The following is a 55,262-nucleotide window of genomic DNA, read 5'->3' on the forward strand; positions in this document are numbered from 1 at the left end:
GAAGACAACTCAAGGGGGGGGGGGGGGGGGGGTGAATTGGGTTTTAAGTAATTATTGCAAATAAAAACTTAATGAGTAACAAATTAAACTTATTGCAAGATTAATTAGTTTACTAGATGTAGTGAATGAAGGGGATGGAAGAGACAATGAACTAATCACAAACACAAGAGGTTTTATAGCGGTTCGGAGCTAACCCTTTCTCCTACGTCCACTCCCCAAGCTACACTTGGGAGTTCACTATAATCCCTCGGATTACGGCCGGTTGTTTTACAAGTTCACAACCCAACTTGTTGTTTTACGAGATCACAACGAACTTGGTCGGTTTTCACAGGCTCACCGACTAGAACTACTCGATTGTTTTTCCGGGATCACAATCGAACCCTTACACCGTTGGTTTTACCCTCGGCTCACCAACAAACCTTACAACCCTTGATTCAATCCCCTGATTGAATCAAGTAAGAAAATAGTTTGAGAAAATTACACGGAAAGCTTCTTAATAAGCAAATATTAAACAATATGAAAAGAGTAGAGTTAGAAGCCCTCAAACAGATTTTGGAAGTGGAAGAAGGGGCTTCTCGAATTCAGAGTCTCCTTTTTGAATGCGCTAAAGACTTGATGTCAGAAGGAGAGCCTTGAATGCGAAGGACAGAGTTTGTAGGATGGAGTTCAATGCGTTTCTTCCTTCTTTCTCTTGTATTTACTCTTGAGAGCCTTTGGTAGGTGGAAATCACTTTTGCTTTGAATGGAATCTCTCTCTTGATGTCTATTACTGTTCACTCTGACTATTTAAGCAGTCCACTTTGAAAACTAGCCGTTAGACACCAATTTGTGGCCGTTCTGCACAATCTGCAACTCCTGACAATGTGTCCGTTGGGATCGGAGTCGACTCGCTCGATCTGGAGTCGACTCGGCTGTTGCTGGAGTCGATTCATGCTTCACTGGAGACGACTCGCCCACTGTTCAGGATTTGAATTAAAGTGATGTCCCGTTCTGGAGTCGACCCGGCCAAACCTGGAGTCGACTCGCCAGTATCCGGAGATGACTCGGCCCTCTGGAAACGACTCGTTCTCAGAATTCCAGAGATCTATTTTTCTGCATTTCTTTCTCGAGTCGACTCGGATCATCTTGGAGTCGACTCGGCTCTCAGAACCCAAAAACTGATCTTCTATCTTTGGAGTTGAACTGCCTCGGAGTCGACTCGGATCGTCTTGGAGTCGACTCGGCTCTCAGAGCCCGAAGTTGGTTCTCTGACTTTTAGTCTTGCTTTCCTCTGAGAGTCGACTCTTGCTTGTTTAGGAGTCGACTCCCCAAACGTTGGAGTCGACTCGAATTCTTCTGGAGTCGACTCGGTAACAGGGTCCAGAAATCACTTCTCTATCTTTCTGTCTGTTACTCCTTGGAGTCGACTCGGAACTGTCGGGAGTCGACTCGGTAAGCATCGGAGTCGACTCGAAACCGTTGGAGTCGACTTGGTGACAGGGTCTGAGATTCATCTTTCTATCCTGCTGTCTGTTCTCAGTCGGAGTCGACTCGCAGTGTACCGGAGTCGACTCGAGCCTGTGCCAGAACATCTGAAACACTTGGAGTCGACTCGTAATCCTCCGGAGTCGACTCGAGTTTCAGCCTTTGACTTAAACTGATTTCCACATGCACTCAAAAGAAGATTCTCACAAATTTTGCCTGAGATACTAGATTGAATTCATTAGTATAACATAAAATATACTTAAATGCTTTGGTCTCATCAAAATCAAATTGGGGTATTATCAATCATTCCACAATTATTAATATGAAGAAAATCTATTATAAGTATAAATAAAAATAATAATTCTAAAATGAAAAATAACATATTTTTATAAGATTAATAATTTATAGAAGTAATAAATATATTTTTATAGAATATATTAATAATTAATATATCGATAAATATATTGATATTTTATTATAATATATATTTTATGATTAATAAATATATGATAAGGGCTACTAAAAGTAGAATATGTGACAAAATTATGGAGCTATTATAGGAATTAGTATATTGACTTATATTTTTAATTCATGAGAATTAAAAATACATAAAAAATCCATCTAAGATATATCAAGGGTATTTGTGGTATTATGTAGTGAGTGATCTTGGATCTCCATACCATACCAAACAATTTACTCGTGGATATCCGGAGATTTTTAATTACTGGATCATGGCCTACCAAACACATTGATCTTAGGTCACTGGGGATCAAATCACCCCAGCATTCGGATCGCCGGAATCTTAGATCACTGTGGTGATCCTGTTGGGGTTACCAAACGCCCTCATAAGAGTTGACTTCACAAGTAATAGATCTCACACAATATTTGTTTTGTCCAAGCCCTACCTAGCACTTGTAGAAACCATATGTTAACCAGAGTTCTTTTACAGCGACAAAAAAAGATCAACTAATGAATAAGGCTGCAAATAGATCAGGTTGACCCATAATCTGATCCGACCTGACTCGATCTATTTTGGAGGATCCACGGGTTTGGGTCATGTCGGATCTGGGTTCGTTGAATTCAGATTCGACCCGACTCATTTGAAATTTCGATAATTTTAGATTTTCAATCCTACGATTCGACCCGTACTGTAAAATTATTTAGGATCGTTGGCTGCAACCCGAGGGGGTGCAACATAAGTTCTAAAGCCATAGATAGGTTGACCTAAATCATATTCGAATTTTTTAGATTGGATCCGGGTTATACATGGATTCGACCCGATCCGAATAATTCGTTGGATCAAAAATTATAGCGGTGGACCCGATTTGACCCGACTCAATCTTCTATCGGATCGGATCTAAATCCAAAATTAGGATCCAAACAAGAAATTAGGTTGGAGTTACTTATGACTCTATCTGACCCATTTGCATCCCCTACTAATGTAGTATATTATTGGCTTCGTTTACTGTTGAGCTGGCAAATCTGATTTGCCCAATAATTTTCTATAAAGAGCTGTCAGGGTTGTATCTTTCGCAGTTTACCTAGGACGTAAACTTACCTTTCTTATCAGAGGATGACCCAGAACCTATTATAAGACTCCCCTACACAAGTAATAGATCGCACACATTCTTCGGTTTTGTCGAAGTCCCGCCCAACACCTGTAGGAACCACACAGTAACTGAAGATCTTTTATACCCACAAAGAGGGGATTAGTTGATGTAGGATATTATTGGCTTGGTTTATTGCTGAGTTGGTACTCGGTAGATTGGATTTGTTGCTGGAAATTGGACCCGGGGGCAATCTTCGGTCGAGGAGAGGGAGCGGGAGGTGGTTACTCACGGTGGGGCGGTGGTTCGTCGACGGGCGGCGTCCTCCGTCTGGGGCGATCGGCGAGAAGGAGCGGCTGATTCCCGCGGCTGGGCGGCGATCCGACAGTGGGCGGCGTCCTCCGTCTGGGTGCCTGCACACGAGCCGGTGGCCGGGTCTCCCGGCGCCGGCCCTCCGACGCTCAAGTCAGGGAGGGGGCAAATCGTGTAGAGTAGAGGTAAACGGTGCGTGTCCTCAGTATCGATTTTCCAACCCCCTTTTATAGACCGGGGGTCGGTTTACCTGCGATGTAACGGGGCGAAGCCGTAGTACGGCTCGGCATGTCGTTCAGGTCGGCGCTTGGTCAGGCGAATAATTGCACTGATGTCGGCGATGAGGGCGTTGTACAACCCGAACTAGCACGCTACCAGGCGAATTTATTGCATCAGTGTCGGAGGTATGGCCGAGATCAGAGACTTATCACAGTTGACTAGACTCTGCTGGGCTTATTTGCCGTGGAGAGCTGGGAGTCCGTAGATGACAGGAGTCACGTGCATTAATTGTTGAGTGAGCCGGAGATCCACATTTATTGTGGAGTAAGCCGGAGATCCGCATTTATTGTGGAGTAAGCCGGAGATCCGCATTCATTGTGGAGTAAGCCGGAGATCCATATTTATTGTGGAGTAAGCCGGAGATCCGCATTCATTGTGGAGTAAGCCGGAGATCCATATTTATTGTGGAGTAAGCTGGAGATCCATATTTATTGTGGAGTGTGCCGGAGGATCACAGCGGTCATGCGCAATAAATGCCGGAGGGGCGTCATAGTACGGTCTCTGGCCGGACCTCGGAGACGTATAGCCGTAGTAGGTGGCTGACAAAAGTAGGCCTCGGGCATTGGGGTTTCTCTTAGGTCGGAGGTTCCGAGTTCGGGTGCCGACTTCGGCCTTCCAGGGTCGACGATTGTGCGGCTTCTTTGGGGCATTCGTGTCATTTGGGGGAAAAACCTTATTCCCCCAACACTACCCCCCGACTTCCGAGTTCGAGCGGCTTGTGGGCTCGGACGTAGGAAGTAAAGTCCATCGTTAAAGTTGGGGGGCGAACTTCGTCCGCACCCTCATGTTTCTTGGAATTTTCGTGGTAGGACCTGCGCCCTTGGGCGTTTCGAGGTTACTTTGTTCGGCGAATTAATGATGGGGTCCATATCCCTACGTCTTTCGAGGCGACTATAGCGGGGGCGGTGTCTCTTGGATTACCGAGGTTGGTTTGTGAGGCGGACCCAGGATGAGGGTCCTCGGGTTCGACGGGGTGGCGCCCGAAGCTCCTGCTCCCGACCCCGAGCCTGTTCCGGAGGAAGGTCTTGAGGTCATCAATGTGCCAGACGACCCCCCGGATGTGGCTCCCGCCGCTTAGGACTTAGCGTATTTTTCTTTCTTTTTCATTGTATCCGAGGTCGGCCCTTGAGCGGCCGACTTCCAATTTTGTAATTGGCCTTCCGGCCCTTTGTTAATGAAAAAGTATTTTTGCCATTCCGTGTTCATCTTTCCCTCTGTTGTCGTGACCGAGGCCAGGGCCTTAGCGAACAGCCTCGATGGCCTAGCTTTGCATTTTAATTTCCGGGCTGCTTAACGAAGTTGCCCTTCTTCCCGGGCTACGTCTTAGCCTTCTCGGGTTCCAGTCATCCCGACGAAGAGGAGCTCCGAGTCTTGAGTTTTTTAGAAAATTTCCCTAAGTCCTATAGCTCGGATTTGGGAGACGTGGAGGTCATCGCGTTTAGCCTTTAGGGAAGTCCCAAGGTGTCGAGGTCGGGCCTTAGCCCTTTAACTAAGACCGGACTAGGTCTGTATGTGCCGCTAATCGGGGAGTTTAGTCGGGTCTCCGAACTTAACTCCAAACTCCTCAGAGGGAGCGCGGGCCAATAGGCAGGTTATTACCGAAGGTTTTCGTAGTTATTGTTCTCGGACTCTGCCGAGGCTTCGGTGAGCAAGGCTGGGGTTTCCAGAGATTGCCTTGGTACCCGTGTTTGGCTGGCGCATTCGTGGCCGGGACCACTTTTTAGCCGGACGTAGGAGTTTACGTCGAAGAGCCAAGTCGGGCACTAATTTATGAAATCCTCTGTACCAGTTTCGGAGACTTGACGAACGGTGCATGCATAATGTAATTAGGAGGTCGATCCTAAGCCGACCCGTTAGAGAGGCCCGACTTTGGGGCGAGATAAGGCTTCAACATTAAGATTCCGTTCAGCAATATGTAAATAAAATTTGACAAGGAGGGCGTCCAGTTGAATGTACCTCTTTCATTCTCAGAGTTATGCTTCGCATGGTGGAGTAGGCTGCTTCCCTTCCTCGTCGACCTGCGGAGTCATTTTTGACTTTAAGGGGGCTCGGGCTTCTCACGGACCCGACAGCACCCGCCGAGGTTGAGAGGGCTTGGGGAGGCTTTATTGATTTGTAGCTCTTTGCGAGGTCGAGGGAGTTTGAGACCCTGTGGTCGGACCTCGGGGCACCTCAACTTTGGCCGAGGGGTCTTGTGTCAGGTCGGCGGGTCCGCGGACGCTTTGCTGACCTGTGGTACCTCCCGAAGTCGAGGGAGTCTGATTCTCTACGGTCGACCCTCGGGGCATCCCGACCTCAGTCGAGGGATCATACGTCAGGTCGGCGGGTCTGGGCACGCTCTACCGACCTGCGATGCTTCCCGAGGTCGAGGGAGTCTGGTTCTCTACGGTCGATCCTCGGGGTATCCCGACCTTAGTCGAGGGGGGGCTACGGGGGACCGCGAAGGTACTACCCCGTTGTTGGTGATGAGCGCCACGGGGGGCCGCGAAGGTACTACCCCGTCTTCCCGAAGTGTCGAGGGGTCTGGGCACGCACTGTCGACACTCGGGGCATCTCGACCTTAGTCGAGGGATCGCTCGCTTCGGGGATCGGGGATCGTCGACCGCTCCTGGGGGTCCACTTCGTGGCGCCCCAGGTGGAGCCACCCTTTCCACCCCTCACGGCGCCTTCCCGAGGTCAAGGGAGTCTGGTTCTCTACGGTCGACCCTCGGGGCATCCCGACCTTGGTCGAGGAATCGTTCGTCAGGTCGAGGGGTCTGGGTACGCACTGTCGACCTGCGACGCTTCCCGAGGTCGAGGGAGTCTGGTTCTCTACGGTCGACCTTCGGGGCATCCCGACCTTAGTCGAGGAGGCGCTACGGGGGGCCGCGAAGGTACTACCCCGTTGTTGGTGATGAGCGCCACGGGGGGCCGCGAAGGTACTTCCCCGTCTTTCCGAAGTGTCGAGGGGTCTGGGTACGCGCTGTCGACACTCGGGGCATCTCGACCTTAGTCGAGGGATCGCTCGCTTCGGGGATCGGGGATCGTCGACCGCTCCTGGGGGTCCACTTCGTGGCGCCCCAGGTGGAGCCACCCTTTCCACCCCTCACGGCGCCTTCCCGAGGTCAAGGGAGTCTGGTTCTCTACGGTCGACCCTCGGGGCATCCCGACCTTAGTTGAGGAGGCGCTACGGGGGGCCGCGAAGGTACTACCCCGTTGTTGGTGATGAGCGCCACGGGGGGCCGCGAAGGTACTACCCCGTCTTCCCGAAGTGTCGAGGGGTCTGGGCACGCACTGTCGACACTCGGGGCATCTCGGCCTTAGTCGAGGAATCCTGCTCCATTCCACGTTTCGTCATCTTGCGATCCTTCCCGAGGTCGAGGGAGTTTGGGACTCTACGGTCGAGCCTCGAGGCATCCCGATTTTGGCCGGGGAATCTGAGGATCACAGACGACCCAATATTAAAAGAGGATTACAGTTATCAAGGTGAGAGAAATTTTTGCAGAAAAAGGAGCTGAGTCCATTGTCCTGATTGTTTTGAACCCCTTAGGGTTTCATTGGTAATACATCCGTAGATTCTCGGAGTTCCAGCTTCGTGGGATCAGAGTCCCCTCCAGGGACTTCAATTTGTACGCCCCTGGTCGTTGTACCCGGGCGATTTGATACGGCCCTTCCCAATTTGGGGCGAGCTTTCCTTGCTCGGTCGGTTGAGAAGCCTCGACTCTCCTGAGGACGAGGTCCCCTACTTTGAAGAGCTTGGGCTTGACTCTGGAGTTGTAGTATTGGGCCGTTCGCTGTTGGTATCTCGCCATGCGAACCCGGGCGACCTCTCTCGTTTCTTCGACAAGGTCCAAGTTGCTCCTTAGCTGGGAAGAATTGGTGTCGGGGTTGTAATGCTCCATTCTGGGAGAAGGCAGGCCGATCTCCAGCGGGATGACGGCCTCAGTGCCGTATGCTAGGTTGAAGGGGGTCTCTCCCGTGGGTAGTCGGAACGTGGTCCGGTACGCCCAAAGGACATTGTACAAGTCCTCGACCCACTGTCCTTTGGACCGATCAAGCCTAGCTTTAAGTCCCTGCAAAATAGTTCGGTTAGTTACCTCGGTTTCCCCGTTTGTCTGGGGATGGGCAACCGAGGTGAAGCGATGATCAATGCCGAGTTCAGAGCAAAACTCCCTGAAATGAATATTGTCAAATTGTCGACCATTATCAGATATAAGGATACGGGGTAGTCCGAATCGGCAGATTATAGACTTCCATACGAAATCCCGCATCCTTTGCTCGGTGATCCGGGCGACAGGTTCGGCCTCGACCCATTTGGTGAAACAGTCGATGGAGACGACCAGGAACTTTCTCTGTCCGGTGGCGAGGGGAAAGGGCCCCAGGATGTCGATCCCCCATTGGGCAAACGGCCAGGGGGCGATGATGGAGGTCAGCAGAGCTGAAGGTCGGCGCTGGATATTGGCGTTTCGCTGGCACCGATCGCACTTGCGGACGAAATCTGTTGCGTCTTTTTGGAGTGTGGGCCAGTAATATCCCTGCCGCAGGATCTTATGGGCCAAGGCCCGGCCCCTCAGGTGATTTCCGCAGATCCCTTCATGGACCTCTCGGAGAGCATAGTCCGCCTCGGAGGGGCGGAGGCATCTGAGAAGGGGGGAAGTAAATGATCGTCGATAGAGCCTGTTCTCGTATAGGACATATCGGGGGGCCTGGCGCTTGATTCGGCGAGCCTCCATCTCGTCATGAGGTAGGGTTCCGTCCTGAAGGTAGCAGACGAGCCCGTCGATCCAGCTTGGCTCGGAGCCGATGCACATGGTAGACTCGGGTTCCTCCGTGCTGGGGGTCTGAAGATACTCGAGCGCGGTTCCCTTAGGAAGCTCGCTCATGCGGGAGCTTGCCAGCTTGGATAGCTGGTCTGCCCTGAGGTTTTCCGTTCTGGGAATGTACTGAATGTTGAAAGAATTCAGGGCAGATATGAGTTCCCGCACCTTTTGGAGATACTTTTGCATGGATGGCTCTTTAGCTTCAAAATCTCCTTGGACCTGGTTTACCACCAGCTAGGAGTCGCTGAATGCCGTCAAGTCTCCCACGTTTAGTTCTTTCGCCAGTTTGAACCCCAGTTTTCAGAGCCGACATGGCTATCGACTGGTCTAGCTCGCGGACCTCCCATGTGGCGGCGGTAAAGCGGTCCAGGTACTCTTTGAGGGACTCCCCCTCCTTCTGCTTGATGTCCAGGAGGGAGTCTGATGTCCGTCGCTGGCGCCGGCTGGCAGTAAAGTTGGTGGCGAACTGCCTGCCGAGCTGCTCAAAGGAGGACACCGTGTTCGGCTTCAGTCCAGAAAACCAAAGCCGAGCGGTCCCTCGGAGGGTCGCTGGAAAGGCTTTGCAGAGTATGGCCTCCGAGGACCCTTGTAGGGCCATGAGGGCCCGATAACTCTCCAAGTGGTCGAGGGGGTCGGTGATTCCGCTGTAGGGCTCCACCTGAGGCATTTTGAATCTCACGGGAACCGGCTCGTCCTCGATCTGGCGGGAGAAGGGGGACTTGGCAGTGAACTCAAAGTCCCCTTCCTGTCTTGCCTTCTTGCCGTGGAGTGCCGCAATCTGGCGCTCCAGATGCTCAACTTTTCGGTCGAGCTCCCCCACCCGTGGGATTGTCGTTGTGGTTTGCGCCGGCCCTTGGCGGTCCGGGGCTGACTCCGCCTCGGAAAGTTGGGGTCTCCGATCGAAACCTTTTCTCGGTAACTCCCTACGGGGAGTAGCCCGTTCTCCGTTGTTGGCTCTGGAGGAGCCATGCAGATTTTGACTGGGGAGAACCGGGCCGTTGGGGAGACACTCCGGCGGGGCCTGGGCCTGCGGGGGAAGCGCCGATGAAGCTTCCACGCGCCGTAGGCCCTGCACGGCGGCGGCCAGGGCCTGGACTTGCTGTACCAGGGCATTGAACTGTTCCAGCTGGACCTGAGGACCTGGGTCAGCTGGAGTTGGGAAATTCTGGACGGAGTGTCCAGGACTTTGCGGGGGACGCCGGGAGACGTTAGAGGCTCCCTTACTTCTCAACTTCATGACTGCTACTCGGGCCCTTCCTCTAGCGCCAACTGTTGCTGGAAATTGGACCCGGGGGCAATCTTCGGTCGAGGAGAGGGAGCGGGAGGTGGTTACTCACGGTGGGGCGGTGGTTCGTCGACGGGCGGCGTCCTCCGTCTGGGGCGATCGGCGAGAAGGAGCGGCTGATTCCCGCGGCTGGGCGACGATCCGACAGTGGGCGGCGTCCTCCGTCTGGGTGCCTGCACACGAGCCGGTGGCCGGGTCTCCCGGCGCCGGCCCTCCGACGCTCAAGTCAGGGAGGGGGCAAATCGTGTAGAGTAGAGGTAAACGGTGCGTGTCCTCAGTATCGATTTTCCAACCCCCTTTTATAGACCGGGGGTCGGTTTACCTGCGATGTAACGGGGCGAAGCCGTAGTACGGCTCGGCATGTCGTTCAGGTCGGCGCTTGGTCAGGCGAATAATTGCACTGATGTCGGCGATGAGGGCGTTGTACAACCCGAACTAGCACGCTACCAGGCGAATTTATTGCATCAGTGTCGGAGGTATGGCCGAGATCAGAGACTTATCACAGTTGACTAGACTCTGCTGGGCTTATTTGCCGTGGAGAGCTGGGAGTCCGTAGATGACAGGAGTCACGTGCATTAATTGTTGAGTGAGCCGGAGATCCACATTTATTGTGGAGTAAGCCGGAGATCCGCATTTATTGTGGAGTAAGCCGGAGATCCGCATTCATTGTGGAGTAAGCCGGAGATCCATATTTATTGTGGAGTAAGCCGGAGATCCGCATTCATTGTGGAGTAAGCCGGAGATCCATATTTATTGTGGAGTAAGCTGGAGATCCATATTTATTGTGGAGTGTGCCGGAGGATCACAGCGGTCATGCGCAATAAATGCCGGAGGGGCGTCATAGTACGGTCTCTGGCCGGACCTCGGAGACGTATAGCCGTAGTAGGTGGCTGACAAAAGTAGGCCTCGGGCATTGGGGTTTCTCTTAGGTCGGAGGTTCCGAGTTCGGGTGCCGACTTCGGCCTTCCAGGGTCGACGATTGTGCGGCTTCTTTGGGGCATTCGTGTCATTTGGGGGAAAAACCTTATTCCCCCAACAGGATTCACCTAATAATTTCTTCATGGAGGATTTAATCTTTTGTGTGAAAAAAAATTTATCTTTTTTTCTCTCGCAGGAATCGACTATTGAATCATCCACAAATCTTAAAACATTCCAAATTCATTGATATTATAGTGATTTGTGGACGATGCAATAATGGTTTCGCTCTAAAGGAGACACCCCTGAACCTACAAAGAAATATCTTTTGGGTCTCATGAATTCGTTGACTTTAGATATTTTAAAGACCACATAATATTAATTCATACGGAAGATAATCTGCATAGAAATTATATGAGGACGGACGTACGGAAGTTTTATATAGGATTTTTTTGCATGGATATCCTTCTAAATATCAAAATTTGTATGAATATCCTTTCAAAATCGATATTTACATATATACCCTCGTAAAACTCTGTTATTGTACAAATACCCCTATAAGAACAATTATTCTAACGATGTTAAAAAATATATATATTTATATTAATTAAAAATAAAATAAAAATTTAAAATGACATTATTATCCTTATCCTCCTCCAACCTTCCCCACCACACCCTCCGGTGCCTTACTCTTCCCTTCCCTCCCCCGGTGTCTTACTCTTCCCTTCCCACCCCATCCCACCCCCCCGGTGCCCCCCCCCCCCCCCCCCCCCCCACATAACTGTTCTTGTGCCATAAGAAGAAGAAGACAGGAGCTCCACACAGCTGTGCTCTGCTTCAGTATCTCTTGGGCCCAGAAGAAAGAAAGAGAGAGAGAGGACTGCTGGTTTGAGTTGGAAAGAAGGTGGCTTGTCTAAGGACCAGAAATAATGCTAAGTAGGAAACAAACTACTAAAAGAAAAAAGAAACATAGTAGTTTCTAGGCATTTATTCCAACAAGGTCTTCATTTTTTCCTATAAGCAATTTCTTTTGGTGGAGGGCAAGGGCTGCTTCACAGAGCGAGGGCGAATTAAAAACCGATGGCAATAGGGGATGATTGAGATGCAGAGCAGGGGCGCTGGTGGAAAGATGGAAAGGGTCACATCTACTCTCTTCTCATCCCTATTGCAAGCATCCTCTTTTGTAACATTTAAATTTATTTGGCATTTTTTTACTATTTCTAGAAAAAAGGAAAGCAAAAATATTCTCATTTATACTATTATCAAAAGCAATATATATATATATATATATATATATATATATATATATATATATATATATATATATATATATATATATATATATATATATATATATATATATATATATAAAATCACCATTACTATTATTATTATCGTTGTTATCATTAAACACCATTGTTCGATCATTATTTTCATCACCACCATCGCTATCACTGTTACTATCTTTATCTTCACCATTGTATTGTCGCCACTACTATCACCATAATCAATGCCACTACTGCTTTACCATCTCCACCTCTACTATCATTGTTGTTATTATTATCACCCTCGTGTTGCTGCTACATCACTAGTACCCCTGTTTGCCTCTATTGCCAATATTATTATATTTATATTCTTTAAATAATCAAATATATAAAATATATTTATATTTTTAAAATTTAACAAATTACAATTAAAATTTTTATTTTTATTTTTGAAAATAATAAAATGAAAAAGATGAACAATTGTATTTGATGCGGTCTAAATCTGATCCACTGGTCATGATTTAATTGATACATGCCGAGTATTTTGAAAAGATCTAAATTTAAAAATAATTAAATTCTTGGCAAGATCCAAACAAAGGAGTAGAATACGACAAATGTAAATTCAGATAAAAAAAAGTAACGAGAATCCTTTGATTGTCACCTTCAAATCATAAGGGATCCATGCTCCATCCTCTATATAAATAAGGCCAAGAGACTTCAAAAGAAGGGAATAGGGATGAACGGCCTGAGGCTCCCAAGCACAGACGGCGGCAAGCTTCCAAGGATAGGTTCTCAAACTCTCATAGCAAGAGGCTTCCATGAAGAGGCTTTCAAACTCTTATAGCTATTTTTTTCACTTGACTCATCTTCCACGGCCATCCTCTCTAGCTAGACGGGATGCGCGTCCTTGGAGGCCGCCCTTCTGTGCCACCAGAGACTCGACCACCATGCATATGGGATCGGTGTCCTTAGAGATCAGAATGCGAGTCCGTGGAGGTTGCCCTTCTGTGCCATCCGAGATCCGACGCCGTGCGTACAGATGCGCAACCGGCGAGGAAAGCCCAGTCCATGTGTCTTTGGAGACTAAGACGTGAGACCCTGGAGGCTAGGAAGCGCGACCTTCGACTAGAGCCTTGCCGAGCTTTCAATTTAAGCATCCTCAGAGACCAAGATGAGAGTCCCTAGAGATCAGGATGCGCGTCCGTTAACAGAGCCATGACGAGCTCCCAGTCTATGTATTCTCGAAAACTAGGATGCTCGTTTGCCGGCTAGAGCCATGTCGAGCACCCAGTCTATGCTCCAAATTCATGCATCCTTGGAGACCAAGACGCGAGTCTTTAGAGACCAGAACATACGACCTCCGACCAAAGCTATGCTTCTAGTCGACGCATCCCTGGGGACCAAGATGCGTGTCCGCTAACTAGAGCCATATCAAGCTCCTAGGCCGCGCTCGCATGTCGAGCACTCTAGGCCGAGCACTCCCAGTCAAGCTCTCATACCAAGTGCTCCAGGTCGAGTATTCTCTTGCTATTTCATGCCGTTATTTTAAAGCATTACCCGACTTAAGCATTGAAGGAGATTCGGCTAGAGCCACCTCGGAGGGTCATTCTCTTCTTTTTGTGTGCAGATGTGCGGCTCTCCTTGACAATTGGTGCTCTATCTTTCATCAACGTAGCCTGAGCGGGTTGATCTGCGCCCTCTATGCCTAGAGATCATCAGCATATCTGACAGAATTTGAGCATCAACAATATCTTAGTTTATTTTTGATCCTCACTTCCATCCCGGAGTAGTCATCCCACCAAAATGGTGGAAAACTTCAAAGCTTTCCATATTAAAAGTAACCTTCATCATTGACTTAGACTCTGTGATAGATCCAACGGACTTTAATATGGAACTACTCGGAAGCCTTCCTCGGCAAGGAAACACGATGAAGAAAATGGTATCTTAGTTTATTTTTGAAAAGCAGGAATATTACCGGTCCTGATCACTTCCTTCCCACGGTAGTCATCCCACCAAAAGGGTGGAAAGCCTCAAAGCTTTCCATATTAAACTAACCTTCATCATTGACTTAGGCTCCATGATAGATCCAAGAAGACTTTAATATGGAACTATCTCGCAAGCCTTCCTCAGCAAGGAGACACGATCCAGATCCTTAGCTAACAAGAAACGTATATACTCCATGGCTGCAGTATAAAAGCCAATCAAGCTAGAGGCAGAGAAGCAAGCGAAATGGCTGAGGAAGTGAAGTTGCTTGGGTCGTGGGGAAGCCCCTTCAGTCGCCGAGTGGAGCTTGCTCTGAGGCTGAAGGGAATCTCCTATGACTACATAGAGGAGGATCTCTCCAACAAGAGCCCTTTGCTCCTCAAGTATAATCCTATCCATAAGAAGGTCCCCGTATTCCTCCATGGTGGGAAGCCAGTGGTCGAGTCGCTCGTCATCCTCGAGTACATCGAGGAGACATGGGAAGGGGATCACGCCATACTGCCGAAGGATCCTTACGAGAGGGCCATGGCAAGGTTCTGGTCCACGTTCGTTGATGAGAAGGTGATACAAAATATTTATGTTTTTGATCAAGTTAACAGTCTTCCTATCATGCTGCCGAGCTTGTAGCGAATTCGAATATTAAACTGTTTTGTTATGTAGAAATTTGTTTTCTTTGATTTTTGCAGCTAATATTAGATGAGCTTCTTTTTTTTTTTGAAGCATCCCTCTCCATATGGGCCGGAGAGGTCCAAGGTTTAAATGATGGCACGATAGCATCCTCGTCGTAGTTTTGGAAAAAAAAAAAAAACAAAAAAAAAGCAATAGGAATATTAGTTTTGATCCTTTCCATGCTAATTTTCTCGGCATCATTTTAATTTTGTTGGATATCTCCAAAGTGATTTCCAATGACCTTTTCCATGAGAATTTGAAACTTATATTTCTTCCTACCACCACTTCTGCTTTGACCACCAGTGATAGTGACGATTGGCTTGATTAAAAAAAAAGGCAAAAGTAATATTATTTGGTCAGCTTTATAAAATTCTTTATGTAGACAAGTGAATTTTTATTCCGGTTATTTTTGACATCATTTAAAGTTTTTTCAATAAAAATAAAATCTCATGGCATTCCAGATACTAAACTTAGATTCAAAATTTTATATTTATTTAATGTTTATCATCCATCTTTTCCATATGATCTCGAAACAAGCGTCTTTACGGTCTTCTCTTTCTCCCCTCCTTCTGCTTCCACTATTATTACTGTTATAGTGATGATGATAATGAAGGTGATTACGACGACAACAATAATTATGACGACAAAAACAACAACCTTAATTTTTTTCTATTTTCAGAAATAAATCCCACCCACAGTCAAAAAAAGAGATAAATTCCAGCCCTTGTGGATACTTCAACTCATTACTAATTAACTTTGGTGATTTCATATGTTCAGTGCATCCCTGCAATTTGGATGTCATGCTGGACCGAAGGGGACATGCAGCAGAATTTCATGATACAATCAAAGGAGAACCTAAGCATTCTAGAGGGTGAGCTCAAAGGGAAAAAATTCTTTGGAGGTGATGCCATAGGCATGGTGGACATTGCAGCCTTCTTCATAGCTCATTGGGCTGGGGTGCTTCAGGAGGTAGCAGGAATAAGCTTGATCAATGAGGAAAAGCATCCCATCCTATTCAAATGGATTGAAGAGTTCATGAGCTCTAGTATTGTGATGGAATGCTTACCTGCTAGAGAGGGACTGCTTGCTTATTTCCAAGCTAAGAAAGAGGCCATCCGAGCTACCAAAGCTCCTGTGTATTGATGGTGCGACGCAACCATTTGATGCAGGACATGAATACAATATCAGGATGAGGAAAATTAGAGGAAGAATTTCACATGTTGTACTTGAATCGATATCCAATAGTATCTATGTTTGCTTGCTTGTTTTACAATTTGCTGCGAGTGTGAAGAACATTGTGTTTGTTTTGAGCTGTTCATGGGGCTACGACTTGTTCTCATTTAGCTTCTTGTTCGTATCTCAAAGCCAAGAAAAAAAAATGATCTGATCGAAAATGTTAACACAAATCTACCAACTAGTGGTAATTAATATATATGATTGTAAACCGACCAAACTCACCAGGGAAGGATCCCATGATATTGCAATCCGGTGACCTTATTCTCTCTTTTTTCACTGCAGGACATTCCCCAGCTTATGTGATATCATGCATGTACTGAATTTTATTTGTACTATTTTGAAAAAAGTTTCTTTATAATGCTATTGTTGCTTTGTAACCAAACATTTTAATGAGCAAGCTATTTTAGGGAGTTCCAATACAATCAAAGAGAGAGAAAAAAATAAGTTCAAGAAATCTCAAGAATTCCAATCTTCAAAGTGTTCTTGAATCTTAACCATGGATTTAAGAAGTCTTTAGAGTCCATATCGAAAATGGTCTACTAATAATTTTTAGTTTCTAGGTATTCTATACATTGTAAGTCATGAAATACAATATTGATTTTCACTAGACATAATTTAAGATCAATAAATATTCTCAGAAACATTTTAACCTCCTTCTCTCTGTTTAAAAAACAAACAAACAAACAAAAAAATCCCATCGCATGCACATCTATCTAGTACATATACTTTACAGGTGGGAACAACAAATTGCTCATAACCTGGGATTAGTTAACGTTCTAGTAGCTCAATCAAACTCAATTCAAATATAGGTTGGTTAATTAGCATCTCCATATATTCATAATTAGTTGTTTAAATCACTAATGGTTATAATTAGTATGATGACTTTGTCATATTGTTACATTTCATTATATGATTGGTCACATAGTTGTTGACTTTGCCCGTTTCGATGGTTTTACAAATCATGAATATGAAGCAATTCTGCTAAATAGTTTAATGGTTTACGCGACTTTACCATAGTCTAAACTCAAACCATTCAAATAGGTTTATGGTTAGCTTTATTCAAAATTAAGCCCGACCAAAATAGGAAACAAACCAAGCCTAAAACCGATGATTAAACTATGGTTAATTTTAAGCTAAATATATTGAACCCAACTTCACCGTGCATTGCTCAATTATACTCAAAAATATGGTTATAGAAGCCATACATCAAGAGGTATCCCATACGGAAAAATATAGCCGACATGAACTTGGATCTTTTATTCCAATCTCTTTCATGAGGTAGAAAGCATTTTTTGCCCGCCGTTCGTGGATAAAGTCGGCAGAAGATGACAAAATAAGTTTAGGGATCCTAGTTTCACATAGTTGTTGACTTTGCCCGTTTCGATGGTTTTACAAATCATGAATATGAAGCAATTCTGCTAAATAGTTTAATGGTTTACGCAACTTTACCATAGTCTAAACTCAAACCATTCAAATAGGTTTATGGTTAGCTTTATTCAAAATTAAGCCCGATCAAAATAGGAAACAAACCAAGCCTAAAACTGATGATTAAATTATGGTTAATTTTAAGCTAAATATATTGAACCCAACTTCACCATGCATTGCTCAATTATACTCAAAATTATGGTTATAGAAGCCATACATCAAGAGGTATCCCATACGGAAAAATATAGCCGACATGAACTTGGATCTTTTATTCCAATCTCTTTCATGAGGCAGAAAGCATTTTTTGCCCGCCGTTCGTGGATAAAGTCGGCAGAAGATGACAAAATAAATTTAGGGATCCTAGTTTCTCCGCTGTTCTCCAATAAATATAGTTTTCATTTTAGATTTGTGGATAGCTGTAACAATGCATGAATCGGCCCATGGTCAACCTCCATGAATCTATGTTGCAGTGTCCTCTAATCCATATAGATTATGAGCCGAGTTCGTTTTGATACTATTTGCTAACACTCAAAAACTCATCCAAGAAAACTAGCTGGAAGGTATTATTTGGATTTTTTGATTCTCTATGAATTCGCTCCGATATGGGACTAAATACACGCCCACGCGAGACCTTACAACAACAATTATGATAAACATGATCCCAATTTGGACCCCTTTTCTTCGCCCCACAAAGACACCAATTTAGACCACGCGGTGAAGCGTCGTTCTCTTCCAAAAGTTTCACAAAATCTGCGAACCACGTAATCTATTGGCTACTACAGCGATCTTTCCAAACAGGGTTGCTTTCTCAGCATAATGCACTCCTTAAATTACAGTATCCAAGCAAATCTCCACGAGTGTCCGCGTGTTGGCATTTTTAGTGGACGATGATTCGGATGGAAAGTCCATAAGAATCCGAACATTATCTCCAACTCGATCGCAGAGACTCAGCACCAAGTCTTTTAAGTACTCGTGTCTCCGGGCACGATCTCACCTTGATCAGCAGCATGGTGAGTGGCGGCGAGGTGAAACTCTTCGGAATGTGGGCAAGTCCTGCAGTTCGTCGAGTCGAGTGGGCCTTGAAGCTGAAGGGGATCAAGTATGAGTACGTCGAAGAAGACATCTCGAACAAGAGCGGAGCTCTCGTCCAGTACAATCCAATCAATAAGCAAGTCCCCGTGCTTCTCCACAACGGGAAGCCGATCGTCGAATCCCTCGTCATCCTTGAATATATTGATGAGGTCTGGAAGCATCACCCCATCTTGCCGAAGGATCCTTATGAACGAGCCATGGCTCGTTTCTGGGCCGCATACAGTGAAGACAAGGTAGCACTAATGGTAGTTGTCCTGTGCTTCCTCTTTAGCATGGTTACATCAGCAGAACTTAATTGAGATGCCTCTATACTTTCCATTGCTTTTCTTGTTCTTCTCCTTTTGCAGTGTCGGGACGCAGTGAGAAGAGTCTTCTTTGCAGAAGGAGGGGAGCGTGCGAAAGCTATCGAATGTTTGGAGGAGACTCTGAGAGCACTCGATGGGGAGCTCGAGGGAAAGGAGTTCTTTGGCGGAGAGAATATTGGATTCTCGGACTTGGTTTTGGGCTGGATGGCTTTCTGGTTAGGGGTGTCGGAAGAGGTTGCTTCCTTTGAGGTGTTGGATCCTAAGAAGTTTCCATGGTTTACTTCATGGATTGATAACTTCCTCCAAGTTCCTGCGATCAAAGAGAACCTTCCACCTCGTGACAAGACGGTGGCGTTTTTTCATGGCTATCGCCGGCTTCACTTGGCTGCACCAAACTGTTAGGCTGCCCTCCCCACTCAGCCATGCACGAGTTAGGATTATTCTGTAACGAGTGGCAAGCTGTAAAAGCCGCACGAATTGCAGCGGCTCATGTTCAAAGCTTGAGCTGGATATCGCATCCAGAATGAGATATGAACTCAATTTGAATAGTATATGGTTTGCCTCAATTTGAGCGGCCATATCTTGTCATGTATTCATCCATTGGACCGCCATTCAATTCATGTTAGATAGCATATACGAAGGCAAGATACAGAATGAAGGCAAAATTCCAAGTAATTATTCCATGTATCCTCCCACATGAGACATATAGATTGACCATAAGATACAAATTTTAAGTGCCACATGTTCAGATACGGCATGCAACAAAAAAATCTATTTCCTATACAACATAAAACACATCCAAATATATCAATGTACATATATTATTTTCGCAGCTCAAAAGTGATATATAATGGTAATCCCTAATGAATGAGATATCAAAGACTCATCTGAATAGTTTGATCATACGATAATTCTTCTTTAATTGTACGAGAATTCTTGTTGATGAAGATGATGTATGCATATATACAGACACACACATATGTTAGGGTTCATCTATAGTATACCATGTTCAGAATATTATGAAGGAACCGGACATGATAATTTTTTGTCATCTAGCTCAAGCAAGAACCAAAGCCCAAGATCTTTGTTCATGAAGATGATGTATGCGCGCGCGCGCGCGCGCGCGCGCGCACACACACACATGTTAGGGTTCATCTATAGTATACCATGTTCAGAATATCACGAAGGAACCGGATAGGATAATTTTCTGTCATCCAGCTCAAGCAAGAACCAAAGCCCAAGATCTTTGTTCATAAAGATGATGTGTATATATATATATATATATATACACACACATACATACATACACACACGTGTTAGGGTTTACCTATAGTACACCATCTTCAGAATATGGTGTACAAGAGCACTGCATGTGGTGTGCTGACTCGCGTGAATCACATGGGAATCCATTGTTAAGTTGGTGGGCTGTGGCAGGTAGGCCAATCATTTCTCTCATATGACCCACATGTCATCGTGCACCGTCGAGAGTGGGTTGGTGGTCAAGTCTGGTTGGCAAGCTGGTTTAGGCGGAAACCTCCTGCCGGGGCCCTTCGTAAAGTGGCGGGCAACCACGTGCGTTTGGGACAGCGATCTCCCCCCTGCGCATGCTCGCACGGATACCATCTGAACCACACAACCATCACCTGCTCCCCTTGCAAGTCTCAAAGGACCCATCAAAAGCAAATTTATCTTGACATTAATTAGTGGTGATGCTGCTTAAATTCAAATCCCAGGACAGTAGCTTTAATGGCTATTGGTACCGGTCACTAATGCACTACCATCATGTGGTTGGCATTCCTCACCACAGTGGAGGAGGTGATGCCTTTCAAAGCCCTGCAGGATTTCGTTGGCGTGGGATTTTTGGTCCAAGCAGATTTTCTTCGTTGGATTGTGACCAGCATGAACAAACAAAACAAAACAAAACAAAAACAAAAAAAAAAAAATTCTCAAGGTGCAAACCTTTTTTTTTTCCGTTCATATTTGAAGAATACGGATACATTCAATAAAATTAAAAAATAAAATATTTTGGAATGCTCGGAACAGATCTTCATCGTCAGCCTATACGGTATATGGCTGGCCACATAGTAAAGTCTGTCAACTTGAAAGAAAAGGAAGGACAACACTTAGTATGTTTCAAACTTTTTTATTTTTCTCTCAAAAAACTACTTTTATTACCCAAACTATCAGAATTCGTGCACAAATGCACCCGCTGTAAAGTCTGTATTCCATCATCCGGCAGCTGAACAAATGCAGGCAGATAAGGGACAGAAATTGAGACTTGCAATAAGACATAGCCTTGGATTGGTCGCTGCTGTTCAAACCTTTTATCTTTTTTCCTGGTAAACTCCGTACAGCATTCGTTTCTTTTCATTAGTAAAGCTTGGGCGGCTTCAGACTCCCTTTTCCTCAAAAAAAGATACTTTTGGGAAAAGCAATGTTGTTATGTCGTCTAGAAGAATGAAGAACAACGAAGATCTGGCGTAAAGCTAAATGACAAAACGCAAACCACTTCGAATGGTCCTTCTATTTGTTTGGTAGCATAAAAGAATATAACAAAATGTTTTTCTGCCCATAAGTTTGCCCTTCATGATACTTGGGAATCTGCCGACATAAGCAACAAAACAAGAAGAACATGTAGATGCTTGAATTTTAATCATATGAGCTCCATCCAGCACAAACTTGATGCTTATTAACTGGAGACCTGAAATAAACTTCCATATTCTGATTCATTACTTTCACATTATCTATAACACAAGTCAGTGCACCATACCTGACCAGTTGTTGAATGGAAGAGTCTCACAAGATTACAGGCGTCTTGCCGCTGCTTGCCAAGTATAAACATCTGAAGCTAGAAAATTTTTTAGATATTTAGTTAAACATGTATGAGAAGAGACCCTTCTCCCAAGACGACCCGAATGAATAGAAAACTGAGAAAAATAACTAATGGAAACACACAGTTTCTTTATAAAAGACTTTATTGGTGAATTACAGAAGTTTTCAAAATTCAGGTAGGTAAATAAATGAAGATGAGTCTTTTACCGATAGTATAAATGGAAAGGATTCCAGAGATACTGAGAGATAAGTATATCAGGACAAAAGGCCGGCAAAGTCTTTGAGAGGAAAGAGTAGTCCATAGGAACAAACAAATACACCAACAACTAAAGAAAAGAAAATCAGCATATGCCTGCTTACAAATACGGTTCTGCAGCAACAACCTCTACGAGCAGCAATGGCAGAAGCAGAGGTAAAGCTATTGGGGACCTGGTCGAGCCCATTTGTCCTACGGATCAAATGGGCACTCAAACTGAAGGGGGTCGAATATGATTTCATAGAAGAAGATCTCCAAAACAAGAGTCCATTGCTGTTGAAGTATAATCCTGTTCATAAGAAGGTTCCTGTGCTTGTTCATGATGGGAAATCAATTGCTGAATCATATGTCATCCTTGAATACATTGATGAGACATGGAAAGAGAATCCCATCCTCCCAGAAGATCCTTATCAGAGGGCCATGGCACGTTTCTGGTCTAAATTTGGAGATGAGAAGGTAATAGTGACATCTGCCCCTTATTATTGATGCCTTAAACAATGCTAATCTGTAAATGATTTGTTTGTGGTACATATTATAGACCATCAGGGCCCATGATTTCCTATTCAAATTGTTATAGCGAAAAGTGATGAACTGAGGATATATATGGGTACAACCATCAGACAATGCTTAATCCTAGCTAGGGTGTACGAGAAATTTGGCAGGAAGTCATTATGAGTGATAATTTAGATAGGGGTAAAAAACTGCACCTTCCACAGCATTATAGCATGAAAGACTTGGAAATGGATAAGAGAATTCAGAAGTGGGAGAAATGTAGGAGAAATAAGCACACAAGCATTCATACCCAATGTTAGAAATTCAGAAACAGCAAAACCACCATAAACCACATGTAACAACTAAAAACTGAGTAAGGTCACTGGGTTGGACCTATTACAAAATTTTAGTAAGGTCATCAGTCATCACAGACACAAATTGACCAGATCTTGTCATGATTTCCATGAATGAACATTAAAAAGGACATTAAAAGGTCTGATGAACCAGAAAAAAGCATCCATAATTTTAGGCATCCCACCATTTCATATCTAGTGACACTAACATGTATTTTTATTCACCCCATTGACTTATGATGACATTAACATCTAATAAGGAAAATATATGAGGAAATTCCTATGTTTTACATTAAGTGTACCTTAATGTTACCCCATCAGACAGGACAAGAAGAGAATGTCAAAAGAGCAAAACTCTCCTGGAACTCATGGACAATAAAAAATGACAGGTTTCTTCACAAGGGAGGTCTAGGCATCCCTCCAAACATTCCAAAGAAGTAGGGGGGAAAAAGCAATCAAGATTTTTTTGGCTACCATGTAATATCTTGAATTAGATGGAGAAAGCAGTCTCCGTTAGCATAAAGTCAGGTCTTGGTTTACCAATATTGGGAATTGAAAGTTGGCTCACAGAACAATCTTCTCCAGAAATTAATGAAATTTTTCCTATGAAAGCAAGACTGACCAATGCCATTGTCCATGAACATATCTACAGCTGTCTTATGCGCCCCGCTGTGTTTAAAATTCTATCAATTTTGCTTCTCATGATTATTTTGTTTGCATTCTAACTTTGACAAAACAATTGCTCTTTGTGGCAGTTTCTGCCTTCTATGTGGAAATTTTTCATCTCACAAGGGGAAAAGAGAGAGGAAGCACTTGTATCTGCTTCAGAAAACTTAAAGATCTTGGAAGGGGAGCTTAAAGGAAAAAAGTTTTTTAATGGAGAAACACTTGGATTTGCAGATATATCACTCGGTTGGATTGTAGACACGGTCAGCTTGTTGGAAGAAATTATGGAGTTAAAGATGATTGATGAGCAAAGGTATCCATCACTTTCTGCATGGATGAAAAATTTCTCCGACTTTCCTGGCATAAAAGACAGCTTCCCACCACAAGAGAGAATGCTTACCAAATACCGTACGCTCCGTGAAGCTTATTTTGCAACAACAAGGGGGACAAACTGAACTTGCTGCACTTTGTGAATTCCATAATAAGTCAACTTGCATGCCAGCACCAGGGTGAAGCCTAATTTTCTCTCAACTTAAATACATGAAGTGTTGGAAGGATGCTATATATATATATATATATGTATTTCCTTTGCTGCTCCTGACCCAAATTCTACGATAGTTAAATCCCCTGCATGGAATTATCACTTCATAAGCATATCTAATTACGTGCAAAAGACTGCTTAAGCATATTCCCAGCATCAATTCTTAAGAGAACATGCATGAAAAAATGATGGTGTAATCAGAACAGGTGGGCAACATGCAAGATCAATAAAAAAAAATTGTACTAGCATTAACAGTTTTAGTGTAGTCCTGCTGCTAGCATTTAACAGTTTTAGAAACATGAATCATAGTATTACGATATCTAACCTGTTTCCAAGCTGCCTTCTTTCTAATCTGCTCCCATTAACTCTGACACACTGAAGTTTAAGCAAAATAAATAATCATCATTTCTTCCATCAAATCTCATACTTGCTCCCACTCCAATTCCACCTCATGCTTATGGATGACCAATGCTTACAATCAATTGATAAAGGGATGCCACCTAATTGAAAAACAAGCATCTGCAAATCTGCTTCATCATTTTCATTTTTTTAAATTGGTATGAATTCAGTCACTTTTGCCACCTACATTCTTGGTAATGGATTAACTTACACAAAATTTCACAAATGTAATCCAACTCTTCGATTAAGATTACAGGACAAAAGACTGTCCATATACGGATAGCCCTTTTGATTTTCAAAATTTTCTCTATTATTTGTATAAAAACCAATTAAGTGAATCTTCACTAAGTAAAGTCAGAACTCTCCATCTGCCCTATTAGTATTTTGAATTCTACATGTCTGAAAAAATCAGTCCTAAGCATAGAAAAAAAAGGTTTGTCACCAGTAATCACCAAAACTGAAAATTCCATCCTTGAATCGATGAAAGTGACTAGCATCTCGGACCAATATTTCTCTCTGGACAACTTTTGATATGTATTTGCTTGCCGTGTGGCAATCTCCACACTTCTGAATGTTCATTACCTGCAATTGCGTTCCAGGCTTTGTATTTAACAACCCAAAAGCTTTAGAGCCTCTCACTGTGTGTGCATAGCATATATCCCTTATTGTCCTCTTCCACGTCCTTCAGGACAAAGTTCTTATTAGGAATATATCCTTCCTTAGCCATCAATCCATCAAGTCTTTCTAACAGCTGATGCACCTCCTTAGAATGTTCCAGCAATTGATCCCCAGTCCAAAAAACATGCACCTTATTTCTGATTTCTATCCAGCTAAATCCTGGATCTTTCTTCATTTTATTTATCTTTCATGGATTTCCTCATCTTACTAACAATATCCCACTTCCCTATAGATGCATTTATATTTGATACATGAACATAATAGCCAGTGTTTTCTGAATATGAGGCCATAATTCTTTTAGCAACATGCTCAGCCATCTTAGTTTCACCAGAGACTCTACAGGCACTGAGTAGAGCTCCCCATAATTTATGTCAGTTCAAATGGCATTTCTTCAATGAAAGTTTCTGCCTCTAATTTCCAAAAACACCAAGCAGATCAACCATGCAAACATAGTGTTCCATTTTGGGCATGATATTATAGTCTTTCTCCATCCTCTTAAAATACATCTTACCTACTTTGACTAAACCAGCATGGATACATGCATACATGACAGCGATAAATGCGACATTGTCTGGTCTTAGACCCATATCTTTCATCCTCCGAAATGTTCTCAAGGCCTTCTCATCTTGACCATACATACCACAGGCACACACCAAAGAGGTCCACAACACAAGGTGCTTGGTATTCATATGTTCAAAGACACGGACTGCATAATCTAAACTGCCACACTTGAGTACATTTCAATCAGAGCATTCCAAACTGGAACATCACTGTTTAAACCAAGTTTGAAAATGCAACCATGGATCTTTTGCTCTTGTTGCTGCGACAAAGGAGCATGCAGACAAGATGCCCAATATTGTTGCCATGTCCAGATTTGGTCCCTTGACCTTCATTTGGTTCAACAGTTTGAACGCTAAATTGCAATTACCATTCTGGACACACCCAGATATAATAGTATTCCAACGTACTGCATCAGGGGTTCCCATGCTCACAAACACTTTCAATGCATCTTCTAATCTAGCACATTTTTAGGTACATGTCAAGAGCATTGCTGATAAACAAATTTGTAACAGAGTCAGGTCTTACTTCCAACTCTTTCATAGACTTAAAAAAGGTCTGTCTCTTCACCAAAAAAATCCCCTGTTAACAAAATCACTAACCAGTGAATCCCATGAAAAAGAGTCCCTATAATCCATCTGATCAAACACTTTCCATGACATGAAAAAATTTCCTCCCTTTGAATCCATAGCTATAAGAACACTCAGAACCACAATATCGCATCCATACCACTTCCTTATCATGTAATCTTGAACTGAACCACCAAGTTTTTAGTCACTGATATCATGAGGAACATGAAGAACAGTTGTGATTGTCACGAGATCCAGTTTTGATCAAATCATCATCTCTTGAAACAGCTCCAAAGCCATGTCAAAGCCACCAAACTAGTAATATCCATCAATCATGGTATACCAAGAAACAGTGTCCCTCCCCATCATCACATCAAAAATTCTTTGAGCATCAGTTAAATTCTCAAATTGCAGTACATGGAAAAAATAAGGCCATTTTCACTAGTCTATCCTCCTCGATCTTTATCTTATATACAAGCCGATGAATCATTCCACCCTCTTCAACAGCCCCAAGACCTCCATAGGCCGGAAAGACACCCTCCACTGTGGAACAATCTTGAATCAGACCAGTAACTTTGATTCCCCCTAAACATCCACAGTTTTCTCCCATTCCTCGTGCACATTATTTCCAGGCGAAGCAATGTCTCTGTGATGCATTCCATCGAACACCTTCCCAGCCTCATTTAAGGAACCGACCCTCGCTTACATATCACTCAAAGAATTTCTGATGTACAAATCAGAACCCAATCCAACTTCTAAAACGTGCTCGTGGATTCTCCGGCCTAGCTCGAGATCGGCCGAGCCAGAACAGGCGCCAAGAACTGAGGGGAAGGTGAAGGCATTGTGGGCCAATTTCATCCCCCGTAGCTCGATATAGTAATCCAGAGCTTCCGAGAATATGCCAATCTGCATTCGAGCTCGAATCAAAGAATTCCGGATGAAGACGTTGTTCTTGGAATAGCGAGTCGAGATGAAGACCGACCGAAAGGCAGCGGGGTTCCGGAGCTCCAAGTACTCGGCGATGAGCTTGCTAGAGCAGAAGCGCGGCCAGAGTAGGTAGGAGGTGATGAGCAGAGAGTGGATTTGGTGGAGCTCACGAGGAGTTTTGAGAAGCGAGAGGGCTTTGGTGAGGCATGAGGAGAGGTTTATCGAGACTGGGGCGGGGCAAGTGAAATATTTATGGGTTTGTGGGGGGAGAGAGAGCTGCTTAGTTACGCGTGCTCTTGATCGTAAGCGTATAAGAATCAAGGTCTTGAAACGACGTTGGAAGGCGGAGGTTCAGCAGACATTTTTGTGTGCCGCTGATAGTAACGTAATTGACACCTCTCAGGTACAAACCTGGACATGACGCCGTCAAATTTCCAGATGAAAAATATTTATAAGTTCTTTATTTTAATCTTGAGTTAGTTTGCTGATCATTGGCCAAAGCTCGGAGTGGCCCGATCTATTTGAAATTTGATATTTTTTTTATCTAGACTCGATTTGCAATAAACTTTACTTATAAATTCCAAAACTCCAAATTTTATACAGAAACCCGAATATTTTGTGGGAGTTATGGTAGGGCTAAAATTGGATTGATCATGAATAAGCAATATATCCATATCCATATTTATTTTATTTAATAAATATAGATATAAATATAAATATTAGCTGGATGCAAATTTTTTATTTATATTCGAATAGATTTAGACATAAAAATAGATCTAAACAGATATTATCTAATCCACTTGTATCCCAACTCATCGTGAACAAATTTTATTTTATATTTTGATTGGATCAATATATATATATATAAATTCTTAATTCATGAGACCCGTGTTTAATGGGTTATGTACCAGCTACTTAGGTTTATAAAAAAAAATTCAAATGTATCTCTAATTTTATAGTATCATTTCTATCTTTAAGTTTGAAATTTTATTCCACTTCTATTTTTTTCCCCCCCACATGCTAGGGTAGCAACTTACCATTTTTTGTAAATTTTTTTATCTAAATGCTCTTAAATCCAAACTTTTCCATACTTGGTTTATACATTAGATCATGCATATCGCTTGTGCAAAAGAAATTATGAATTATTTTGAACTTATCTTTCTAATATCATAATCTATATATTTATACTATCTTTATATCCTATTTTTCCAATATTGTCTCTCTTTCTATATTTTTATTGTAAATTTAATAAATTATTATTTTAACTATAAAACAGCCATTATTTTTTGACAAAAATATATTTCAAAAAACTTCATATAACTCTTTTGTAATGCAACTCGACGATTGACTTTTTCCCCAAAGATATTAATGTAAAGATAATAAAAAAATAAAATAACTACTATTGATGTTCATGGTCAAAAATTTAGCAATAGGGACATTACCACAAAAAAAAACATAGATATAAATACATGTTAAAAATAAAAAAAAATTCTTTCCTTCTTCTTTTAGGTTGAGAACGGCTAATATTTACCAATTTTTACCATCCATTTTATCTCTCTGAATTTTAGTCTTCATATCGAAGCGGCAAAAAATGGTACTAATCAAGCAAGCATTCGATTTTTTTAAAAAAATATGGAATATATAATTTAAATTTTATTATGCATGATTTTTGAAGTTCCCATCCGCAAAGATTTTAAGCTAGTGGACTGGATTTTTTTTTTTTTTTTGGTTGTTGAATATGCACCTTTTCAAGGTGCTGTATAAATGGACTAGACTTCCACACTGTAAGTATCCGTAGTTAATCTCAGAGGCAAGAATAATTTTTCATGGAAATTATTTATGTTTTTACACAATACAAGAAGATGATTCCGGCACCTCGCGTGTACCAAACGCTGCCTCTCAGGTGAGGCCCACCTTGCCGTTCGTGTTTTTAGGGCTCTTTTCGCCCTGTTCCCGCCCCATACTCCTTTCTCTATAGAGCCCGTCTGACACCCGGCAAATCCCATCCTTTAGCTTTATCATTAGTCTCTCCCAACCCTCCCACCCGCCTCCTCCTCTCTCTTCCTGGCGATAAAGCGGTAGGGTTTCGGATTCCGCCATGGCAGAAGAGCCCGAGGACCATCTCATCCGCCTCGAAGAAGAGATCGAAGGCGACCGAGGCGGCACTACGGACTTCGTCTTCTCCCGCATTGGCGAATCCGTCCCTCTGAAGCCCTCCGATTCCGGTTTCGATCTCCAGAACCCTCCGTCGCGGCCCCTGGCGGTCTCCGAGCGGTTTGGCGTGCTCTTTCTCGCCCACTCTGAAGGTCCCATTCCGTCCCTCTATCTCATTGATGCCCATCTTTCCTTCTTTCTGCTGAACCAGGGTTCTTGGTTTATTAGGGTTTCTTGTTGCCAAGACTCAGGATGTCATTGGGTTAGCAAAGGAGATCAAGGAGAAGGGGAAGGGCCCTTGTGTTCAGAATTCGAGTGTCGTGGATGTGCGGATTGGAAGGGTTTCGATTCTTGCGCTTTCTGGGGATTCTTCAACTCTCGCTGCTACTGTTGGGGGAGAGATTCACTTGTTCTCTGTTCCGTCACTTCTTGAAAAGGTCGCCTTTTGCTTTTTCTTCCGTTTAAAGTTTGTAAAGCTTAGATGTTTGCACTGCACGCCTTGTAATAAGCTGATATTTATCCGTTTCATTACTAATCTCAACACCTAATTCGACCCAAAAGAACTCGAACCAACTCTTTTTCCCTCTCTTCCCGCCTCTCTCTTTAAATCCCATTGCGGTTAAATCTCAAAGAAGACCCATACAAACCGAAAATCTTATCTATTACTGGTATCCATCATGTTCTGCTAACTGGAGCACATATTTCTTTTTTTTTTTCTTTTTAGTTAACGAACCATGAACTTTAATGCCAAGTCTAATTTGATTGAAAGACCAACTTATTGAATGCTATCTCATATTGAGTTCATTAGTGATGTTTTTGATTTTGGGAAGGCATATATTATTATTTCCCGAGCCCTTTCAGGTTAGTTGAGTGCTTCTATTCCCTAGTAGAATATTGTTTTACCCCAATTAGAGTTAGTTATTAAACTTACTCTTGCAGTAGTTGGTCCATCTAATTAACAAACCAGATAAACCAGCTAGATTTGTGTGAATACCGGAATGATTTATACTTAGGTAGTTACTCAGGTAATTGGGAAAATACACAAGTACATCCATGTGTATCTATATATGCATTATAAGTTTAGTTTTGAAACAAATATTTATACCTAAACATGCATCACTTATTGATCTTGCATGTTTTATGATGAGTCATCTGACCTTTTTCACTTCAAAAAAAGTTCTTTTTTTAACCTACAGTGGATTTATTGTAGATTGACCTCTGTTCCAGTTTGGATCCAAGCTTTTAGCTTCCGATGCACCTAAAAATAAGTTTTAAGGTCCTCTTTCTACCTGAATAAATTCATAATAAAAACCACTTTGTTTCATATCAAACATTTTGCTCAAATTATCTGATGAGAGCTCGATAATTTGGTCTTTCCATGCCTCAGTGAGTCACGTGATAAAGAAACTTACTCATTTTGGAATTCTGAAGAGTGGGACTCTGACTATAGTTCTTACAGGCCATTGAAATTAGAGAGGAATCATGCCTTGCTACCAGGTGATGTTGCAACATGAAGGAACAACTACATATGACATTCTAGTCCTTTTGGGTCGTCAACCATACGTTTGTGAGATTAAAATGAAATGATGAAAATAAATATTAATTATTACATAAAAAGTGACTATAGTATTTGAATTTGTTAAACCCAGCTTCAAAATTATTATGGAGCAATTTAATCCAACCCCGGTCTAAAAAACTGGCTCAGGGTCTTAACGTTCCTTTTGCTGTCAGACTTTGTTATATACCATTAATATTTTCTTCATACTATACTTGTTTGATGGTTATGCCTTTGGATTTTATCACTTTACTAGTACATGCCTCAAGCACAATGAAGCATTGCTGTGGAATATAAGCAAACATCTTGTGTTAGGCCGATGTCTTAGGTACAGTTCACCAATCATTGTTGGAGGATCTGTTACTGGATACCGTAACTTCTTGAAACAGTTTATGTTGTGTGGGCTAAATAATATGACAAATCTTATTCTTTTGTGGATATAATAGTTCTGCTGTAAAGGACAGCATCACGTAATTCATAGGTCACCTCCTTTGTTCTGGTAAATTATTTGCTCCCTGTGGATTGACTATGGTTCATTGCCCTTTTTGAATTCTATTTTTCATCAAGGAGGAAGCTTTCTTTCTTCCACCTCTCTTCCACTGAAAATGTATGCCGTGACATTTTTGTGGGAATGCCTACTCTTGAGATGGTGTTATCTCACTTTTCACATTTATTTGTTTTGATTTTTTTATTAATTGTTAATAGTTGTAACTTGATGTGTTAACCCACTATCAACTAGGTCTCTGACTACATTAGTGTGCCTCTTAGCATCATTTGATGTGCTTGATAAGAACATGTTGGTATTATATTACTTAAACTGCTTTTTATTTTTTGTCCAACCTTGGTGTAGGAACAAGAGCCATCATTTTCATGTTCTATCAAGAAATCCAGCATTGTTAAAGACTTGAAGTGGAAAAAAAATGCTGAGGAATCTTTTGTTGTCCTTTCAAGTCATGGCTTGCTATACCGTGGACATCTCAAGGAGCAACTGAAGGATGTAATGGACAATGTTGATGCTGGTTTGTTTTATTCCTAGAAAAAAATAATTTTTGTGATATCAGATCTTCTCGTTATGATCCTGATTTTCTTTTATCCGAAATCCTTTTTTAAACTCAGATTGGTTCAGCTATAATTAATTTTATTTATATTTCAATTTTTATGGATTGCTTCAGGTCTACTTAATTAAACTATGACCTAGATGAACTTAGTTCAAGTGAGAATAATATGTTTTCACATGTTCACATCATAAATTTCAGTACGCATTTTTACTTCAGATGTTGATGACGGATGACTGATATTTTTTCAAATCTTTGTAACCCATTTCTTTTTAACATCTAAAGCTGATTTGTTCTGTGATTGAATTTAGCTAACTGCCTCATCAGTTGAATTTTTACTTACGGTCAACTGGTTTTCTCTTAAATAATCACATCCAGATGATCATGTTGGTTTGAATGTTCTTATTTGCTTATGTCTGTAGTTGACTGGAGTGTGGAAGGTGATTTCATTGCTATTACAAGGAAGAATACTTTGAGCATCTTGTCATCCAATTTTGAGGAACAACTTGGCATGTCACTCTTGTTCCAGTCATGGACAAGTGATGCTGATACAGAATGCACCATAAAAGGTCTGTTGATACATATCCTCCTTTAATAATCATAATTTCAAAACTTGAGTTATTATTTCAAGAAGTGTTCAATCACCTACAAGTAATTCAATCTCTCTCTCTCTCTCTCTATGCTTTTAGGTAAGATTCCTTTTGAGTGCTAACAGGACTTGGAATCCCTTCCTTGTGCATAAAGCCAATGGCAGGGTGTTGCTGGGCTTAATAATTTTTTTAAAATTACTTGTTCTCTTTACCTCTGATTCAATTTTCATTTGGAATACTTGCTGCTGTTGGTCATGTTATGTCCACTGTACTTGCTTGGTATATTATGTTCATGCTGAATTTTTTACATAATTATTTAAAAATAAAGCAGGACCTTGAAAATGATACCATTTTTTTCTTCTAAGTCATATAAGAGCTATGAGAAAAAGCTATGTGAACCTCAAATTTAACGTGTTATTTATTTTTGTCAATCTTTATGCATAAAGCTTTGAGATATTGTAGTGCTGGTTTTGCAGACACATTTAATTGGCAAAAAGAAAAGCAGTTTGAGTACATTCAAAAAAAATGACATTTTAGACTAGATGCATGCTGATGAAAAGTATTTGTCATGTGGTTCATGTACCTCAAGATCTGGCAAGGTTATTCTGTCAGTGATGTGAGAATGTCTTTTAGATTGAGAGGAATCACAAGGCTTGATGAAATTGGCAGATTCTGTTATTGTTCATGTGTTCTGCTCGAAGTAATGTTTATTGTGCTCGACATATAGTGGCATTGATGATGTGGAGGTCTGTCACGGAACTGATTCAACTTAGGGGTTTATTTTTCTCATGGTCTTTTCTTATGGTTTAAGTCAACATTGCCTTATATTTAAGCCCCTGGAGTTTCAACATTTAAATTATGTGAAAAATAATGCATTTCTAGTATTTGAGTAGAGTGAATTTCATGGCTTATGCTGCTGCCATTGTTTGCTAGTGATTGCTAGACGCTTAACTGGTTGGGTGATGTTGATTGCTTGAGAAGCTTTCTGTGTCTAAAGATAATGCTTTGATGCATCAAAAAGAGTTCGAACAAGTAATGTAACATGTTCATCAAACATAAGATGAGGATGGATGTACTTACAAAGGAAGAGTTGACTGAATAGGGTTTTTGAAATCATGAGTTCAGTTGAAGTGATTATGTAGCCTTTATACTTGCCGTCTACATAAGGTTTTAGTTTGACCAAAAGGACATATAAGGCTGCAAATAGGTCGAGTTGACCCGTGACTTGATTTGACCCGATTTGACTTGCTTAGACCTGATCCAACTTACTTTGAAAGAGCCATAGGACCGGATCGGGTTTTAAAATTCGACCCATTTCGCATTTCGGGTTGGGTCTGGGTTTACTGAACTCTGACCCCACCCGATCTGACCTGACCCATTTTTTATCTCGGTCGAATTTGGGCCTTCTTATCGACGACCCGACCCGAACCCGGTATAGACCAAAGAAATTTTTTTGAAGCAAACTGTATGATGATGCTATTTGCATGGTCTTGGGCATTTTTATAGTTGTTAACAGTTTGGATAGAATAGAGAGCTTTATTTGTTTTGAAATGCTTAGAGGTGGAAGTCAACTATTTGGATTGAATTGCATGTTCTCGTTCAGTAGGTACCGATAAATATTTGTAATGGTTATATAGTCTTTCATGTCTTGCTGTTATACTCCATCTGGGGAAATATTGTTTAAGTTTAAACTTTTAAACTTGTATTGTGTTCAGGGTTCAGACCCTTCTCCTAACCCCTTCTTCTAGTTATGAATTTGCTTCCAACAATCTAGATTTAACATCAACAAACCCAATACTTTTCTATGTGTAAAGACAATGCTTGCAATCCCTATGCTTGTAGGGATTCATATTTTGTTGCTTACTAACATATTCTGATTTGCTGGATAAGATTGTCCCAATAGCAAGAAGTTCCCTAAGCCTGGAAGCTGAATGACAGAATGTTTGCTAATCTTTCTAGCCTTAACCGTGTGATTAGTAGAGGGGGGCTGATGGACTTGGATCCGACTCATACTCAATCCAGATCCGAATTTTTTAGGTTGGGACTGAGTCATACATGGACCCGACCCGACCTGAATGACCTGTTGGGACAAAACATTTGGCTGTGGATCTGACTCGATCCGACCCAATCTTCTATGGGGTTGGGTTTGGGTCAACATTAGGACCCAAATAAGGAACCAGGTCTAGTCGGGTTTACTTGTGCCCCGATCCAACCCGACCCATTTGCACCCAACTTATAGCGGTTCAATTTGTTGTACTTATAAACTATCTATGCCATCTCTTTTGTCATCTCCTAATTTTTCCAATCTTGAAAAGAATTTTCTTTAGACTAAGATTTTATAGGTTTTGGGAAGATTACTAACCCTTGCAACATTATGTTCCAAGATGATTTGGAGGAAAGTAAAGTTTTTGACTTAGGGAGAGAGAGAGAGGATTGGAGGAGGTAATGGATTACCAACATTGGTGGAGCTTGGCTAGTTATAGGCCATGTCAAGAGGATGGGTCCTGCTATAATTAGGGAAAGCTGGCAATGGATGGAGATGGCACTTCGTGGATGTAGGAGATAGGCAAAGTAGGTGGAGACGATGGATGAGGTGCTGCGGGCCTTTTGTGCATGATGCAGAAGACATTGGATGATAATGATTAGATTTTAGCTAGATTTGATGCATGCGATTTAGTAAAGAATGACACTTGATAGATAACTCTGATTCTATTAATCAGGTTTGTTAAAAGAATTAATTGCTAGTCTCCATTTTGACTACTATTTGATGATTAGGTCTTATCGACCAAAATTTGCTTTGCCTTACTTTGATGACATTTAATTTTTAATCTTTGGCATGACTTTAGAGCATAGCCTGCTGTATCAGACCATACCACAGGGTGTGGGGCATATCACAACATATTGGCAGGGACTTAGATTCGGTGTACCCCTTGTAGTGAGTACCAATTCTGAGATATGTATCATAATTACACTCAATATAGGGTGTGTCGATTAGATACTGATCTGTGGTCTAGTACCATGATTGCAAACTCTGGTTTGGGGTAAGGCCACAAAAGTGTACATAAATCAATATGCAAATTTGTCTAGCATGGTTTGCCGTCTTGGTAGTAAACCCTGTACCGGTTCTATCATACTACAGTGTCGGTACATGGTACAATATGAGACAGTGAGATGTACCAAGTGTCGGAATGGTACGAGACTGCATACTGGTTCGGTATCGGTAGGTATGGTATGCCCAGTAGGGCGAACCTTGGTGTATAATGTTCACACCAGATGCTAAAGGTTAAGTGATGATTGGCTCTAATTGTTAATGGCGTTTAGATGTTATATGCACATACCTACTTCCAATTTCTAGATGCTTTTGAACCAAGTGTTCTTATTTGAGGATTCAAGTCCTCGTGTGATATCTTGGGGAATGTCGGGATGGGGCACTTCCCATGTATTGGGATGAGATTGCCCAACCATCATCCTAGCATTTTGTTTGGTGCATCCTCAGATATACCCCATCCATAGTTCGGGATGGGGCAGGACGATGGTGCATCCCATTCTACAGAAAAATCAAAAGTGGCCATATCCCGTGGATTTTGAGTCATGGCTCTTATTCTAAAATTTTGGGACTCTTAGACACATTAGAACTCGACAACTATTCCTAAATTGATGCAACATAGGAAATGATACATCCAATAGTGTGAAACAATATAATTTAGTTAAAAATGATATCTAATATATTTCTTGACTTAAATGTATCATTCTGTAATGTTTCTATTTTTTTAATAATTCTAATTGACTTTTTTGATTTTTTTTTCAATCAATGTATCAAAAATGAAACCATAAACTGCCTAAATAAAAGTCATTTGGCCTAGTTAAGCTAAAAGGGAAACCAAGTTTACCTACTTCCAAGTTCACTCAAAATTCAACATTTGACTAGGAGTCTACCAAGATGTCATAGGACTCTTATAGTTATGAACAACTACATTTTGACACATGCAGTTGCATGTGTGAGATCAATCATGTTGGATCCATTCATCTGATTAAAATTATTTCAATTCATTCATAACAAAAATAGGAAGAGATGGTTAAGCAGTTGTGTTCTGGGACATGCTATGCATGTCATTGAATTCAGGAAAAGATATAGAATGGGTGATCATGCTTTGATATTTAAATAAAATTTGATTGAAAATTTTAAAAATTTTACATTGAATTCCTGCGATTTCACATAGAAAGAAAATTTGAGAGACAAGTAAATATGGAAATTAAATGTTGGCTCCTCTTTGAAATCCCAAAAATTTGAAAAGCTTGGAAATCGAAGCAATCTGTCCAATTTTGGTCCCCTCTCCAGTTCAATATCAAACCGGAGAGGATCTGAAAAGGTTTCGCATTTTTCTTTCCCATGAGTATTAGGCTTCTTTGAGATCATGGAGATGTTTGTTTAATTACAATTTCCTAGTGTGACAGATCTTCTCAAAATTGCAGGAGGTTTGTTTCCATGGTGTCATGTGATTGTCACACGAGATGATGTTGGATGCCCATGTTGAACATCCAATGGATGTCTTGCAAGAGATCATATTATATGCACTACTGGCACTGAACAAGTGCCATGCAAGTCAGAGCATTCCTTTTTTTTGTTGAAGCGGAACTCTAAGGGCTTTTTAAACTGGACTCGAGATCCTTCAATTCTTAGAAGACTGACAACAGTATTTGCTTTTTCATTTTTCCCTCTCTCTTTCTCTCTCTTGATTGTCAGCATTAATCATTGTTTTCTGGAGCAATGCCCTTCTCCCCCTCCTCCCACCTTCTGGCGTCGTTTCCCTGTTAGGCCTGGTCATGCAATGTGGGTTGATTGGATGGCAGTCAGTCACATTCACATTTCCATTATGTAAGTGTAGATAAATGAAAGATCTAATATAAAAGAAAACTGTAGTGTGGAGCTTCTGATTTGTCGTATCATCTGTGAAGAGGGAATTAGAGATCAACCTTTATTACATTTCTCGAGGTTTCTTTCAGAGGAATACTCAGACAAATTTAGCATCCTCTTTGCATCGTTATTGTTCAATATGTTCATAACATGAGATACTGCAACTAGATTTATGCTTTATTTTCAAACCTTTAATCTGTTTTTACCACCTTTTGGTGTGCCAATTGAAATTCTTTAAGATATAGATTATACTTTTGAATGCTGAACAGTTCTTTTACTTTTAACAGTGGATTCCATTGAGTGGGTGCGTGATGATAGTATTATTATTGGTTGCTTTCGAGTTAATGAAGATGGTATTGAAGAGGGTTACCTAGTTCAAGTGATCACAAGCAAGGAGCGTAAATTTACTGAGGTTAGTCCATTAGTTGCATGTTCAACCTAAGATTGCAGTTTTGTATATAAAAAATGACTTTCGATATCATTATTTTGTATCTTTTGTTTTCATTTACTTTATTCATTTATTTACCTAATTGTTGTCTCTTTACATAAAAAGGATAGCATGAAGGGAATATCATACTTTGTAGTAAGCTCAAATGATTTTTTGTTTTCTCAACTTAAACCGTTGTTGATATCGTTGATACCAGGAAGTCTCAAATTTTGTTATTACCATGTTAGGAATCTAGTGGATATCTTAAATATTACACCATTAGAGTAAATTTTCTTTATTAGCGTACTATAATAAATAGCTGGATAACCATGTCAGGCAGCCTCGATGCTATCAACGTTTTGTACTATTTATGGTATTTCATGTATTTGTATTGAGAGGGTGAGCCTTTGCGCAATGGTAAGGTTTCTCCGTTATTACATGGAGGTCACTTGTTTGAGATGCAAGAACTGCCTCTCTGCATGTGGGGGTTAGGTTGTGTACATCTGACCCTCCCCAAACCTTGCAATGGCGGGTGCCTCGTGCACTAGGCTGCCTTTTTTTATGGATTTGAAATGCCACAATGCTTTTGAGTCCATTTTGCATCTTTCTTTACCTTTGTATGATAACTATCTTGTGGTACATTCATTTAGGTTCTTTGAAAATTATTCTTCATCAGAGTACTCAGTTAACATATTTTCTGTAAATCACCACCTTTAATCAAAACTCTTATGTCTCATTCCTTGTTTGATTATTTCATAAGGCTATTTGATGGTTCAATGGATATCATCAATGTATAGTTTAGATCAATGTCGGTGGAACCGTCTCGAACCATTCAGTTCGAGGCGTATCAAGCTGTAACGGCTGCAGACCGGGATGATTCCGGCCTTCACATCGAGAAACCTGTGAGGGAGGGGAAGAGAGAGAAGGAAAGAGAGGAAGAGAGAGAGAAAGGGGAAGGGAGGGAGAGGGATGGAGGCCATGGATGGGTGCAGAAAAAAATCTCCTCTCTTTGGTGCTGCATTATGTTCATTGTTGTGCCTTTTATGCCTTTGATATGAATTTGATTCATCTTACTGATGCTTCCTTTTTTCTTCCAGGAAACATCCAAGCTAGTAATCTTTTCCTTCCCCGATCTATTTGAAGGTATTCTGGATGATATATTGCCCACTGGACTTGGGCCTTATTTACTTTCAAGTTATTTGGATCACTGGTATGGCAGAAACTTGTCTTTGCTTGAAATTTTGTAATATATCCTAGCGTGTGCTTGTGCCGCAATAAAGTTCAACAACATTACTATTTATGTGCTCAAGGCTTGTTTTGTTATGATGTTTATATGTTCAAGGCTTATTGATTATAGTCAAGTGGATGTTCTTTTGTTTTATAGCCAATGCCTTCAACATTCGGATTGTTAATTGTCATAAGTAAATTATTAATGGACTGTCTAGTTACTTTATCTATATAAAATGTTGAGATGTAATATATGTGCAGTTCGGATGCTGTGTTTTATTCTCACACCTATCAGGAACACATTGTCCTTAATGTGTAATGCCTGTCATGATATTTCTGAATTTTGAATAATCCTCAACTTTAAACACAATTTATTAAGTAATTGATTTAATTATGGGATATGATTTCACTACTTAGAAATCTCCCTGAAAAGGTAGCCTATGTAACACTTAATCTGTTGCACCTTTCTCTGGCTGCTTGTAAGGCGTCAGCCCAAAGAGGGAGCAATACAACGTGCCACATTGTCAAGTGATTTTTTTTCCTATTATGATTGGCAGATATGTGAAGTAAGCTAACATTGCACTTTTTGTATTTACATTTGGTATGCCTTTTTCTTGTAATACTTCTTGCTGGTAGTTGTTTTTCTTTCTTATTGATGAACAATGCATTTTTTCCCTAACAGGGAGCTTGTTCTTGCTGCTAACAAAAAGAATATTGATCAGCATGTTCGATTATTGAAGTGGTCAGAAGATGACAACACAAGGGAAGTGGTATTCCTTGAATTTCAAAATGATAAGTATACTCCTAGGGTTGATCTGCAAGGTAATTTCTTTTTCTTTTTTTTTTGTGAATACCCCTTTTTTGCTATCATTTTCTAATTCATATTCCTGGTTTCTTTGATGCTTTTACTTGACTCTCAAAATCAGTTACTTATGGGAGCATGGACTTATGTATTTTTGTTGGACATGTTATACATTTGACTATTTTTGTTGAACACGTTATACATTTGACTATCATTTATTTTTCTAGCTAATGAACATTAAAATTGTAATAAGCATGAACAAGCTTGAAATTTTTTTTGGTATTTTGTTGCAAAAATCAAAGCTTATGCATGTTAAAACCGTACATGGTGGATGAATAGAAATGTATATTCTAGCTAACTTACCTGTAAGATGCATGGTTTCAATGTCTACCACTGAGGCTGATACTCCTAGTGTGTGGGAGGGTGGTGTCATATCTATGAGAAATGCCATATGATTTCATATTTGTTGCTTCATACAGGGAAAATTAAATCCGTAAAACCTAACACCTTTAGTTTCTTAAAATGGTATTGTTTTCATAATGATTTTATTTTTTGTTGTAAATTGTTGCCAACCATGGATTGCTGTAGAAGAGAATTGAGTCATAATTTTTCTAATAATCATCAATATTTAATGGAGGTCAGATTTGGTGGCAAAATCCTTATTAATCATGACAGTATAGCATTAATGTATGAATCATGGGCAAGTATAGCAGACCTTAATAATTTTAGAATCTCATACAAACAGAAAGAATTGGGAGAAAAAAATACAATTGGAGTGCATGGACTACTTGAACAACATAATGCTGACCTACATGGTCCTAAAGATGCTAAGAGTTATGTCATTCCAACATTTTAGGTTACATAAATATTCTCTTATGACAGGGTAGAAACTTGAGTTACCTATATTTTCATCCTAAACCCACACCAAAACACCTAAATGCTTTCAAAGGCTTCTTTTCACTATCTTGTGGTGAACTGGGTTGGGAAGCACTCGAGAATGTAAACTTTATCGCAGGTCAAATTCAGTTAAAATAATTAACTATCTCGATCTGGCACAATTTTTTTAGAACTTCATGAAGGTACAACCTTCATCTGTCAAAATATAAAAGTTAAATACGGAGATAGAAAAACAAAATGACGGTCATGCATGATGTGTTAGATGCCTTCTGATAATGTATAAAATATGCTGTCATGAACAAAATATCCATTATCATTAAGATTAATGTCATACTTCTCTCTAGTCTGACACAACATTTTAAATCTGTGAGCAAATATTCGCACAACTGTTCTGGTAAACTTATGTAGAAGAGTATTATCTCAACTAACACATGTTTAACAATTTATTTAGTTAATGCTGGAAATTTTTCTTATGGTTCTGAAGTTAGTTGTCTCACAAATTAGTATGATGCTCCACTCTGCAAAAGCATGAGCTCTGAACTGTAACACTGATGCTGATATCTCAGTTTTTCCCCTCCAGCCTTACTCATGGTTTAAGCTTTTTAATATTCAAGCATGTTTTTCTTAATATGGAATGAAGGCATATTTAATAACACTCATTTTATTTAATTTTTGAGCAATTTTAACTTCAAGTCAGGGCAAGATGTTCAAGTTAGTTAACATGTGATTAAGACAAATCTTGCTGGTTCCTTGTGATCTTTCATGGATCTCATTGAAGTTTATTCATTCTTGTCCCCACCAATAAGAATTAATTATGTTGATTTTGTTTTCTGTGATCAACTAGTAATTAGTCCATGTTAAGCTTTCAAAACATGTTATTTTAAAATTTATAATGTTAATGTCTTTATTATTAGTAAATGCAGATGCTTATTGAGCATTCCAACAAATATGTGGACTTAGGATGAAGACAATTTATAATATCAATATATTTATGGTGCATGTCACATCTTTGATTTGATTGTTATGAATAATATTTTACTTTTTCAGAAAATGGCAATGACAATTTGATATTGGGGTTTGGTGTCGACAAAGTTTCTGTGTATGAGAAAGTTAAGATACAACTTGACTTGCAAACTAAAGAACTGTCTCCACGCTGTATTGTTCTGTGTCTTACTTGTGAAGGAAAGCTTATAATGTACCATGTTGCAAGGTAAAACTTTTATTTAGGCACACTACTTTCGGAAGTTATCATTGTTAAGGCTTAGCATTTGTTTGTATTTTGTTGTCTTACTGTTATCTTTTTGTTTAGAATTTCAGAACCTTCAGATCTGCCTCAGTCCTCCCTTCTTCCTACCAATGACTATAAGGCTGAGAAAGTGAGACTTTCGACCAATACTTTATTGGAAAATGAGTTGCCTGCTACCACTTCAAGACCAAAGGATGATATAGATGGTTTAGTTTCTAATGACAGGATAAAACAAATCACTACTGAAGCATCTATTGTAGATACAAGTAAGTGCTACCGGAGGGAAACAGTTCCCGATTAGTAATATCTGCATCTTTTGGAAATTTCTTTTTGTTATATATTAAATTTTTGAACTAACACTAGAGCATTTCTCAGTACTTAGAAAGGGAATGTAGAGCCTAGACATAAAATTCTGATATAAACTTAGAAATAAAATTCTGCAGGTAAAGAATTGAAAAGTATTGGAAACAAAGGCACATGTGAAGTCGGGAGGCAAGACCACATGCCCCCTGGCAGGAAAGAGCAAAGCTGTGGTGGTTCACTCTTTGGGTCTGGCACTGGACAAGTTTTAAATTTTAATCAACTGCCAGTGGAGTCACCTCAAATCCAAGGCCCTGGTTTGGCCCTAAGAGATGATGCCAAGCCTGGCATGCAGGAACTTAATTTGTCTTTGCCTGGAAAGGGTGCAAGTACTACTTCCATGGTAGATGGTATATCAAGTGAAGCAACCTGGCAAGCCCGTGCTAAAAGTGTTGTGAAAAGCAGTGAGGCGGGTAAGGGACTTTTCAGCTTAAATAAAACTGAGGGGGTTTCATATGGACCACCAGCCACTGGGAAGTCCGTTGCTGCCGATGGTTTTAGTGCAAAATCATTAGCATTAGCTTCTGGGGGATCATTTCCTAGTAATACCCAAGAAAAGGCTGAGGTTGGATTAAGAAATAAATCATTGTCCTTTTCTTCAAACAACAGGCTTTCAGCTGATCTTCCTTCTAGTGCTAATTTGAAGGGCTCCAGTAGGGAATCATCATCTTTGATGTTCTCATATAAAGCTGCTCAGAACGAAGGTGTTACAGCCCCATGGACTAAGACAGGAAATGCAGAAACTGTGCCTACTGTTCGTGGCTCTGTTGTTATGGAACAAGAAAGAACTATGGTGGGTAAGCCAGTATATTCCAGGGTGCAACCTTCACTTGACAATTTCAGAACTTCCAAGTCTCCTCAGATGTTGGACCCTGAGCCAGCGTTGTCAAAGGAGTTCTATAATGTAAGGTTTCCATAAACCTCCTGATTTTGGGAACCTTTGTGAATCACATTGCCTTTAATATCTCAATAACTTGATATATGTTATGTATTTATTTAATAGTTTTGGTCTACTTATGTGCAGCATGTTTGAGTATTCTGTCTTGAAATACTAGCCCATCTTACTATTCTTCATATTCATGTTTGTGCATGCATGGTTCAGGTGCTAGTATATGAACTGGATCAGCTCATCATTTTGGATCTTTGTGTTTTCTGAACCTCCATCTTCAAATTTTACCTGACCAGATTTGGTCTTGAATTCAGTTGACCTTACCATAGTCTCTCTCCCTCTCTTCTGTGCTCACATTGTTTGATTGTCATATATTCAGGCATTTTAGTAATTGAGGAATTTGTTCAACTTTCTTTCCTAAAGATCTGCTCTAGTTTGCCTCAATCATTTTTAATGTTTTGGTCAGGTGAAAGATATGACTAAGGAGCTTGACACTCTCTTATCATTCATAGAACGAGAGGATGGGTTCAGGGATGCCTGCACTGTTTTCCAGCAAAGTTCACTTTTGGCATTGGAGGAGGGACTACAAAATCTTTCAGCATTATCCGGCATATGCAGGGTAGATTTCCATCTTTTCAGATATCTCGTTCAGTGTGCGAACAGGTTTTATGTGTTTGTGTTCTTTCCTTTCTATAATATTCTTCCAAATGTTTGAAAGGTTCTGTTTCTCGACATTGTAGAGCAAAGTAGAGCAACAGCTCATGGAGATTCAAGAGCTTCAGAATAAGATGTTGCAGGGTATGTACTATTGCGTGCAGTCATTTAGATTTGGTTGCTCTTAGATATGATTATTACTGACATTCTTATCTGTGTGGTACGATTTATATGAGTGTTTAAATGAATCATTCTGGAAGTCTTTGGCATTACTTGGAGGAATTAGTGGCATGAACTTACGGCAAACTTAGATTGATCTAGTGTATCATAACTTTCTGAATGAGAAGCTGCTGCTTTCATAGACATAATCTGCAGAAGCTCAAGAAGCTTGTATGCAAGTTTCAGACACAGACATGTGCTAGTTAAGTCTCTAGAAACAGACATGTGGCAAGTTTGTGACTCAAGTTGCTAATAGTCTCATTTATTCTCAGAAACTGATAATATTTAGAACCCTGCTTCACTTGTCCAAGCACCATGAATGAACTGTCTAAAATTCGTGTACTAATCTTAAATTAATCTTTCTGCTGACTTTCAATATCTGAAAAATAAAATAAACAAGTTGAACATACATTTTGCTCCATTTTAGAGAATATTGTATTACTTGGAGCCTTTAAATTGTTATGCATATCTTTGGTGTTTGGACCTTGAGGAAGGGCAAAAAAGCTCAAAAAAGGGGGAAGAAGAAAAATAGACAGTAGACTCCATTTTAAATCATAACGTTTCATTTGGTAGGAATCTTGAACACCAAATATAACATTTATATCCAAACATTTGAAGTTTTACAATAAAAAAATAATAAAATTGAAAAAATTAAAAATGGAAAAGTAGATCAAATTAGACTAAAGAAAGATTCATGCTATGCGATATCCGTCCATACCGATATGTACTAGGCATATTGTACCATATCGGTACCGAATTGGTGTGCGATATGAGAGGCATACCAAGAATCGGTATGCCCAACGGAACCCGTACCCAGCGTACTGACACTATATTGAGATGGTAGTTGTAAAGGGTCCTGTGCCAATTTTGTGAACCTTGGAAATATTAAAATTATTATATACTATCAGTTAAATCCTTCATGCAAAACATAGCATTCTCATCAAAATAACATTTTTTTTAGTTTTATATAAACAAATAACCTAATTTGTTATGTTTACTGATACTTATTGATGTAAAGCAGGGATACCAAGTTGTGCAAGGTTTCCATGAATTTTAAATAACCAAGAAATCAAAAAAATAATTTTTTTTATTTTTGTTTTTGTAAGCAATGCTTATATGCTTTTAGATCTAGTCAAAAAACCAAGAAATAACTCAAGGTCTTAAGCCCCACATCAATCAATTTTAGTTGAAAGTGGTTGATTTCCTCTGAAATTGTCAGAATCTACCGAAGTTGGACAGAAACTGTTTAATTTGGGTTAAGATTGTCAGAAATTACCCAAGTTAATATTGGGTTTGAGGGAAATAGATCGGTTTCAGTTCCAGCTGCATCTTTAAACTTTTATTAGCTAATTCTAGTTTGAATCATCCTTTGTATTTGTAACTTTTCCCATCTCTTAATTCAACCACTCCGCCTTGACTTGGTATAAAGTAGTGGATTTTAGACAATAATCACTAATAATTTCTAACCTGGTTTCAATTTCCAATTCAAGGGATTAAATCATGGATTAGTTGTTTCAAGCTTTATACCAATTTAACTTGATGCTTCACCCAAAAGCACAGCTGAAATTGTAACAGTGATTATATCTCTGCTTTTCTTAATATTTTTTCCTCTTTAATTTGAATTCTAGATCTGTACACTTAAAAGAACAATTAATTAAATGCAAATGTGACAAAATTTGGTTGACTTATGTCTAAACTTAGGTAGAAATTAGCACCTCCCTTGGTTTTCAATTCAATACTACTAAGAAATTGCAGCACCTTATGATTAAAGCTTCTCAACAATGCTTTCTTTGATAAGTGAAGAAGATTTATAACATTATTAGAAGAAAAGATATGGTCCTCTTTCCCATAGAATTAGCCTTACTCCTGTTCCGATTTAAAGGAGGTATATAACTTCATCAAATTGCAATGCAATCAAGTTTCATTTCCCATGGGACCTTGAGAACATTTTTTGTTCACTTTTTCTTACGTACTATATGTATATTGCTGTCAGTTTTTTCTTTTTGAGCTGTCTATAATTTTGGCATTTATTTGTAGTTTTCCTTTAGAAAATAACTTCCTCTTCCATGTTTATGTTTTTAAAGTGATGCTAGCTGTCTGATATGGTTGTTAGTCATGTCCAAAACATTTTTTCTTCTTATATATCCAGTTTCGGCTCGGCAACTCTACATGGAAGGCATTGTTAGACAAGCTTCCAATGGAAAATATTGGGATATATGGAACCAGCAGAAGTTAAGCCCGGAATTTGAACTGAAGCGGCAGCAAATTTTAAATGCAAACCAGGTCAATTTCACAAAACTGTGTTGAGAATGATTTCTTTCCTTTTTTTTAAAAAATCTTTGTAATTCTTATGTGTATTTGTTCATTCAGAAGTTGACTAATCAGCTTATAGAACTAGAGAGGCATTTCAATTCACTTGAAATAAACAGATTTGGTGAAAGTGGCAGAGTTCCTCCAGGACGGAGAGCTTTTCGTAATAGTATGGGGTCATCAAGGTATATTATGAATACAGTCCATCAGCAATGGCAGATATATTCATTTGATATAGATGAAAGTCATGTCTAATATGCAACCACTTAATGCTTAGTTCTGAATAGCCATAAGTTCTTGAAATTTATAGAAGTTTAACATTTATTTCTTTTAGTGTGCCTGCTTTCCAACTATGTTGTCTTAAGAAGTTTTTGTGTTATATGGAGGATGACGTTGCTTTTTCACTAGTTAGAACTGTCTATATTTCAGTAGGTTATGTATTTACATCAACTTATAAAATTTATAATTTTAGCATGTTTCCAACTTATATTAGAACATGATCAATGGAGTTGCATTCTGTTGCTTATGTGCTGGAAGTGCATTCAGAAAAAAGTTTTTTTACAACAAAAGTGATTTAGTCAACTATGGTCAAACTTGTCAGATACTGTCAACTATGATCACTTGTATCTGTTTTGATCAAACTTCTTTGATTAGGTTGTAATGACAAAAAGTTTGAACATGGTCACTTGTAAGTTTTAAGAAGTGGCTAGAGTTTGTTTAGTTGAATTCATCTCCTGGAAGTGGACCCTCTATGACTTCCCCAACTTCTGGTCCACTTTTATCAAACAAGCATATAATAAGGTTGAATGACAAATTTCTTGTTTGCATTCCTCTTTGCTGACTGCTTCATATAAATTAAATTTCAGTTTGTAGTTTCATGTTTCCTAGGAAGGTTAAAATACTAGCATTGCTGTATGTTCATTGGCTGGTGTATACCTTACCATGAATTGGATTTTAGGGCATTATTGTATTCACAAGTTAAAAATAATAAAACGTTGTAAAAAATTAAAAAAATGGAATGGTAAAAAGTATGGTTTGCAATCTCGGTATCGAATCCTCTACTGGTACAATCTTGTATAGTGTCCTTATGACTAGTATGGGCGTTAGTTCGGCGTATTGATACTCGTATGCTCTCTGTATTGCGTATCGGTTCGGTACCGATACGATACGGTATGCCTAGTATGCACCGACTCGGACTGGTATGGCATACCATACTAAAAAGTAGGAGTGTAATTGAGCTAAGCTTGATCGAGCCTAGATCTTAACAAGCTTGGCTTGAATTTAGTTTTGAGCCTAAAACTTGAGATCAAGCTTGGTTTAGTTATTACTGAGCCAAACATGTGCTTGTTGTAATCGGATTAATAACATTAAATGAGCTGAAACCATTTGAGCTTGTATCAAGCTTCTCTGTGAACTTGGTTCAAGCATGAAACAAGCTCAGTACAAACTTGAATCATGGCTAGGTTCAAGCTTGAACCAAGGATTAATCTAATTTGGACAATTCAAATAGCCCACAAATCAAAGCCTTAATCTTACCCTAAACGCCCAAAACATCAGCCAAATGATCTATTCCGATGGTTGATCACATGACACTTAAATATATACTACATATGATACACTCAATTTCAAGCCTTATCTGGCCAAACTTTTTTCAGCCTACGAGCTGAGTTCATGCTTGGCTAAATCAACTTTTGATGAAGGCTAATCTGCTTATATTCAGGCCTTGCTTGAGCAAATGCAAGCTGCTTAAGAATTACTTGCATAATTTATATTTTGAATGAAAATTGGTGAAAATAAAAAGAAGCCATATATGCTTATTTTCAAACTGGCAAGAGCCAATCGATGATTCAACAAATTATTTGTAATTTCTCTAGTTCTCGAGCAAAAATCATTTCTTGTATGATGACACACTACTTGAAAGCAAAGCATGTTAGCTCATCTACGTTCATAAATTACAGCAAGACATGCTTAGGTTGGAAAATTCATATATATGTACATATGTATGTATATACGTAACCATATATGTATGCATCTATCCATTACTTTTGTTTCTCTTGCTTCTCCCATTTTCTTCTATCTGTTTGAAAGAAGTTAAAATGATAAATAAGCTGTTCAGCTTATCTAAGAGACATTTACTGCATGGATCAAACTAAGTCTCTACTAAACTATCCCGTATTCTGCCCAACTGACCTAACCACTAGTATGCCCTGTATGAATTTGGGTGATGGAAATAACACAGACATTTAAGCACGTCTTAGGGATGACCATAAGAGATGTTTTATATGTACTTTTCTAGCACAAATACTTGATAATTTCCTTGATAAATAGAGAGAACCACTGCTTGCGTTTTGTAGAATTTCTTTTTGGAAATTGCGTTGGAGAGAGGTAGAAAATAGTCTTCATTAAATCTGTATCTGGATGGCTAAAAGTGCCAAAAGCAGATACCATCACTTTTGTAGGGCATATGGTTGAACCAGTGGAAGTGAGCATGGAGCACCAAGAAGTTTCTTGTTTTTTTTTTCTTTTTTTTTTTGCGCATGTTTATATGCACCCTTGAGAGTGATTCTTATCTTATGTTCATTCTGGGTTCGAATTCATAATTATTCTGTTACTAAACATAATTTATAAATAAATAAGGAAATAAGAAGATAATTCCGAAAGAGCCTTCTCTACTTTTTTTTTTTGTTGTATCTGGTAAGCAGGTTTACTTAGTATGGTGACATGTAAGCTGCTTCAAATGCTACTATCAAATGCTTGCAATTCCAGCAAATTTACTTTCACATCCTTCCAGATGCATCGTATTTTAGGAACCAGATTGCCGACACTATTTTCAGGAGCAACTCTCCATTTTAAACTACTGTATGTTTACATAAGAACCAACATTTTGATCAATGAAATCTCTTTGGCAAAGTCGACGTTTCTCTTTTCAAAGTTTTATTAGAAATTGAAATTGCTTTTGGGTTTGTACGACGACCTTTGAGAAATTTGCTTTTCTGGTATTCTGTGTGACATAAGTCATGGTTTGTGATTTTAGATTTCCCCACCCATGTATTTATCCATTCATTGTCTTTGATGTTTAAGAACTACTGGATTTTTTGATCATTATAATATTGTCCGCAGGCATATTCAATCCTTGCACAGTGTATACAATACTTTGAATTCACAATTAGCAGCAGCAGAGCAACTATCTCAATGCCTCTCAAAACAGATGACCATGCTTAATATAAACTCACCTTCTGTAAAGAGAGCGAGTGTAACAACAGAATTATTTGAATCAATTGGTCTTGCTCATGAAGCTGATGCTTTCCAGTCTCCTGATACTAGAAGAATTGGCCTTGCTCCAGATTCTGTCAAGAGAATTTCACCATTAACATTTACTTCAAGCAATGAACGTCCTAGGAGAAGCACATTGAGTGTTCTGAAGGGTTTTGAACCAGAAACTGCAAGGAGGAGGAGAGACTCATTGGATAAAGTAATGTCCAAATTTTATCTATTTCTTAACTCTTCATGATGCATATGCTTGCTTGTTTTTAACCTATATCCTCTTCTGTTCTTTCCATGATATTGTTGAGATTCCTTCTGGACTAAATAATTATTCTTGTAGCTTCCACCGTAATCCTTTAGTTATGTTCTGATCTAAACTTGGATACTATGACAAGATCTTTACCTTCATTTGCTTCTATCACTAGGGAGCAAGTAGTATGTAATTCTATGTAGCTCTAGCCAACCTAGCTGTATATGCTGTAGTATTCTTGTACTCCAAGAAAAGGTGATGAAATTAATGGAATGTTAAAGGAGTTGATGAAGATGTATGAAACAAAATTTAAGGTTGCATAGTTTGAATTTGAGAGGTGTTTGTGGGTTTACCTTGAGACCTCTGGTAAAAATTTTATGATAGTTTGAACGTTGGTATTACCCTTTTTTCTATTATTAAGATAATATTATTAAGATATACAGCTTGCTTTATACAATGATAAATAGGTTTACTTGGTACAATTGTATCAGTTTGTATCATGTTGCTTGTTAAGTCACTGGTTGTATGCAATGTTTGAAGGAATACTAATGTGCAAGGTTGTTACATTTCAATACATGTGCTAAAATATACAGGTTTTTACTTTGCCTTAACAATTGCGATATATTATGTATTCTGATATAATGTAAGATGCATCAACACCTCAAAATCATGATAGCTGGAGGACCGTTCAAACAATGATATGTCTAGCGCAACAAAGATTATGAAAGGGACCTAGATTTGTATTAAAGGTTTAGGGACAAGGAGGTAAGGCTTAACAATATTGAGAAAAGTTACAAAAATAATATTTAATACTCCGCTACCAAATAATTTATCGATGTTTTTGTATGGAAATCAAATGAAGTTGATTAAATATTACACAGTTGTTTAAGCTTCAGTTTGATAAAGGTCACTCCTAAGCTAATTCATATGAAAAAGCCATAATAGTAATTATCAGTCATCATATTAAACCAGGAAGATGCTCTTGGAAGGAGTGGGGATTAATTACAACTAATATGATTCAGGACTTACCATTGAACTTATTATCTATTATGGAAGAGAAAGTCTGCAAATTTAACATGTCACTCTTGTAAGGATAATATTGAGATCCTGTTCTGGTTTCTTTGTTCGAAGTCTGACTTGGAAACTTTTATAGTTCTCCAATTTCTTTTATAGTTCTTTTGAAACTTTAGAAGTTCTTATAATATGTTTAAAGTTTTGTAGTTATAAGGTAGAACAAATAAGAGGTTAAATAATTAACATTTTGCAGAGTTGGGCTAGTTTTGAGCCTCGAAAGACCACTGTCAAAAGAGCGTCACAGCAAGAACGTTTAAGAGTCAATGCAATCAACCCTTTCAGGAAAACCAAGGAAGAATTTGATTCTCAAATGGAAGCACTTGCTATCATCCAGCAAAAAAGTAATGGAACTCCTGTATCTTCTTCCTCAGTCTCATCTGCAAGCAAGTTTCAGTCTCATGCATACACTCAAGGTAACTTGTTAAACTATGTAATTTCATAAAAATGTAAATTTAAAAAAATGATGAAAGTATCCACTGCCTAATCATGAGTCTGCTTATATATGGTTCCATATTTATTTTGTTCTGTAGGAAATCAAGAAAAGCCACTAAATCAAGCCTTCGAATCTCAATCAGGTTCTCTGTTCAAATGGGCAAAGGAATTGTCGGGGTCATCCCAAACCCTGATATCAAAGTCTTATTCAAATCAGGAGACGCAGATAAGTACTCAACCGTTGACGTTGGTGGCCCCATCACCGTCACTATTCAGCCATGCCCAGAGTAATGAAAAGTTTGATTCACCTAACTGGGCAAGCATTGGAGTGGCTCGGATGGGGAGTCAGTCATCTTGGACTGCCAACTCTGTCTCAATCCCCAAAACAGTATCTAATATTCATGTAGGAACATCTACTCCTATGTCAACTTCTACGATATTCTCCAGCAGCATGTCGCCTGTGAAGGCCACTTTAACAGTGGAGGCAAATGGTCAAGCAAGCAAGCAACTGAATCTGAGCACCAGAGAGGACAATCTGGCCAAGACATTCCCAGGAAACATGAAACAAGAGGCTATTTCTCCACAAAGCTTGTCTGCGTCATCAAAAGAAAGTAATATATCATCTCTTTCTTCTGTATCTTCCATCTGGTTTCCTGATGCAAGCCAAAGTACTGCTCAAACTGAGAAGATAACAAGCAGAATCCAGTCAACTGAAACTGCTTCCACTGTTGCACCTCGGTCAAGAGCATCAGTTTCAACTTCTTCCTTACCTTTTTCATTTTCTGCTGCTCACACCTTGTCTAGTATTTCCACACCGACTGCACCATCCTTGGCACCCTCCATATTATCAGCTGTTGCTTTTGGAGAATCATCATTTAAAACTAATTCCATAGCAGAAACTATTCAAGCAACTTCAGTGTCAGCGTCAACATTGGTTGCTTCTTGTCAGTCTTCTCTTTCTTCCAGTCAATCTCAGAAATTACTGTTTTCACTGCCTTCTATGTCATCTGCAGATAGGGAATCCTCTGCCCCTTCACATCCTAACGAGGCTAATTCTCTATCTGAACAAACTCCATCACAGGCGCCCATAATTGAGGTTTCATCACACATGAGTAATGTTACTTCTAAACTTGAACCAGCTACATCACAGACAACTGCAAGCGAGGCTTCAGTTGGATTGGCTTTTGATAAGAAACCCAGTTCGGTTCCAGCAACCAGTGGAAGCTTATCTAACACCCCACCTATGACACAAGCTGACCTGGCACCTCCTGTGAGCACCACGGCCATAGAAACCAATGGAGACTACTTGGATACTGTATCTCAAGAAGATGAAATGGAAGAGGAGGCTCCAGTCACAAGTAATGTGCTGAATTTTGGAGCTCTTGGTGGGTTTGGGCTTGGATCAACGCCACCTTCAAGTGCAGCTAAAACCAACCCTTTTGGTGGTTCAATTGTTGCAGCCAACACAAGCATTGCAAGCCCTCCTTTTACTCTGACAGCAACTCCAGGGGAACTCTTCCGTCCCCCATCTTTAAATCTCCCATCTGCCCAACCAGTACAACCACCAGAATCATTGAGTTCAGGTGCATTTTCTGGAGGTGGTTCTGGTGGATTTAGTGGGTTTGGACAACCGGCACAAATTGGAGCTGGACAGCAGGCACTTGGATCAGTTCTGGGTGCTTTTGGACAATCGCGACAGCTTGGTGCTGGTGTACAGGGTTTTGGATTTGCTTCTGCAGGTGCTTTTAATGGTGGAGGATTTTCAGCAGCTGCTACAGGAGGGGGTTTTGCCTCTCTTGCTTCCAAGAGTGGAGGGTTTGCTGGTGCTGCTACGGGAGGTGGTTTTGCTGCTGTTGCCTCAACTGGTGGTGGCTTTGCTGGTGCTGCTACAGGAGGGGGCTTTGCGGCTCTTGCTTCCAGTGGTGGTGGCTTTTCTGGTGCTGGTGCAGGAGGCTTTGCTGCTGTTGCCTCTGCTAGTGGTGGCTTTGCTGGTGCTGCTTCTACAGGAGGGGGCTTTGGAGGTGGTGGGTTCCCAGGAGGTAGGATATATGTGTTCTTATCGTCTGTAAGTGGTAGTCTAATTGATGATCAAAGGGCATGTAAACTCATACCTGATTAGTCTTAGCAACTATCATCTGTTAAATTTGTTGTAATTTAGAAGTAGAACCCAGCTAAAAAGATCCTGCATTTCCATATTTAAGTACTTCAGAGTCCATGCTTGGGCCTAACAAGAATGATAAGATCCTTTTGTCTCATGCAGATTAATATCACAATAACTGAGTTACCTTTTGTATTCTTTATTTTATGTTGACATTAATTTTTCATTTCAATTTTGCAGATGTTTAGACTAAGTATTCTGCATTGCTGTATACTATGTTTCTGTGTTTTGCTACCCATAATGCTGGAATTGATATTTGGAATCCATTCTATTACAAATATAGCTAGGTCTAAATGTATCTCTCATGGAGTAGTGTAATTGCTTTCTTCATTATCCCCCTAAAATGCATATTTCTGTGACCTAGTTTTGAGGAGGCAACCCAAGCCAAGCTGCACTTGTCGCTAAATTCTTAATTTACTCTTGCCATTTTTAGCTATACTCGAATCCCTGATGGTATGCCTGTTCCCAATTTAAAAACTAATTGACACTGAATTTTCTTCTTATGTTTGTATTGGAGCAGGTGGTTTTGGGGGCTTTAGCAGCAATCAGGCAGGTGGTTTCTCTGCATTTGGTGGAAACAGTGCTGCTGGAAGAACCCCTGCAGATATTTTGACACAGATGAGGAGATAGTTAGATCATAATTAGTCAGAAAAATGTTTTGGAAGAATGGGTGATACAGGGTATTGGTGTACATAAAAATGTAGGATGTTTCATATTATCCATGAATTTCCATCCTGTTCCTTGTTGCATTTAATATCCTTTACAAGAAAAGCTAAATGATGCTCCTCTTCTTTTTTTTAAAAAAAAGAATTGCTTTAACTCTATGATTATCGGAGGTGGTCTCTCTCCCTCAATTTTATCAAAGAGTGAAGTGTTTTGGAGGAGTCTGATGTCATGAAATTAATGTGAAAGCGTGGTAGAAAGCAATATTGTGTAAACTTTCAAATATTTTGTTCATTGGCTCGAAATCATTTCATTCTTCAGCTTCTTATACTTTAACTAGCGTGTTTGTTTGTTATATCGAGCTTCTTTTTTCATATGATGGATTGTAATATAAATCAAATTGAACATGAAGTTGGTTTTATTTTTCATCTATGGTTGACAGTTGAAAACCAACATTCTAAAATCACTGGCATATCTGGTAATGGACGCCAGTGTTTTGAGCACAATGAAATGGTGCTTGATCTTTGTTCTCTGTTGCAATTTTGGGCAGTATATGGAAATTGTTTCTCATACCTTGTAGATTCATTTTGTATTTTGTCTGCTGAATCAGTGCTACTAGCCAAAGGACAAACAAGTTGCCCGCATAGTTAACCAGCACCATTACAGGATACACCGTGCCAATTAGAAATATTCTTCCTTTTTAATTGTGATCATGCTGCTTAAGGTAGCAAACAGAAGACCAATAACGGCAGCATTGTTGTCTTACAGGGAAAAGGACTGATATTCAGGGTAAATCTGCGGTGATGGAAGGTATGGTATATGTATTTTTTTGTTGTAGGGTATGGTATATATTTCTTACCAAAGACTTTTTAAGTTATGGAGCAATTGATTGTAGTGGTTGATAGATATTGGGTAGTGAGGTAACTTTTAGTAGACTGCGTATATGTCAAGCATCAACATGGAAGAAAGTAGTCGGTGGTTACAACGAGCATTGTCTTTCTGATTGAATGTGATATGCTGTTTAGGTTGCGGCTAAAATCCAAAGATCGAACTTCATAGTCGACTTAGATGACTCGGTTCTGTCGGCACCTCTTTGTTCATGGAGGAGGTCGAAAGTTCGATTCCTAGGTATTACTTAAGAACAAAAAAATCCATTTGGCAACCTTGTTGGGGCAAAAAAAGACTGGAGCTATGCTTTCGAGAATTCCTAAAAGGCCTCTAGAAGATGACTGTCGATTACAATTTCTGAGTACCTGTTTGCGTCTCAAGAGTTA

The 55,262-nt window shown here is 40.2% G+C and overlaps 4 protein-coding genes and 1 pseudogene across 8 annotated transcripts; 4 read left to right on the top strand and 1 right to left on the bottom strand.

Moving 5' to 3' along the window:
• Nucleotides 1–14,032: 14,032 nt before the first annotated feature.
• Nucleotides 14,033–15,836, top strand: LOC103709646 (putative glutathione S-transferase). The gene is made up of 2 exons (XM_008795095.6): nucleotides 14,033–14,410; nucleotides 15,296–15,836. The coding sequence occupies exons 1-2, from the start codon at nucleotides 14,096–14,098 to the stop codon at nucleotides 15,659–15,661; spliced, it is 681 nt and encodes a 226-aa protein (XP_008793317.2). The 5' UTR covers nucleotides 14,033–14,095; the 3' UTR covers nucleotides 15,662–15,836.
• A 2,287-nt stretch (nucleotides 15,837–18,123) lies between these two features.
• On the top strand, nucleotides 18,124–19,164 carry LOC103709647 (glutathione transferase GST 23-like). 2 transcript variants are annotated; one of them, XM_039132919.3, is made up of 2 exons: nucleotides 18,124–18,516; nucleotides 18,619–19,164. In XM_039132919.3, the coding sequence occupies exons 1-2, from the start codon at nucleotides 18,187–18,189 to the stop codon at nucleotides 18,976–18,978; spliced, it is 690 nt and encodes a 229-aa protein (XP_038988847.3). In that variant the 5' UTR covers nucleotides 18,124–18,186; the 3' UTR covers nucleotides 18,979–19,164. The 2 variants fall into 2 exon arrangements, with proteins under 2 accessions (XP_038988847.3, XP_008793318.4); XM_008795096.6 differs by having other exon boundaries at nucleotides 18,124–18,504.
• A 1,348-nt stretch (nucleotides 19,165–20,512) lies between these two features.
• On the bottom strand, nucleotides 20,513–27,473 carry LOC113462889 (pentatricopeptide repeat-containing protein At3g03580 pseudogene; annotated as a pseudogene). The gene is made up of 2 exons (XR_015974284.2): nucleotides 24,042–27,473; nucleotides 20,513–23,802 (listed from the first exon to the last, which is right to left on the bottom strand). The product of XR_015974284.2 is annotated as a pentatricopeptide repeat-containing protein At3g03580 pseudogene (transcript).
• LOC103709648 (putative glutathione S-transferase) lies at nucleotides 21,806–23,630 on the top strand. Its single transcript, XM_008795097.5, has 2 exons — nucleotides 21,806–22,120; nucleotides 23,265–23,630. Exons 1-2 carry the CDS (start codon nucleotides 21,806–21,808, stop codon nucleotides 23,628–23,630), a joined length of 681 nt encoding a protein of 226 aa, XP_008793319.2.
• Nucleotides 27,474–28,812: 1,339 nt separating the features above from the next.
• Nucleotides 28,813–54,324, top strand: LNO1 (Nuclear pore complex protein). 3 transcript variants are annotated; one of them, XM_039132920.3, is made up of 19 exons: nucleotides 28,813–29,153; nucleotides 29,230–29,438; nucleotides 31,407–31,575; nucleotides 32,034–32,180; nucleotides 37,404–37,528; nucleotides 38,641–38,753; nucleotides 39,453–39,592; nucleotides 41,517–41,679; nucleotides 41,779–41,981; nucleotides 42,159–42,979; nucleotides 43,431–43,583; nucleotides 43,705–43,762; nucleotides 45,987–46,120; nucleotides 46,208–46,332; nucleotides 49,268–49,619; nucleotides 50,929–51,148; nucleotides 51,266–51,778; nucleotides 52,181–53,206; nucleotides 53,846–54,324. In XM_039132920.3, the coding sequence occupies exons 1-19, from the start codon at nucleotides 28,946–28,948 to the stop codon at nucleotides 53,953–53,955; spliced, it is 4,989 nt and encodes a 1,662-aa protein (XP_038988848.3). In that variant the 5' UTR covers nucleotides 28,813–28,945; the 3' UTR covers nucleotides 53,956–54,324. The 3 variants fall into 3 exon arrangements, with proteins under 3 accessions (XP_038988848.3, XP_008793327.4, XP_026661439.4); XM_008795105.5 differs by having other exon boundaries at nucleotides 51,266–53,206; XM_026805638.4 differs by having other exon boundaries at nucleotides 51,311–53,206.
• Nucleotides 54,325–55,262: the final 938 nt, after the last annotated feature.

This window comes from Phoenix dactylifera, chromosome 17 (genome assembly GCF_051530095.1).
Source record: "Phoenix dactylifera cultivar Ajwa chromosome 17, Ajwa_hap1_PhDact_Kaust_v1.1, whole genome shotgun sequence".
Classification (NCBI taxonomy): Eukaryota; Viridiplantae; Streptophyta; class Magnoliopsida; order Arecales; family Arecaceae; genus Phoenix; species Phoenix dactylifera.

Excerpts from the sequence above, each read along its gene's own strand:
- LOC103709648 (XM_008795097.5), top strand. The coding sequence starts at position 21,806 with ATGGCAGAAGCAGAGGTAAAGCTATTGGGGACCTGGTCGAGCCCATTT. Across the intron at positions 22,121-23,264 it reads CTAAATTTGGAGATGAGAAG|TTTCTGCCTTCTATGTGGAA; the intron begins GTAATAGTGACA and ends TCTTTGTGGCAG.
- LNO1 (XM_008795105.5), top strand. The coding sequence starts at position 28,946 with ATGGCAGAAGAGCCCGAGGACCATCTCATCCGCCTCGAAGAAGAGATC. Across the intron at positions 37,529-38,640 it reads AGGAGCGTAAATTTACTGAG|GAAACATCCAAGCTAGTAAT; the intron begins GTTAGTCCATTA and ends TTTTTCTTCCAG. Across the intron at positions 43,584-43,704 it reads CATTATCCGGCATATGCAGG|AGCAAAGTAGAGCAACAGCT; the intron begins GTAGATTTCCAT and ends TCGACATTGTAG.
- LOC103709646 (XM_008795095.6), top strand. The coding sequence starts at position 14,096 with ATGGCTGAGGAAGTGAAGTTGCTTGGGTCGTGGGGAAGCCCCTTCAGT. Across the intron at positions 14,411-15,295 it reads CCACGTTCGTTGATGAGAAG|TGCATCCCTGCAATTTGGAT; the intron begins GTGATACAAAAT and ends TCATATGTTCAG.
- LOC103709647 (XM_039132919.3), top strand. The coding sequence starts at position 18,187 with ATGGTGAGTGGCGGCGAGGTGAAACTCTTCGGAATGTGGGCAAGTCCT. Across the intron at positions 18,517-18,618 it reads AAGACAAGGTAGCACTAATG|TGTCGGGACGCAGTGAGAAG; the intron begins GTAGTTGTCCTG and ends CTCCTTTTGCAG.